At 37.9% G+C, this 72089-nt stretch overlaps 2 protein-coding genes across 12 annotated transcripts; one reads left to right on the forward strand and one right to left on the reverse strand.

Moving 5' to 3' along the window:
• Positions 1-7494: 7494 nt before the first annotated feature.
• Positions 7495-23027, reverse strand: NDC80 (NDC80 kinetochore complex component). 6 transcript variants are annotated; one of them, XM_019005824.2, is made up of 17 exons: positions 22845-23024; positions 21014-21229; positions 20536-20622; positions 19656-19779; positions 19361-19533; positions 18076-18178; positions 17251-17340; positions 15913-16006; positions 14665-14771; positions 13711-13855; positions 13308-13513; positions 11968-12120; positions 11614-11703; positions 11019-11111; positions 9376-9506; positions 8784-8886; positions 7495-8432 (listed from the first exon to the last, which is right to left on the reverse strand). In XM_019005824.2, the coding sequence occupies exons 2-17, from the start codon at positions 21112-21114 to the stop codon at positions 8310-8312; spliced, it is 1923 nt and encodes a 640-aa protein (XP_018861369.1). In that variant the 5' UTR covers positions 21115-21229; positions 22845-23024; the 3' UTR covers positions 7495-8309. The 6 variants fall into 6 exon arrangements, 5 of the variants coding, with proteins under 5 accessions (XP_018861369.1, XP_015475579.1, XP_015475580.1 ...); XM_015620093.3 differs by having other exon boundaries at positions 21014-21238; XM_015620094.3 differs by having other exon boundaries at positions 21014-21238; positions 22808-23024.
• A 206-nt stretch (positions 23028-23233) lies between these two features.
• Positions 23234-42516, forward strand: METTL4 (methyltransferase like 4). 6 transcript variants are annotated; one of them, XR_001519703.2, is made up of 10 exons: positions 23234-23341; positions 24018-24532; positions 25246-25308; positions 28923-29289; positions 31407-31476; positions 33274-33448; positions 33650-33756; positions 34350-34438; positions 39508-39619; positions 40728-40835. XR_001519703.2 is itself a non-coding variant. In XM_015619460.2 (9 exons), exons 2-9 carry the CDS (start codon positions 24101-24103, stop codon positions 40871-40873), a joined length of 1449 nt encoding a protein of 482 aa, XP_015474946.1. In that variant the 5' UTR covers positions 23234-23341; positions 24018-24100; the 3' UTR covers positions 40874-42516. The 6 variants fall into 6 exon arrangements, 5 of the variants coding, with proteins under 5 accessions (XP_015474946.1, XP_015474948.1, XP_015474947.1 ...); XM_015619460.2 differs by lacking the exon at positions 39508-39619 and having other exon boundaries at positions 40728-42516; XM_015619462.2 differs by having other exon boundaries at positions 39508-40846.
• The last annotated feature ends 29573 nt before the right edge of the window (positions 42517-72089 follow it).

Consider the following 72089-nt stretch of genomic DNA (forward strand, 5'->3'; position numbering starts at 1 on the left):
GCCTGTCAGCTCTCCTAGGATTGTCACAGAACTATTTGAGAGAAACCACGGCAAAAGCAGGGAACTTCTCTGAAAAGGGAACCAGCAAGAAGCTCTTGTCATTCACCTTTGACAAGGGCAAATGAATGCAGGCAAATATTCAGGGGTCATGAAATAAGTGTGATGGCAATCCACTGCACCTTGTGAGTCCCAGACTCATCTCATGGGAAATCGATAAGGATGTACCAAACCTTAAAAACTTTCTTTCTCTGTAGACAAAGAAACGTGAATGATTCTTGAACAAATACATGAGAACATTTATCTGGCAAATGCACATTGGGAGAAAACAGATTTTAGTTTGTGGAAAGGCTGTTAGAATATAAGATTTATGTCTTCAAACATTAATATTCTAATAAAACACAGTTGATGCTATGATTGCTAAGATTTTTAAGCACATGTCTGAAGAAGCCCCTCCAATCACACTCTTAAAAGACTGGGATCAAACACATCATTCTCTCCTGTAAAATGTGTAAGAAATAGGAAAACTTGATTAATACATTTGCACAGAAAAGATCCTGCCACATATGTAAGACCCTATGCTTTTCCATTAAAATTGTTATTGCTGTTCTGTGGTCTAAACTGAGTGTCTTCCAGGCTTTTTGTAGCTGAGTATCATTAGCATCACTAGTATTTCCTTCTTTTTTTTTTTTTTTTTGTTTTGTTTTGGAAGGCTGCTCTCTTTTCCTAGTGCCTTGCTTTTAACACTCCTTTTTACACTCTTCTTTTAACCCTTTCCCTTCCCCTGGCTGCTTTCTCCTGAATCTTCAAGGAGTATCACCAGCTCCAGTAGCAGTGGCACCATGGACTCCAAGCAAGCCTGGGCAAGCCCAGTTGACTGCTTAGTTATTTGTGATATGTCTCTGCATGGCATTGCCTCATACTCCAGATTTTGGGACAGTGACACAGTAACCATTTCCCTGTCTTTGTCACTATGGGCATGTTTTGCCATGCAGAGATTCTTCAAGCATGTATCATACAGTTTTTGTTGTAGCACTGTGGCCAGATAGCAGGCCACCAGGCACCCACCCAAAAACCAGTCTCTCACTCCCCTCTGCAACTGGATAGGGGAGAGAAAATGCAACAAATTCATGGGTTGGGACAAGGACTGGGAGACATCACTCACCAAATATCATCAAGGGCAAAACACACTCGAATTTGGGATATTAATTGAATGAATTACTAACAGAATCAGAGCACGTAAGTAGTAAAATGAGAAATAAAATAGATCTTAAACACCTTCCCGGCACACTTCTCTCCTTCCCAGATCTTCCTCCTCTCAATGGCACAGGGAGTCATGGAATTTGGTTTACAGTCAGTTCAACACACATTGTTCTTGATGCCGATCAGCAAGATGAGTCCTTCCCCTGCTCCACTATGGGGTCCCTTCCACAGGAAACAGTTCTCTGCAAACTGCTGGAATTGTGGGTCCCTTGTTCACAGTTTGCAGTCCTTCAGGCACAGCCTACTCCAGTGTGAGGCCCCCACAGGGTCACTAGTCCTACCAGGAGACCTGCTCCAGTGTGGGCTCCTCTCTCCACAGGTCTCTGGCAGGAGCTTATTCCAGCATGGGTTTCCTATGGGTTCACAGTCTTGTCTTGGGCATCCACCTGTTCTGGTGTTTGTCTCTTCCAAGGGCTGCAGGTGGACCTCTGTAAGCCACAGGAAGACAGCCTGCTTTACCTTGGTTCTCACCATGGGCTGCAGAGGAATCTCAGACCTGGAGCATCTCCTTCCCGTCTTTTTCCACTGATCTTGGTTTTAGCAGGGTTGTCCCTCTCCCATATTCTCACTCTGCTCTTTGGCTAGAATTTCAGCTGCACAATCACCTTTATTGTTTCCTTCTTAAATACGCTATCAAAGAGGTGTTGCCACCTGTCCTGGTTTAGGGCAAATTTAGGAGAAAACCTGCAGTGGGGCTCCCCCCGGGAAGCAAACCCACGTGGCCCTTTTCCCCCACCCCCCAACCGGTTCGGGAAGAGATCTCTCTGAGAGAAGTGGAAAAAACCTGTTTATTTCACAGGCACAGCACTACCCAGCACAAAAATGAATGATATCAAGTTAAAAAACCTCTCGCCCTTCAGAAGAGATGACAAACTTCAGAGGGTCTCTTTCCTGTGGGTGTTCGCTCTGTTATCAGTCCCTCTGGCGCTGGAAAATGCCGCTGCCCAGGCTGGGCTCCCGGTAGTCCACGGGTGCAAGCTCCCGGTGCTCCCCCGAGTCCCCAGTTCAGAGCAGGTTCGATTCGTTTCAGAAAAAGGGAAAGAAAACAGTCCAGGAAGACCTCTCTGCTCCGGCTAGTTGTAAAGCCAAGGCGATCTGTGTCTTGTTGTCTGTCTGTGCTGTAGTCAAAACTCCCGATGCGGGGGGGAGCAAGTACAGTCTCTGATAACAGATTCCGTGCTTCTTTTCCACTCACTTTTACTCTCAGATGGAATTTTAAGAACACAAAACCTGTCTCTGGGTTAGGTGGACGAATGGGGATACAATTTAACATCATAATCAACCCAGGACACCACCATTTATGATTGGCCCAGCCTCGGCCAGTGGCACATCCATCTCAGAGCTGCCTTGGACATTGGCTGTTCTGGACATGGAGGAATCTCCGGCAGCTTCTCACAGAAGCCACCCCTGTAGTCCCCCTGCTACCAAGACCTGGCTGTGCAAACCCAACACAAGCACACACAAAAGACAGATGGTATTTAAGGAGCTTCTAGGCTAAGTATTTGTGCTCTCAGCACCCTTAATAAATCACCTGAGGAGTAGCTTCTGAGGAATCAAACCATTCAGTGTGGAGTGGCCCGGCCAAAGAGGCAGGGATTTGATTTTAGACCGGCAGTGTTAAAGTGAGAGGTGTGGCTTTCAAACCTGGGAAGAGTTACTCCAACCCCAAATCCCTTGTGGAGTGTCAACCCGAAGTGTTCTGCTCATCTTGTGTTGCTATTCATTGTATTATACTGCATTAACCCCTCCTATTGTATGCAATTGGTTTGTGCCCCTGGGGCTTCTCCCTTGCTGTGTCTCTGTTGGACCCAGACTCCATCCTGGATCGACCCTACAAAACCCACTACCCTGCCTCTGTTCAGGGTTCTACATTTCTGAATTATGCTGGGTTAATTCCTGTATTGGTGATGCCCAAATAAATAGATTCCCAGTTTAACCAAATGGAGACCCTCTCCTTGATGTTCTCCATGTTCCTCACTGCTGGCTGCACCTCCGTAGGCATGATAGTGTTGCAACAGACGATGCAACAATCCAGCATTTGTTGGAAGAGATCTTCATTCATGCTGCTTTGTCATTCCCTGATTTCTTATTCACACCTTTAAAATTCTGTATCTTTCAAGTTTGTGGTTTTCCTCTTAAAATATCTAAACTTGTCTGAACTGTGCAACCTCTGACTGTTTTCCCGTTGTCTTGTGTGACTTAACTCTGCAGCTTTCCTTATTACTTTGTTACAAGTGATGGCCTAACCCTTGGGAGGGGGAAGAGGATGGTGAGTCGCTACCCACTAGTAGTCAAGCAGACCCCATTATTTGGTGCCACTCTGCATTTCAAATCTAATGTAATTTCCATGGCTAAACAAGACCTTCCATATAATTAGAACTAATAACTCCAGATGCTCTTTTCCAGGCAGAATAGTGACTAGGCACACCAGTTGTCATGCATGACTGTGCTAGTGTTCAGTGTTGTCAGAACCACGGCTTCTACCAATACAAAGGTATTCACTATTCTGAATCCTTGGAGGAAAAGCTAGGTAAAATTACATACATCTTGCTTGTTTCAAAATACTTATACACATTCCATCACTGCCTGTTTTTCCTTCTTCTTTGGAATCTTGCCAGACTGATGTTTCTTTAGAGGTGAAATTAGAGTAACAGACAATTTTATATGCCTTTTAAATCTTTGCCTTGCGCAAAGGGTTCTTAAGACTAAAATGCTTATCGGGTCACTGCCAATTAAAACTGTGGTCTCATGCATGAGGTCCTAGGGAAAACAACATACAAACCGCATATCACAAAGGCTCCTTGTTAACATTAAGCTGTTGATTAGAACTTCTGTAATGGAGGGACAGTGCAGCAAATCATCCTGTCACTCATGTGATCCTGTCTACCTCAGGCAAATACTGGGACTGGTAGACCTTTATGAACCAGGGTTCACAAAAGGTCCACTCTCCAGCAGGCAGTAGTAAACAACAGACCTGGCATCTGTCACTGTCTAGAAGACGTCCTGTAAGCAGATCTAGTCCTACCAAAACAAAAACAAAAACAAAAAAACCAAACCAAAACAACAAAAAAATTCCTCACCAAACTGCAAAATGAAGTTCCCTCGGGGTGAGTGATTGGTCTCTGCCAATCTCCTGATATAGGATTGAAGATGTCAGTGCATATCCCTTAGATATAACACTGGCTAAGGCATTGATAGTCCCTCATCCAGTGGGGGACACTGAGGCCTTTGTGTCTTCTGTGCTTCTTTATTTAAAAGGAATTAATGCCATCAACACTTCTAACAAGGGTCTAAAATGTAAAATAATGATGATTCAATAGCCCTATATGGTGGAGAGCTTTGCAAACAAAAAAGATTCAGCGATACCAGGACCTTTTCAGAGCCAAAAATCTGTAGACAGAAAATATTGGAAAAACAGGTAAATTCCTTATTCTGTACTATTGCCAAAAGTGAAGGGTTAGCTGGCTCTAAAGGACACATTAAGTTTTCCAGTATTAAAGCAAGTAAGTGCACCCCAAAGAAGAATGTAACTACTACATGTATAGTCTCTTCAGATTGTTTGCAGTGCTCAAAATACTTGCATACCAAATAACCTATAGATTAGGAATGAATAGGCAATACCCTCATTCACAAAATCTCCATTGTTTTACAGTCACTTAGCATGAGAGACTACAGTCTTCCTTTTTGACTAGAGCATTACTGTGAGAGAGTTGCCCTTTAGTGAAAAGGGAATGTCTTCAGCTATTGGCTTTTTCCTCTTTCTTACTTTTTCAAAAAAAGATTAAAAAATACAGGTGGTTTTTTTAATTCTACCACAGAAGTTGGAGCAGGGATGAGAACTCCCATAAAAGGCCAGAGCAGGCAAAACCACAGAATCACAGAATCCAGCTCAGAACTAAAGGCTTGCACAGGCATGCCATGCTTTACATTGGCAAAAACAATGAAGAGCATTGCAGAAGCCTCATACAAGTGAGCTGAACAGACACTGCAAAGTTAAAGCCTTAGCAGGCACAGGTTGCAGCAGGGGATGTTTAAATTAGCTATTAAGAAAAATTTCTTCACAGCAGGAGCTGTCAAGCATTGGAAGAGGCTGCTCAAGGAAGTGGTTGAATCACCAGCCCTGGGGGCATTTATAAGTCATGAGGATGTGGCACTCAAGACATAGTCGAGTGGTGGACTGGGCAGTGTTGGGTTAACAGTTGGACTTAATGAAATTAGAAGCCTTTTCCAACCTGAATGAATCTGCATGATGCACTCAAGAAATACTCCAAAAAAAGAACTACCACGTTCTTGATGGTGATGAGACAACAATATATGGAAAAAACCAGCATACCCTAGGGAAAAGAAAAAAGCTATGGAGTTCCAGCATGCTTCTACAGCATCAAATGTTATTTTTTATACCTAAATAATAATAATAATGAAACAGATGCAAGAGTGGTAACATAGAGGAAATACTTATATAATATTAAAAGGTTGCTTGGTGTGATTAATTCCAAAAGGACACCACATAAATCATTGTCAAAGCAGCTTGGCCCTATGTTCCTAATAATTTTTAAAAAACCATCTATTTTTAAAAAGGTTAAAGCAATTTTTATTCCTCTATAGCTTAGATGAAGAAAATGTTTCTATATTTTATTTTTCCTCTACACAATGCATGTTCAACAGCAAGGAGAGGCAGAGAATTAGTATCTGCTGCTAAGATAATTATCTAGTTCCGTGAGGAAAGTCAGATTAATTGGGATTTTATGTAGTATTTCTACACTAGCAGTAAGAATCAGTCCTTTATAGAAACAGGTATAAGAAATTTTATTGAGTATAAGAATACAAAGACTTGATACATTAAACTGTACAAAAGGTACACTAGCACTAAATGAGGCAACTGTATCCATACAAAAGCCAAAATTTACAAATGACTTATACTACTGAAATGAACAGGTGCTGTGGTACCTTCCCATTAAGACTTTATATTCCAATAAAGAAATAAAACCAAGAGCAGCAATCATGTTCTAGTGCCTACTGCCTAAATTTAAAAGCCATAGTCCAGAACACAAATCAAAAATAACTACCTGACTTTCAATATCACAGAGGAGACATGTTCAACAAGGATTTAAAAATTCCCTCAATTTTCAAATTGTGAAGACACAGTACCTAGTAAAACATTGTCTGGTGTTGATCTGTTAGATTACAACAAACAGCCCCATCGTATTTTACAGAACCAAGATCCACATTTGAGGTGGTTCTAAGCAGTAAGTAGCTTAACTGACATACAGACTAATAACAAAAACATGTTGCCAATGTTCCTAACATGGATTTTTTTTTTTTTATTTTTTATTACTTGGACTACTTTAATTTCAGAATATTACATTGGCCAGTGCATTAAGCAAAGGCACTGTGATTTGACCAGTGTTCATTAGGGTTAATATAAATTAAATAAACCCTTGGAAATGCCCTTTATTTTGCTTTCATTTAATCAGCTGACTACTGCATATGACAAGGAACCTACAGATGCTACGAAACACAAGATCAGTATAGAAGCAGAGACAAACAGGTACGGGAGAGTCAGAGAGCACAGCCCCTAAATAAGCATAGTTTAAAGGAATGTGGCTCTCATATATGACTCATAGTTTTGCTACGTTAGATTGCTACATTGCTTTAGAGAACAAAAATTTTAGAGATCACAAAAGGAAAAAACTTCTAAAGAGAAGGAAGTGGGATGCAGTTTGTTACAGGAAACAAAAAGTAAGAGTCTGTAAAGATAACAGAAAAGAGGACAACAAAAGAAAGTATAAAAATTTCCCACCTGTTAGATTTTTCTAGCTGTCCAATTAAAATTCTGGAGTATAAGAGGAACAGAAAATTAGAAGCTTAAATAATGTCATCATTATCATATCTGAAACAAAATACTCGTACTAGGGCCAGAAAATTCTTGCACTATGTTAAGGACAACTGAGTTTTAAACTCATTCTGCAAAAATAGAATTAGGCAATTCAGTTTGTATTTGCAGTCTGTGTTTAGATAGCCTAACTCAAGTTTTGTTGTATATCCTAGGGATCAGTGTTTCATTCAAATATTGTAGAATTAAGGAGCAGCTTCCTTTACCTATCAGCTGCTAAAAGCCTTTAAATAACTGCAAAATTGTTTTTATCTTTGTATATTTGAATGTCTGACCTCTAAAGACAACACTCAAATACTTCAATGCTATCATTAGGAAATACCATCATAAACGACCCAAGATATGAATGCTGGGTTTTATTTATTTATTTTTAAACACCAAATTATACACAGAATAGCTAAAAAGATACTATTTTCACATAGCATCAATCTGCTTTCTTCAAAGTATTTTAGACCAAAGCTGCCCATACACTGATTTCACTGTTACTTTCTTGAGGAAGAGAAGTCAAATAGTCTGTCCAACTGGCCTAACAAGAATACAGACATTTTAGACCATTTTGATGTATCTAACATGAACCAAATCTAACTGATTAGATAAACACCAAGAATTCATATGATGTCCTACTTAGAACTTTCTCTGGTACACATATTCAAGACGTTCAGTGAAGTTTCATCAGGGAGTATGAGCAGCTAAAGACAAAACCTGGTTTTCAAACTACTGTGTTTCTTTTTCTAGACTATTTACAAGACTACTACAAAAGGAGTCTTGTTTTCTTTTCAAAAGAGGTTTTGAGTTTTTACTCATGTAAGAGGTGTCTCTGTGCAGTTTCATAGGTAACTGAACAAGCAGGAGACAGACATTTACATTTTGTCTTGTTAGTAAAATAAAGCTTGGAGAAGGATGTGAACTGTCTTTCATGCACGTGCCCTAAATGTATACACATGCTATTGCAAGTACAAAGTCTGAGCAAAGCATTTCTTAAGAAAATGAAAATATGTTGTTTAATTCTTTAATGTATTTGTGTCAACAAAAAGAACATTCATAACTACTTCCTTCCATTTAAAACCAGTTTCAGTGCTAAATACAGGCCTCCTTTTAGGAGGCCTCATAGAAGAGCTTCAGAAATGCAACATTTTTATCTCCATCTTTGTAGTGATTAGATACTTTCAGCCTTCTTTTTATAACTCTCTAGGATGCTGGTCAAGTTTGACAATAGATCTTCAGACATGAATTCTTCATAGTCTCTGTAAATTTTCACATTCTGTTCATCAAGGTATTTCTAGAAAAGAGGTACAGAAAACTTTATTAGCTCTATCATGGTCTGTTCTGCACTGATTCTGTTAAAGCATTTTAAGCAGTCATTGCACAGGTTAGCTGATTTCAGTTAAACACTTTCCTGAGGGACATCTACCAGAAGCAGGTTTAACCTGACAGGATGTTACTGCTGAAACTTAGTGATCAATTCTAATTATATCAAAGGTTTTGTCAGAAAATTTAACTAAAATCCATGGTTTCAGTGCAGCAGCTAAATAACTGATATTTCCTTAGAAAAAGTAAGTTCTAATTTCCAAGTGTTTAACTATGAATGTCTCTAGAGAGATTTAATTCTGAATATCAAATTTTAGCTTACCACTATAGATGCTATATGATTAGCAACTGTTTCTATAAGATGACTCAAGTTATCACCGATTTTCCTCTTCTCTTCTGTGGTTGTTTGCAGAACAACTTGATATCTAAAAGGTAAAGATACTCAGAAGGTCGTGTCCTAAATTAAAGAATTCCTAACATTTAAAACAATCACTTCAAACATGATTTATCATCATGTTTAGCCATACTTTTTTCTATTAGGATTAATTTGAACCAAGTTAGAATATATTAATATTCAATTAAAAAAAAATAAATCTGTATTTTGCTAACTGATAAGAAACAATGTACCTTAGAGTCTGAATACTCTTTCCAGACTTTGAGGTATAAAATGTAAGTTTGGAAACTAATTTCTTTGCTACAACCATATATATATATAAAAAATTACATGGAAAACAGGAGTTTTGATGCAGCAGACCAAAATAGTGTTGAGGAGAAACACCTTTCAGTTGTTAATTTGTGAAATTGATACACTGAGATGGATACATGCTGAAACAACTTTATGTTACATTCAAGAGAATATCTTTATCCTTAAAAAACAAAATAAACAAGGCAAACATGGAAGTTACAAGTCTTACTGTAGTTGGAGATCATGCAATTCATTTGTGGCTTCACTGAGACCCTCATAGACACCACTCTCAAGTAACTGTTTATGCTTTTCTAATGATTCCCGTACATTTGCACATTTTTGCTCTTCCTCTTCTATCTCCTATAGTCATAAGAGGAGAAAAAAATTGTATTGCTCAGGAATAATTTAATTTTTTGTCTTTTTATTACCTGATTACATTCTAACGCTTGAATTCGAAATGCACACAAGTAACTTGAATTTTAGAACTGAAAAAAAGAAAACCCAAGGACATCTTTCCCAAACAAAGTTTCAGCTATTTTCTGTATCATCCCCATCCCAGAATAAGCCTAACCATCTCTTTTTTCCTTTAACCATATTTAAAGGCCTGTGTTGCAGCTAGTTTCCCCTCACAGTTAAACTCAAAATGTGTTGCTTAGATAGTCTATATAGCTTAGAAATGGCACATCATGAGCAGCTGTTTCTAGGTTAAGAAAATACAACCACATTTGAGTAAGAAAACAGCGTTTCCTTTTTGTCTGAGAGTGTGATTCCAAGCAATCCTCTCTTCAAGGAGAATGACACTGTTGACGCTATACACAAAACCAAACAAAATTCTGTCATCAACTCAACATGAGATTCTGGTAGATAACTGAAGCATCATCCTTAAAAAAATAATTTTAATACTTAAGACTTACAAATAATATTTTAAAAATTACAAGAGGAATTACATGACTATGTCTTATTATATATATTACTATATATGTTATTATAAACATCCAATGGCAACTGTGTATTTTATGAGCTTAACTTCAGAGAAAAGTATATGCATGAGCAGAGAACAAAAGCTAAATTTCATGTGGTTTTGAAAAATATAAACTAAATTAATTGCCCTTAGCCAACTCAGCAGGTATTAGCAGTGAAATAACCCTGTTTCCTGGCTATAGCACAGGAGTTAGGATTTACAAGAGCATATATGGCAAACACTGGCTTAGTTCAAAGAACATTTTTCTGCAGGGCACCTCAGCCCCACCAAAACAGTGTTGTCAGAGAAGTTGGGAGGTACCAAAATAGCCGCTCAGTTTTTAACAGAGAGGGCTATGTTTTGTTGCTGAACTGCAGGAGGGGAAAAGGATAGGGACTGCTCCTGTGCTGGGAAAGGAAGCTAAAGCAAGCAACAGTTCAAGATCATTAGAACAATTTAACATACTTTTGGCCAGTCAATGATTTCCTTAGTTTTTACACAAGCCAATTAAACATGTTTACTAAAAAATGTAAATGTCTTTATCACATACAAATTAATTAGACAAGGCAGATTCTGTTATTCTTAAAATCTCCTTCAAGCACATGCATGGAGACATCCTGAGGTCAGATGATTGCTGCTGCTTTTATTACTGGATGCAGTAATTTAAGATTTGCAGGATCTGCTACAGTATCATGCCAGATTCTCTTACAAGTGAGTGAAAACTGATTCAGTTAAGGTAGCAGCCAAATAACTTTTCTGAAAAGAATGAAAAAATCTTGTAAGAGGAAGGAAAAAAGACAAAGGTGGAAGCCCAAACAAAAATGCAACCCCAAAACTTATCTATAAACATAAAGATTAAGGATAAGGGTATGATTAAGGGTAAGTTGTCATCAAGCTATAAGAAGTTCTACCTTAAGCTTCTGCTGGTAAAGATCATCCAGCTTTTCAGCTTCTTCTGTCAGCATTTTCACATTGCGTTTCTTTTCCTCTAGCATTACATTCACCTAGGATGAAAACATAACTGAGGAAATATGGTTCAAAAAGAATTCCAAATATAAATACATGCCATCACAAACTACACCTGCTAGCTCCCAAAAAACAATTAAACTAGGCTCGGCTGGGATACCAGCAAACCAAATATTGCTAAAAATCTTCCTGATGACAATTTGTCAGTGATGGCAAGCCACACAATTGACTGGAATGGGCAACTTATGAAAAACAAATATTTCCAATATTTATGGTCAAATATATGTAACCTACTTAAACTTTAATTCAGAGAATACACAATATTTCAACCAATGAAGTCTCCAATTCTTAGAAAAACTTTTAGGTTCCATCACAATTAAAGTTCTCACAGTTTCTCCCCCTCTACTTGTCCTCAGAAAAACCCCAATCCAAAAATCCAACCCAACACACCACACTTCATCCATACAAAAGGTGTAATGAAAGCAGCAGATAAGGTTTTAGGGCTGGTATCTTAGTCCTAATCTTCATTAGCCAACACACCTGGTCCAAAGTATCTTCCAAAGTCATTTTTCGTTGAGTAGCTTTACAGATTTCCTCCTCAGTCTCGTTCATGATCTCCATGAGGGGAGCCTGTCATACACATACAAGAAGATCTGACAAATACAGTTTGCTTATTTGAACCAAGATACACCCCAGTACATATTTTCTATTTTTTTAGGCTACTATATCCTCCAAACCAAAACATCTTTCATATACAACATCATTATAGTGACTCATCACACAAAATTCTCAATGACATTTCACTGTGAGATTGAGAGACCGTTCCAGCATTTCCAAAGAAACACATCTTTTTTGTGAATGGCAACTAAAGCCTTCAATGATGACTCTACTTACCTTGATCTGAGTTCTGTATCTGACTAAGCAATCTGGTCCTGCCTCAGGATTAAACTGAATCTCGAAGTCATGGCCTTTGGAATTCTCAGCACTTACTGGAATTAATTTCAACTTCCGAGCCAGTTTATGATACTCCGCCAGTTGCATTTCAATCTGCTCAGAGGAGAAAAAGGCAGAAATCATAGAAGAGATACAAGTGAAAAGCTTTGTGAGAAGCATTCATATAATACTTTAAACAAGTTCCTGAGTTGCTCTCTATACAGACATGATTCCTGGTTACACCAGAGTATTCAAGAGCTGTATGTAACACCAGTACAGCAGTTTGCTGCATTAGGTAGTTTTATGATTCTTTCAGTTTGCTCAGCCAGGTTTCTCAGTGTATGTGGCTGACACTGAATGGTTTCACCTGTGGCTTTCCATATTCATCTGCCATAATTTTTCCTGCCTCCAGTTTTTGAGAATTAGCTGACAGGGAACTAAAAACATGCTGGAAAATAACACTAAACCAATGATCAGTCATCAGGTCAATATGCCTTCTCTCATTAGTCTTGACAGGAAATGCCACACAGCCACACATCCTTATAACAAACTAACTTGAGCATGCCCCAAAACAAAGCTTATTAAATGCTCTAACTACTAATTAATGAGTGCTATTTATATGCAAACAAAGAACCCAGTTTTTTTTTTTTTTCCAGTTTTATGTGCTTCATACTTGCACAGAAGGATTTAAGTTAATACAAGTGTTTGATAAAGGGTAACCCTACCAAATATACTTGAATTTTTTTTTCTTTAGTTCTCCAACTGGCAAAGCAGAAGCTTTTAAATCCCATCACCTACAGGACTATATATTTTCATTCTATTTGAAGGGATTGAACTTTGCCCTTGAAAGATGTTACAACTTCTACACAAAGAACTAATCAAACCCTAAATGCATGAAAAGCTATTGATTCAAATAATAGTTTTGCCTTGCTTCCTTGCTATGAAATATTAACATTAGTCTGAAATTTCTTGTGTTATCAAAGCAATGGCATGCTAATGTTATCAAAGCTTTTAATGCTATAGCAGTGAGAGCTGACAGTGATTCATATTCTAGCTACATCTCTTACAGAGAAAAAAAAAGAATACATTTCCATTAAGTGCAAAACAGAAAAAAGAGGAAAAAAAAGAGAAACATCTTTCAGCAATATTGTAAACAGAGGCCATTCTTGACAGTTTTTCCTGGTTAGATACACTTATGGTGGTGTTAGATTATATAGGAAAGAAACTATCAAGACTCCAATTTGAAGCTTATATGATGACAACTGACAGCCACCTCTGAGTGTAGTGTGGTCTTCACATACCCCCTCTTTATTCCTAGCATATTTTATCTCTTCATTCCACAGCAGATGTTCTTCTGCTTCCAGTTCCTTGGTCAGCTTGTTAATGGTTTGCTGCAGCTCATTTCTCTCGTGATTTAATCTCTCAATGTCCGCAGCTGAGTACTTTTGGTTATCTAAGATGTGCCGGAGCCGGGCATTCTCCTGCTTCATTGCTTCTACTTCCATTTCTAAGTTCACAAAACATTTGTGAAATGGACATAAAAGAACTATTAGACAAAAAATAGTTTTATTAGCAATCCATTCTGGAAAGTTTATTTGTAGCATCATCCTACTCCAAGGATCAACCTCTGTCCTCAAGCTAAGAACTACAATTTGAAGACTATTTATAGTTACACTGTCCTGATTCTGATCAAGGCCTCCTTACCTGCTGTCTCAACTTCATCATTAACACTTTCCAGTTTTTTATCAAGGATGGCTATATGAGATTCCAGACTAGCCAAATAAGCCTGGTATTTCTGGACGTCTGCTTGAAGAGATGATTTCACATTTCGTAGCGTTACTCTACGATCCTAGGAAATGGGTGAGAAGAACAATCACTCTTAGATGAATATAAAATAATGACTTCACTTTCCAGACAAGACAGTAGAATAATTGGTCAATATCAATAGCACAAATATAAAACTAAAGAACTTTAACAATTTTTAAACTCTGTGAGAGCTGAGTGAAGTCAAGCACCTTTAAAATAACAGCTAAGAAGGCAGGAAAGATTCTTGCATTTCAGCATTAGGTCTCTCATTTACATCAGACACTGCATTTAGAAAATTCTTATTACAGGTAGTTCACAAAGTAACTCTAATAATATATGGAAGGCAGATAAAACTAGGGCATGCATGGAAAGCCAGGAATAAACCCGGTGCATTTTGCACAGCAAGAGTTTTAATTTGCCACCTGCACAGCCACTAACCCATTTTTAAGCTCATGATGCATTAAAAGCAGAATCCAGCTTTTCAAGCAAAATATTTTCCATAAAATATATTGTTACCACTGAACCCCACACCTCATACCAACACTTTTGGAAAAAATAATGTTGAAATTTATATTAAAATAAAGAGGTTCAAGTATTTTATTAATATTTCAGTCAATACAAGACCTTATTATGTGGAAACATTTGCACATTATCGAACAAACAGTCACTGAAGAATCCACAGAAAAAGCCTTGTTCTACAATGGTATAAAGTCTGTAAAAAACTGGCCTAATTAAAACCTTAAAGCACTGAAAATAATTTTCCATTTGTTATGTATTGTAAGTATCTTCATTAAGAAATGGTTAATAATATAAAGTTCAACTCCACCATAAAAATAGACACAATTTACTAACTGGCTCGCTTTCCTTCTCTTTTTCTAGTCTTGCAATCTCTTCTTGAAGTCTTTTGTTCTCAGCTGCTAAACTTTCTATCTTGACTTGATCTATATCAAATAAATCCTCTGTAGGAGAGAAGAAAAAGCGGGGTTACAAATTAATCTCACTTAATATTACCACCTATTTTGAGTATCTGAACTTAAGCTTCAGCACAGTAAATACCCATTATCCGGACAATTATTTTACACTGAAGAAGCAACTACAAAACACAAGAAATTATCAGAAAAAAACCCTTCATTCAAATGCAACTAGGCAAAAACCCCAAAACGAACAAGAAGAGAAATGAGTTTCTCAATTCTCATGACAAAAAGAGTTCAAAGTCTCTCCCAAGAGGTAAGAGTTTCCAAACGCTCATACAGCCCATACCACAAGAGAGTAATACAAATCAGACTACCTTGTGAACTTAGAACAGATCAAAGTTATTTAACAACCTCTTTCTTATCCATATACTTCCTTGCTTCTTGAGACATCTTTTCCCTTACTTCACTTGGCTTTGCCAAAGAATGGGATGATTATTTTTTTCTAATATCCAGTAACAGTGTAGTAGCTTGTTTCCTCTCCATCTGAAGGCTCCAGTTTGCAAACAAAGGGCCCTTAGTCTAGCTTTTCATAGGAAATCAAAGAAAGTAAGAAACACTTTTCTTCCTTGTTCTCACATTCTGTTTGTATTTTTGTAGGTGGTGAGTGAGTAAAAAAAACCTAGTAATTTTCCACCACCCGAAGACAAACACAGGTACATGCTGAATCATATACAAGAACTCTCACAACAGAGTTTGAAACTCTTGCAAACTGTTTTCACAGCTTTCAAAAGATGAACTTTCTTACTTATCAGGTGTGCATCCTCTGACAATCATCCTTTTTCTTGATTTTTAATTGTTAGCTTTCCCATAAACAAGACACAAATATGACATGAACAAGAGTTATCTGCATAGATGGGAGTTTGCATCTGAAGAATTGTATACTGGTTTTCTGTGACAAACCACTAAAAAAACAGGTGACACAGCTACAACTGATAGCAGATCATCACCTATCCATCTGTACTGGTAAAAATATATAAAAAAGAGAACATTAAAAGTTGAAGTAACCAAAAGGTACTTAGGAATTCGAGATTCCCTTAGATCACTTTCACTTGTAAACCAAACAAACTGATGCTAGGAGAAAAACCAGTAACACAATTGAATACTTAATTAAGACTCAAAAACTTACTTAATTTTGACTGCACTTCAGCATCCAATTCTTCAAAGGTATCTCTCCCTTTCATGAAAAGATCATAGCACTTCACACAGTAGTCCATGAAAAGCTGAAAACAATTTTAAAATCTTTCATTTCAACAATTCCAAGGCCTGTAAAATATATGGGTAGTCTAAAGCTACTCAGTCACTGGAATTAAACAGACACCAAAATATCTTCCAATGCTTTGATTGTACTTTTGTAAAATTAAACACTTTTCTTTCCTTTGAGCAAAGAATGTCAGCAGATAATATTCAGACAGAAGGAGGCATCTATAATTCACTTTATGAAAGATCTAGAAATTCTGTATATTTCTGTGATATTTAACAAGGATTGAAGGTACCATATTTAAGAATTTTTCATCTTGACTGATATGATTCTCTCAAGCAGTTTATGGAAACTGGAGGTCTGTTTAACAGATCTCTTCAGTAAATATGACAATTAAAATTCAAATCTGCAGATGTCAAAGAACTAAGCTAGAATTAACAAAAGCTTACCCAAAAAGAATCTGTTAGACACTGTTACAGATGTTTCAGAAGCAATTACACCAATATTGTGAGTTTTGTATTAACATATATGCATTAGTGTCAGTGTAGAAGAACATTTTTAGTATAAAAACATTTTTACTTGCCAACCATCAGGTTGTAACCTTAGTCCAAAACCATGATTTAACTTGATTTTTGCAATTTTCTAATTAAATGTTTTAGCTTATATGTCACCCCTTCCAAACACCTGTTGTGTGTTAACACTGAGTTAAATCTGAGTAGTACTAATAATCAATGATAAATTAAAAAGAAACCAAACTATTGGATTTTTAAGACCCTGAATTACATTGCCACTGTATTTTGTGGCTCATAAATAAAACATTATTACCAATTTTTACATAATTAACTGACTAGATACTGGCAGGAGCCACTATATTTAGAATTAAATCACTGTCTTTACACTGCACTGCTGTGAACCTCAGAAGTCTTGAGTGCTAAAGCAAAATATACCAGAAACTCTATTAAAACAATAAGCAGCATGATTCCCTTTCTCCACAAAGGAGAACTGAAACAGTAGGTGCTTGGAGAATAAGAATAACTGTTTAATACCCAGTTTTCACCAATAGACTGGCCATGATGCCTGCTCAGGATATAGTTGATCAGACTATATCTTTTTATATAATGCTACTCTACTTCCTAGAAAGTGTCATGAATATCAAAGGGAACAGAAGCTATAAATACATGACACAACAACCTAAACTGTATTTAAATTGTGTTGCTACAGGACATGGCAAAATTCAGTTGAGCAATAATTTCCTTTTTATGGTACCTTATGATGTACAATTCCATCATCCACCTCTCCTCCCCAGTTCTGTGCATCATCAAACGATGGTGGGTTTTCCCTGATCGCATTGTACAGCTGAAAAGCAGAGGCACACACACAAAGAGCAAATGTGAACACATCCATTAGTTTTCATATTGGTTTCATGATAAGAAGCAGAGTAACACTGGATTATGATTTCAGCAAGCAGGTTGGAGTGAGCCTGTGTTGAGTTGACTAAACACACAAGTAAAGAGGCATGAACTGGACAGTGAACACTGTCAAATTGTCTTGTGTCTTTTAAGCAAAAAAAGACAGGATTTTCATGGGTGCTTAGGTCAGCAGTGGTGAATTTCTATCACAGATTCCGAATTTTGCTCAGACCTGAGCTGGCAGCAACAACAATTTCCACAACTAAAAAACTCAAACCCAAAATTAAATAAAAACATCCTGCCCAAACACAAAACTTGCCACTCTGTATAAGAATTACAGGACATTTGCATAATTCCAGTTGAAAATTCCATCCTTAGATTTCAAATTTAGGAGAGAATTGTAGATGTCACAACATTCACACTGAAGATATATGTTCTATTCAATTATTATACCCATGAACTTCTCATGTTTAATGTATGTATATCAGTATTTCCCCACCTTTTTTTTATACTTTAGTTTATCCAGTGCATATATTTAAAGAAAAAAATTATCACAATATAACATGAAAAGCTCACTTTAAAAGATACTAAAACATAAGGCTGAGGGTCAGCTCCCAGATGACAGCTAAGAACACCCAACTTTTTCCATACCTATATGTTAAAGAAATCTGTTTAACGTTACCTTGACACAATCAATTAACCAAACCAAAGCTGCCACAATCTGAGGCCAGGTGTGTGGTGCACCCACAGTATACATGGAGCTTTTTGACAGGGCAAAGGGGTACCTATAACACCAAAAAAGATATACTTTTAATAACTGTGGCAGACAGTGACGAAAACAAAAATTTGGAAAATAAAGCAGCACATTTTAATATATGGATGAAAGCACAGGAGGAAGAGCAAACTCAATTGCACTTTATACTGTACTTCAAAGGAAATTAAGTTCTTACAGCACTATTTTATTCAATTATTGTGGGTTTCTCATTTTGTGATTCATAGACTATCTTAATTTGAAAAAGATCCCTAAGGATCAACAAATTCAACTCCCTGCTCCTTATAGGACTGACTACAACTAAACTGTATGATCAAGAGTGGCATCCAGATGCTCCTTGAACTCCCAAAAGACAACTTCAAGTAAATTGTCAGAATTAGTAATTTTATCCAAAATTACACTCTTGGTGCAGCAGAGTGTAATCCTTTTCAACGTTGTAAGCTAGGTCAGCAGTTTCAAATGTTACAGATTAAAACAAAATTTTATTAAAATGCCAAGAAGTGAACAAAACAGATTTACACCTACATTTAAGGAGCCCTGGCACTTGCACACCATCATGAGTTCAATCTACAGGAGTAAAATAGCTTTTTTTTTTTTTTTAATGAGATTGAAAATTCACAATTAACAAAAGGCAGAAGATTTTCTTTCTTGGAAAGTTTTGGGGCATTAATAATTTCAAACACTGAACAAATTCAGCAATAAACTACTCAGCTACTTAGTGTTTTTTCACCTCAACAGTCATTTTTGTTATCTCCACATTCTGTTTTCAAAGCAGAATAAGAGAAATTGCAAGAAAACATATTTTAAACTAAATTGCCTTGATCCAAAAATTCTGGAAATTCTAGCTGTTAGACCCTAACAAACTCTAAGAAAGGTCTGTTAAGAAAAATTCTGTCTTATCTTTCAAAGTTTTATACAAATAATCAATTAAATTTAATGCTACAAAGCAAGATTCCAAGAGCTTATAGTTCTGCAAGTTTAAATATAAAATGTATAGTAGACTCTGAAAATCAGCAAGTAAATCAAGAGCTAAACAAAAGTGAAACAAAACTATCACAACATTGTACTTTTAGAGATTCATCTGAATAAAAAAACCTATCCATTCTCCCCACCTAGCAATGTGGAATTCTGAGCTTTTAAATTTCTAGCCATATCATATGTATTTAGCCCAGAAGACTAACAATAATCATCTTACCCAAGATCTTTAAAAACTTTGGGAATTTCCTCCTCAAATTTTGAGTCAGGCAGTTCATAAGAAGGGCAGAGGAATCTATAGATAAAGGTGAAGATCTTTAAAAAGTCCTTAACTGATGGAGATTGTAGAGATTTCATGGAAACATTGTGGGGGTAACCATTCTCAAGGAGGAACTGTGCAAAAGAAACACAGAATACCAGTCACTAAATAAAATGTAAGAGTTGAAGCCAAGAGAAAGACCCTTCTGATTAGTACATTTTACACCTCATAAGTGCAGAAGGAGTTAATATGTTACCTCACAAAGCTTCTTGATACATTGTTGGATGAATGTCTTGTCATGAAGGGGTCTGGGATCCTTTATCTTTTCTGTCCCAAACACACTGTACTGGCTGCTACGGGACCCTCCAGCCCCACTTGCTCTAAGGACAGATAATAAACACAGGTCTTGTGATAATACATAGAAAGAAGAACACTCCCCATGTTTAAGTCACAACACAAACCTTATGTTGATATTTTCTTTGCATTTGCAAAGTGATACTTGAAGTTTTCTCTTCATTTAAGGTGGTTGGAAAAACATCATCAAAGTGGGAGCCACAATGCTGCATGTGCAACAAAGGGATTATTGCATCCTAGAAGAATACTTTCATAATTTTATTTAAAGAAATAAACTTTTAGAGAGCAGAAAAAAATCCCAAAGATGAAGAAGAAATCATGTTGGTGACTGTAAATAAAGACTAAAATATTTAAGGACTATTTAAAAGGAATAGACCTCTGCAGCATTGGGGTCCTATGAAAGAAGATACCCACAACACAGAAAGTCATGAGCTAAGCAGAAAGATTACAGATTTTTTGAAGGTTTGTATCTTAGAGAGAAGAAACTAATGCAGAGTATACTTCAGATGTCATTCTTCCTTAAACAAGAAAATGTACTGAGATGCTCTTAAGGTCTGCAGTGCACATCGTTCCCAAAAGAAAAAACAAACTCCTGAAGCAATTCCAGCTCCACAGCATTATTGTTTAGTGATCACAAACTGGAGAAAGACACTCATGAAGGTCTGTTTGCCTCAGATCCATTATTCCCTATAATGAAAACCAGTCAAGAAAGAAAAATTCCAAAATTATGTAGGACCATTTTTGTTTTAATTTACAGTGCAGGGAACAAAACTTATCCATACCTGTTCCCAAAACAGCTGACTTTTCTTTCTGAAGCCCCAGATGTAGGTTTGCTCATGCTCTGCTTCCCAAGGGTGCTTCTGTCCTTCCTTAGGAATAAAGAGAAGGATTCAAGTGACTATTTCTACCAATTCATCTTTTGCTCGTACAAGAACTATACATGTACTCATATATTCCTAAGCACCTTCATCACAGCAACATCTTAGAAAGGTCAGCTGATGCACCCAGCCATCTCCTAAGAAACATGTAACAAAGGGTTACCATTTGAAACATTACACAGGTATACAAAAAGGTTAAAGCAAGTATTGTTGCAGAACGGGAACACTTGTGCAAACATGCTTGGCTGTAAGAAGCCTTCTTCTCACTATTTCATTCTTTTTTTCTCAGTTGCTACTTACAGACTCAAACACACTACTATAAATCTCTTCAGAATTAGTTTTATATATTATTATTTTTAGCAATCTGACAGGCAAGACTTACATCTGAGGTGTTTGAAGACCCATCTTGTTGCTGTCCTGCACTCTCAGTGCCATCATAGATTGTCGGCTGCTGCTTCCAGCAATACTTGAGCTTCGCCTCATTGTGACTGCTGTAAATCACAATCCCTCAGTATTCCAGCAGTGTCAGAAAATCCAGGGTCTAAGGGTATTTTCTTTTCTGAATGCCACAATGATTTTCCAAAGTAAAGAAGTAGACCTGTACACACTGGACCAAAAAAATAAAAAAAAAAAAAGAAAAATATTATGTTAGACTCCAGAAATATGTAAGAGCAGCCACAGTCTTTTAAATCAACTGTTTTATTGACAAAAGAGTCAGTGGTTACTCCAAACCTTCTGTTTCGCCTTTCTTTTTATTGGTCACTTCAAACCCCCAGGTTCCAAGAGCAAAAGAGCTTGAGAAATTTTTCAGTCCACTGGGAAAAAAGGCCACACTACCACAAGTACACAAGTACTGCTTACAGCACTTCAGCCATACATCAGCTCCTGAGGTGCTCAATCTGAGCCTACCAATTCATTTGCTACTCATCTCCCAGAATCATAGCACAATAACTGGAAAACCTATTATGAGATAATATAATGGCTTTCTTCAGACTGTACGTGCAGAATATAAATCAAACTGGAATATTAATGCCATCGTCCCCACAGTGGCATTAAGGTGGAATTTGAAGTAAACAGAATTAACTGAGGAAAAAAATGCCAGTTTCTGCCCTCGACAGAAGTTCTATCTCATTTGTGGAATGGCCTTTAATGACTGAATTATAACTAATAAAAGCCCCCTCCACTACAAACATTACCAAAACACATTATTAATATAAATTGTTGCTTCATTTTGCTTCCAGTTCCACTGCTCACAGACCACAACAGAAGTCCAGCTCAAGCTCAATTCATAGGGCAGCATATTCCATGACTTCACTCTGTCTGGGGAAGAAGCTGCATTATTCCATTATTTTATCTGGGACCAACCACAAAGAGATTGAATTTGCACAAACATAGCAACTGATTAGCTTCTAGTATAACAGAATCAATTAGGCTGGAAAAGACCTGTGAGATCATCTAGTCCAACTTATGAGCAATCACCACTTTGTAAGCTAGACCATAGCTCTAAGTGCTACATCCAGCCTTTCCTTAAGCGCCTCCAGGGACACTGACTTCCCCATTATGCTGGGCAGGTTTGATGGTTGTTTAAGCAAGCTCAACACACTCCTTCACGACAGCAGTCCATTCCAGTGTATAATCGCCTTTTCTGTGGAGGAATTCCTCCAACTGTCCCACCAAAGCCTGGAGCAGTTTGAGACCGTGTCCTGTCGCTTGTTGCCTGGGAGAAGAGACCGACCCCCACCTGGCTACAGCCTCGTCTCAGGTGTTTCCAGAAAATTATGAGGTTGCCCAGAGCCTCTTTCTCTCCAGGCTCAACAACCACAGCTCCCTCAGCCACTTCTCATAGGACTTGTGCTCCAGACCCTTCCCCAGCTCCACTGCCCTTCTCTGGACACGCTCCAGCCCCTCACTGACCTTCCTGAACTGAGGGGCCCAGAACTGGGCACAGCACTGAGGCGCAGCCTCACCAGTGCCGCGTACAATGATTGTCACTGCCCGGCTCCTGCTGGCCACGCTGCTGCTGCCATTAGCCAGGACGCTGTAAGAGCAGAACTGGAGCAGAGATGTAAGAGCAGTTTGCCAGAGCCAGCAGGAAAAAAAAAGAGAAAAACATAGGAGCGCGGCAGAGCTGGGCGCAGCTCCGCCCGCTCGCTCCGAGAGCGCCTCTAAACCGTACCGAGGGCGACCGGGGCACTCTGCAGCCCGGGACTCACCACCACTACCGCCGCCGCCGCACGGACATTTGTCCCGGTGGTTGAGGGTGATTGGTATTGGTGTTGGTGTTGGTGTTGGAGCTGGAGTTGGAGTTGGTGTTGGTGCCGCTACCCTCCCGCTCCCCGCCCTGCTGTTACCACCAGCGCCGCCGCCCGCTCGCAATTTCAAATATGCCCGCCCGGACGTCCCTCAGTGCGTCAGACGGAACTGCGTCACGGCAGGGCCGCGGGCGGAGCAGCGCCGAGAGGAGGGGAGGAGGGAATGGAGGGGCGGAGGGAATAGAGGGGAGGAGGGAATAGAGGGGAGGAGGGAATAGAGGGGAGGAAGCAATGGAGGGGCGGAGGGAATAGAGGGGTGGAGCGAATGGAGGAGAGGAGCGAATGGAGGAGAGGAGGAGCGAATGGAGGAGAGGAGCGAATGGAGGAGAGGAGGAGCCCAAGCCCCGGAAGGGCTCAGGGACGGGCCATGGCCGTACAGCGACATGGCGGCGCCCGCGGTGAGTGTGTGCCAGACGCTGCCGGGCCTCGGCGAACCCCGGGCTTTTCTCCAGCCGCCGAGAATTTTCCTGGCGAACAGCCCGAGCTCTCGGTCCCTGTGTGCCCTCGGGGATAGGAGTCGGCCCCTGCCTTTGCTGCTCCCGGGTGCCGTCATTGTGAACCATTTCTCTATGTATACGTATGTGTGTGTGTAGATACAATGTATGCATATGTATATAGTGGGTATGTATGCATATATGTGTGTGTTTATTTGTAAATATATATAGCGTATGTCTATATATAGTGTGTGCATATATGTAGTCTATATAGCACGTGTGTAACATACGTGGTAAAGATATGTAGTGTAAATGCATATATATTTGGTGTATATACAGTGTATAGATATACACACGTATCGTATAGTCTTAGACATAATTGGAGTGTCATAGGACTGTTTTCTGACTTGCTAAAAAGAGACAGAGTAAGCACATACCCTATAAAAGTATGGAAAGTCATATAAAATTGGGTTACTACAAAAAATGTAGTGGCATGGGGATCAACATGAGGAAAACAGCTGAAGTCAGCAGTTTCAGCAGTGTGCCCTGTGTGAGCATGGAAATGTCTGTCAGAAGAGATGTGCTAGTTTATTAAACAGTGGTAATTCTGTAAAGTGAATTCTTATAAAAATTCCCACAGGAGGAGGTTGCTCCAGGAAGTGCAGATGGTTGGTGAAGGCTGTGGTTTCAGGGAGCTGATTTTTCGTCCTGAAAAGGGGACTTATGATGTCTGTGGTACATCGTCTGACAGCGGGATGGCTTGTGGATCATCTCTCTTTCATCAACCAGTGTGGCTATGAGATCTGTGACTCCTTTGCACACCCTGGTGGTGTCACTCACAGTACTTCTGTCACATCTACTGAAGACTATTACAGCATTTCTACTTTTGCTGCCACGCCCTCATCAAGCGGTGGTCCTCCTTATGATCCTGGAGATGCCGTAGAAGCAGAAGGTAAAAGAGCAAAAATGAGATATGTGTTTCGGGAGGAGTTCTTTGATATTTCTAAGCCCCATATAGCTGCAGCTTGTGAGGAGCAGCCGTGTCAGGGATGCCCTGAGGTGAGTCTGACAGGAATAAAGGCCAACAGCAGCAGAGAGGAATATCAAGAAGGAGCAAAGAGTGACAATGGAGATTCTCTTGCCACTGCTAGGAAGGTATGTTCTCTGTAACATAGTAAATTACAGTAATCCCTTGATAAGTATTATTCTGCTAATATTGTTTTGCATAACTAAGTCTTTTGAGGTAGTGTAGAAGAGTGGGAACTTCGAAGGATATTCTTGTGCCACTCATGTGAGTACTATACATTCTGTGTCTCATAAACAGTGGATTGCTCCTGAGAGCATCTGACACTGGTTGTGGTCAGGTACACAGCCTGAAACTGTGGTAGCTGTTGAGATTGTGCAGATTCGTGAGTTGGGAAGGACAATATGAATTTACTTTAAGTGCTGTTCAGTACTGTTCCATGTGGGCATGAGAAAATAAGAGTCACTTGTGTAAACCAATAAATGTAATCACAGAGAATAGTTAATATTTTTATTTTATTAGTAAACTGCACTAGGCAGCTGAAACTTTTAGTATGGGCCCAAAGAGGCATGAGCACAATCTGTGCACTAGGTACCTTCAGATCCTAGTGCCATGAATAATTTAGAGCAGCTTTAAGCCTGTGTACCTTGTGAATGCCTGCAGCAGTTTAGTTTCAGATCTTTTTGCTTATTTGACTTGTACTTGTGATAGTAAAAAGAGATGGAAATTTTTGTCTGGTTTTAAAGAGGTAGGTTTTAATTCAGGTATGTTTGATTTTTTTCCCTGTTTTATTTCATTGTGGAATTGTTTGTTTTTTTGTTGTTGCTTTTTGCCAATTCTGCAGAAGCGTAAAAGGAAATGTGTATTCAACCAAGGTGAACTGGATGCTTTGGAATACCATTCAAATGTAAGTTGGAAAAAATGTATTATTTTGCAAGTACATGCTGCTTGACTTTGGGTGTGTGCAGAGTGGAGGGCATGGTTGCAAACAAATTCTGTTTTTGTAGCTTGTTCCACTGGTGCAAAGAAGGAAAGGGAAAGGAAGGTCAGTCTCTCCAATCGTTATATGAATTCATGCTTACAGAGTAGATCTTCTGTGTAGATATATGTGAAACTGCATCTGAGACATTACAAAGAGCTGGAAGCTGCATGCACAAAGTAACTTGTACTGTTATAGATAACTGAACATCATGTTGTGATGAGTTGAATATTAGGAAGTGATCGATTTGAAATTGGCAGCATAACCCATTCTGAATAGCAGCTCCTCAGTGTTTCAGGACACTGTACTGAGTTACTCAAAGCTTTTGTGACCTTTGAAGCAAATGTGCTTCAAAGTATCTTATTCTGCAATTGAAAAAAAAAAAAACAAACCACCTTTCTCTAACGTTTTATATTGTCCTACTAAAGGATTATGCATTGATTGGAATTCAAATCTGTGTGCTTATGTCAGTGATGTGCTGGTGGAGATACAAGTGATTAACACTGAAGCATAATAGTCAATCATAGAAATGCAATCTGTAGGTAATGCTTGATGTATTTTACTGCTTTCCCAAATAGTGATGTGAGCCTGAACTGGGAGCTACACTTGCTTTCTTTCCTTTGACAAAGATGTTAGTCATATTGGGCTTTTTGCTTAAATCTGTTCTGCTTGAACTACATTTAGATGACTATGCTTTTTTGCCTTTTACATGGCAACAATCTTGTAGTAAATATTTGCAGCTTGCTGATACAGTGTAGAGGTCCTGTGATTATTTCTGTGGGTAAGCTGTGCATGTGCAAAAAATCACCTTAAAGGAAAAAACTGAAGTTCAGCATGAAGTTTCATACATGAGTATGAAAAGTTCAAGGCAAAAATAAAATCCTTCAACAGTAGAAATAAGGAAAGAAATGAACAAAAGAAGTTTGATGTCTTGGAGCCTTGTTTAACTTCAAATGATATTTGGTAAATATGTGGAAAAGACAGTTTGGAAAAATCTGTGACCCCAGTTAGCCTCTTAGATTATTCAGAGATTAGAAAGTAGTATTGGGTTTTTACTGTATTTGTGTTGTTGAAGGTTATAGCTCTGCAAGTCAACCCAGATTATTTTGGCACATATTTGTATCTGTAGAGTCATTGTCAAAAAACCCAAACAACCCCAATTTTATTTCTGCAAGTGAATCTATGAATTTTAGCTATTGAATCCATTTATGAATTTCAGTCAGAGTCAACATAGGGAACAGTACAAAATATGCTAAATTCCTTCAGCAGCCGTTTGGTAAAACTCCTGCTTCAATAGATTGATAGTCAGGAGACTTTGTCCACTTTGTCCACCTGTGAGTTAATGCATGCATGTAAGAGGGTGTAGTTTCTAAAGATATATTTATTAATTCTGTTGAAACAGTATGAACTTCTCTTATCACAAACCAAGGTACTAAAAATTTATGACTCTGTACTCTCTGATATCTAGAGGTGGCACTATTATATTACTAAAAAAAATTTCTTCCCCTGTCACTAATCTGGGAATTGTAATAAGGCATATTTTGTAAAACCCTCTTGTAATCTTGAAGGTTCTGTAATCAGAAGCATTTGAAACTGCAGTATGTATTTGAGACATTTAATAAAGCCCCTGTAACTGACAATGGACAAATGGATAAACACACCTGACTGACTGACAATCAAAAGACATAAAGGCTCCATGATTTGGATATAAAATGGTGTGGGGGGCAAAGATTCAATTTTGGATAAGCAGTGTTAAAGTGAGAGGTGTGGCTTTAAAGCCCGGGAAAAGTAAATTCCACCCTCTGCTTCAGGAGATGTGCCCTGTGAGCCCAGGACGAGTTGCCCCATCTGCAGACCCCTCCTGGGGTTGCAGCTCAGGGTGTTCTGATTTGTTTTGTGCCCCTGGGTTTCGCCCTTGCAATGTCCCTATTAGACCCTGACCTAAAACTCCACCCTGGCTCTGTTCCATAAAACCCCCACCTTGCCTCTGGTCTGTGTTCTCTGTCTCTGGATTTGCGCTGAGTTTGTTCCTGTGTTGAATAATTGGTTTCCTGACATTAACCAAGCAGAGACCCGTCTCATTGCATCCCATGTTGGTCACCAGAATCCATAACCTCCCTGAACTTGATCCTGCAGCTGCAGAACACAGCAAAACGGGTCTCTAAATTTTGTGAAGGTGCTGAAGTAACAGTGTATATAGGTCCAACAATTGTGTCATCCTGGACAAACAGGCTATTTGAGAAGTTTGCCACTTAGAAAAGTTGCAAAAATCAAATTCTGATACTTTGATTTACTGATTGTACTTCTGTCTTACTGTAAAATGCACAGACTGTTGTTTTATGAAGTGAATTGAAATGTGGAAAATTACGGTTTTTTAGATCCCAGCATACATTTCAATTAAAAATATGTTCATGGGCACAGTAACTTGAAATTAAATTAGAATTTTAAATTAAACTTCAGATAATTGCTTTGAAATTTGAAATTCAAATGTTTGCTTGAAACAATTATATTCCACGTCTGTTGTCTGAAATGTTTTATTCAGTAGTTTTGCATTCTTTCTTTCTCCAGCCTTCTAATTATTGTAACTTTACCAAAAAATGAAAACCAGCAACAGAAGTTAGCATGGTGTCCTGGTTTATGGCTGGGATAGAGTTAGTTTTCTGCTTGGTAGCTGGACAGCTAACACAGAGTTGATAGAGTGGGAATGCTCCAAATGAAAAATAAACCCAAGTTATTAAAAAAGCCCCAGAGTCATAGTGAAAGCTAAATATCTTGCCTGAATGTCTGCACCCAGCTGCATCTGCTTTGTCCCTTCCAGCCTGGTCAGGATAGATCAGAAAACATCAAAGATTTTCATTTTGGGTTTAACATGAGGATAATGTTGACAGCAACAAATTAAGATATTGGTGTGTTAAGCAGTGCTTACCCTAAGTCAAGGAGTTTTCAGTTTCCTGTGGTCTGCCAATGAGCAGGTACAAAAAGGAAGCTGGGAGGGAACATGGCCAGGACAGGTGTCCTGAATTGGCCAAAGAGATATTCCATGCATAGGATGTCATGATCACTATATAAACAATGGGAGTTGGCCAGGAGCCATGGATTTACTAGTAAGGGAGGGGCTAGACATCAGTCAGTACGTGGTGAGTAGTCGTATTGTGCGTCAGTTGTTTCTCTTGGGTCATACTTCTCTCACTTCTGCTTTTTCATAATAAAAATAAGGATAATAATTAATTTTGTTTCCATTTTTAAACTGTTCTTATAGCAGCCCATGAGATTTGCTTTTTTCCTTGGATTCTTCTGCCCACCAGGGAGTGGGAGGCATGTGGTGTGGGTGAATGGGTGTGTGGTACTTGGTTGCCAGCTTGGGTTAGACCAAGACACACACCTTATTATTGTGCCTTTGTAGCTTTTGATCTCAGTAATTGGCAAGGTTCCTTTTCCCTACCTGCAGATTGAAAATATTTTGATTTCAGTTGCATTTCCTGGTCAAGTGGACACTTGAAACATCTTTTCTTTTTTCCTTTGTTTTTATTGTGACCATACAGGTCAGGAAGCTCATTTGGGAAGGCACTTTGCATTTAGTCCAAGAGGGACTCAAAAGTGGTTTTCTTCACCATACTACTGCAAAGCCCAGTTCCAGGAAGAATAATGTTCCTCAACACATTGTCTGTGGGTTGGCTGAATTATGTGAAATGGCAAAGCAGTTTCCAGCTGTGGATGAAAGTGACCATCAAGCTGTACATGTGCTAGAGGAGGAAATCTCCAGGGCAGAGCAGGACCTGCTTTCGTGTGTTACGGAAAACAGCTCAAACTGTGCGAAGATAATTGTGTTAATGGGGCAGAAATACTTAGTACCACCAAAAAGCAGTTTCCTCTTATCTGATATTTCATGTTTACAGCCCCTGCTGAACTGTAAGTATCTTTAGGTATTAGAATTTACCCCTTTTCTCCTGCCCAAGAAGGGCAGTTAATGTCAAGATAACTCAATGAACAGATTTTAATACACAGCATCACAAATGCTGCTGCAGGCTTTCAAGGTGTTATTTCTAACTTTGTGCAAATAGGCAAGGACTTTCAAAGGGATCTTGAGGGGTTAGGGAATCATGTCATGAGGGAATTATTTGTCTCCAGGAGGCTCCTTTAAAAATCTCAGCCAAAATACAACAGTTTGTGAATGTGTTCTGAGCCGCTGTCAGCATGGAAGTCACAAGAATTGGGACTAGCTGTGCTCCTGGGTCTCTGTCCCACAGGATGAGCCTTTAGCATAGGTAGGTCCATGTTGCTGCTGAAGTGGTGGTCCTGCTGTCTTGATTTGACCATGGGGAAGAGATGAGATAATGCACCTTAAAGCAAATGTTCACTTACAGACTCATCCACTTCAGTGGCAGGGTCTTTTTAGATTGGAATAACCTGGTCGTGGAACAAAGCCCAGTATGCCCCAGGGAAGGTAACAGTTTGAGAGGCTGTTGCATCAAGCTGGAAGGCAACACCACTTTAGCAAGAGCACCAGTAGCAAGCATGACTTGACTTGACTTTTCAGCTGCTATGCTTCACAGCTGAGAGTGTTGGCTTATGCAAAAATCAGTGACAGGGAAATGGGGGGATTTTAGAACAAGTACTCTGTAAAAGTAGGTCAAAAGCTATACAAGCCACTATCCTCAGCCCTAAGCTGACAGCATGCATTGGTCTTCAGTGCCATTCCATTAGCTTTCAAATTGACCTTCATTTTTACTATTAGTATTAGTATTATTTTTATTACTATCAGTCACAGCTAGGCTTTATCAGACAGTTTACAGGAAAGATGTTGCCTGTGAGCAAGAGTTGGGCATTACTGCTCTACCGTCTAAACAGTAATTTTATGTTTTTTAACTGCACATGAGAAGAGAGGAAACATGTGACTTAGACATTATATTTTTTTAATTTTGCTTTTTATTGTGAAGATATTCAGGAGATAGAATCTTACTGTCTACATAATGATTTTGCATTTGAAGTCCAGAATCTAGCTCGTTAGCTGTTTTCATCTGTAGGAAAGAAAGAAGATTATTATCACTCTGCTACCACTCTGCAGAGTTGAGCATATAAGATTCTCCAAGGAGTTGCAGTGCAGTCCAAGAAATCTGAGCAAATGCTTTTGAAATAAACACCAGTGAATGTTAACATAATGCCCTGACTGTAGACTTTTTTTTCTGACTAAGTCTGCTGTCCATTTTAATTATTATTTTTCTCCTTGTCTTTCATGTGCCAAAAGAGAAGAATTTCTTGCTGGTCAGTCCAGTGTAAGGATAACACCTCCAGTGTTAAATGAATAAGAAGCTGTAATCACATTTTATGAACATCAGATACTAAGCTGTTGTTCTTACCATCAGACTCAATGAAAGAACAAATATGTTCTCTGAAGAAATGAAATTGGGGAGTTCTATTTTTTTTCATGCATGTGTTCTGTATCTTTTTTCCTCCAGCTAAAGTAAACTCGGCTTCTCCCATGAAAACTCTTTCAGTTTTTTTACTCTTGTTCATTGATTCCCATTTTATACACTGTGTCTAGCTATCTGTCTCTCTTTACCTCCAGTATTGGAAAACAGTTTTCTAGGGCTGGCTTGAAACTCTGCATGTCCCTGTTGGCCTGATAGAAGATCAAACAGGACAGGAATCTTGCATTCAGGGCTGTAGCTTTTCACTCAGCTGGGTGCCTCATTACATAGCTTCTGTTGGGAAACTTGGAAAAAATTTTATTTTTGATACTTACACTCTACTGTTCTTTTTTTTCCCTGTAAGTCCTAGAGATATTCAAAATTTCTTGGAGGGATCTGACACAGATCACATCAAAGTCCTTTCCTTAGGTAATCAGCCTAAAAATTTTGAATTTTCTGGATATGATTATCTGCATTAAGCATGTCAAAAGTCTTTTAACTTCTTATTTGGAAATAAGAGAAGAAATTTGCAGTTTTGCTGTTTATCTCTTTTAACTCATAGATATTTTTTAAAGCTAATTTACTGGCTTTTTTTTTTTATTTAATTTCACTTGCCAGACAAGAAAAAATATGATGTAATTGTGATTGATCCACCATGGGAGAACAAGTCTGTTAAAAGGAGTAACAGGTATGTTTTATAGTAAAATCAAACAAACATTGTCATTGTAGCTTACAAAGGGTAATTAACATTTTAATATATTGATCCAATCTAGGACCAGTATAGCTGTGAGACTGTAGCTTAAACTTGTAAATATTTTGACCATGCTTGCCTTCAGATCTATGGACTGTTTTAGGTGTTTTTCTGAGATGTGTTGGATGCTTGGCATACAAAATATTTACAAGAGTAGATCTTAAATTATCTAGCTGGTGAGAAGATTTTAGTCCTTTACAAAGCAAGTATGGATTCTGCTGTTTTGTAGGGCCCAGGTCATGCAGATACTAGTTTGTAATTAATAGGGTTACTTCAGTGGGCATAAAGCTAGATAAATGTGTAAGTATTTCCAGGACTGAAATCTTGCTCCAAAGTTTGAGTGGGTTTTTATTTAATTTGAGGTGTAGCTTCAGTCTAATGTTTAGAAGAACATGATGATGCAGCAGTAAAACCCTCCAGTGCAATAGGAACTCTGAGTACTGTAGTTTATGAAGTCATTAACTTAAATTTTTATGGGCTTTCTTCACTGCTGAGTAACATCATGTTTATGGCAGTGGAGTTCTCTTGGCTACCATAGAACTGTATCTGTTTGAAAGAAGGGTAGACAGGAAATATGGCCTTAAAACTTTTTAGGATAAAGTTTGCTGGAGCTTTTGAAACTTATGAAGACATAGTTTGAAGATGGAGAGACTGATGGGTAGGCTTTCCTTTGAAAACCTTCAGGAACCTGTAGAAACTCTCATTCAGATGTCCATCTTGAGTATATAAGGTACTCAGAGAATAATTGTACTTACTAGCATAACTTAGTCACCAAGATCTTCTCTCCCTTATAAAATAAAGGCAAAAAGTGGAAGAGATATCACTGCTCATAATTATCTTGTTGGCAGTTAATCATTGTGAAGCATTTCTCATCTGGGTGAATCTTTTTTCCTCTGGAAAATCTAGTCCAGGAGTTATTTTGGATTTTATCCTTGTTTACTGTTTCTCACTGAAGTATTGTGTGGTACCCATAGGGTGGCCGTTGATTTTCATTAGGCAGTGTGCCAATATTTCTGGTGCTGCAATGTGTAGGTTCTTACAGTTTATTAAATAGTGTAGAATTGCATCCTGAAAAAAAATGGTAGCACAGGCCAGGATCTGGGAGGCATCCTGGATTCACTGGTATAGCATTCAGTTAGCTCATAAAAGTGCAGATTGGTTTTGAATAACCTAAGGAACTTTACTTGGCTGGTAATTAAAAAAAACTAACAACTTCTGAAAATAATTGGAGAAATCATTGTCTTTTATGACCTCTTAACTTGCCATTCAAATTAGTATTGCCCTTGCAAGTCACTTTCACTTGTCATTTCCATTCAGTAGAGAGTTTATTATGAGAAGTGAATAGTATTACATTGTCTAAGAAGCTACTGTTCACTAAATAGCTTTGTTCTGGCACAAAGAAGAGAAAACTGAATTACATCTGATAGTTCTTAAATGAAGCATGGGCTTCTAAACTTCTTCAGAGTCACAACTCACAATGCTTTATTTTGAGGGATAGTGGAAATACATAGTTCAAGGTTCTGCTCAGTAAAATTTATGTACTTACCCTAATGATTTTATATAAAATCCCTCAGAATTGTCCACTAGGTGTCAGTCTTGAACTATTTTTATGACTTAGATTGTCAGGCGGTAATTCTTGAAGTGACTGCTCTGTGTAGTTTTTAAACCATTTGTGTTGCTTTGCAATTTTTATGGTTGGTATATGCTAATTGCTTTCTCACTATACTGGCATAGGTACAGCCACTTGTCTTCATGGCAAATCAAGCAGATCCCTGTACCAGCACTAGCTGCTCCAAATTGTCTTGTAGTCACATGGGTGACTAATAGACAGAAGCACTTACGTTTTGTTAAGGATGAACTTTATCCTCACTGGTCGGTGAAAACACTTGCTGAGTGGCACTGGGTAAAAGTAAGCTCTCAATTTGTTTTGTTGTTTTCTTGGACGTGCACTATGATACTTTATGTTCTTCTAATTTTTCTACTTACTATCATGTGTTTCTGTATTTGAAAGCTATGATATCACTATCCTCCTCTTTATAAAGGAAAAGGTCTTGGAAAAATATGGTATATTAAAATCTTCTGCTGTATATTTTTAACTCTCTTGTGTCAGATTACTACAGCTGGAGAATTTGTATTGCCTTTGGATTCTTTGCACAAAAAACCCTATGAAGTTCTTGTATTAGGGAGATTTCAAGCAGATGTAAAGGAAGCCTTAAGGTATGTCAGGATATTTATGGTGTCTTTTTTTGCATCTGCTAGGATTCCCTTTGTATGTATCACTTGCTTGTAATGCATTATAATGTCCCAAAATCTCTTGGCTGATTGTGGACCTAAAGATACCCTTATTAGCTTTGGAATAAGAGAGTGTCTTAGTGAGATTAAAGGATGGAACCCTTGTCTGTTCTTTTTGTCTGCTGTCTTGGGGAACTGTCCGGGAGAAAAGCCTTGTGGACAGGGCTTCCTTTACTGACTGGTTCTCTTGGACCACAAGTCCTTGGCACAGGCTGATGCCATTTTGGGGATGCTGCTGTTGTTCCACACATGAAGATATACTGGACTGCATTGTTTGTTCTCAGTGGCTTTGCATGGCTGTTTTTTACCATGTTTTGTCTCAAGCCTCAATGATTTCATAAACTGTCATTTTATATGATATGTCTGAGCAACACTTGACTTCCCTTGGACTTCCCTGAAGTTTGTAAATAAACATTCTGTGTATTATCTCCCATCTGGCGTAGCTCTGTGAGAGCTGTAGCATCACATTGGGTAGCATTCATTTTCATGTTTCTTTTCTTTTCTGATTTATATGGCAGGAAATCTGAATGTGTTCTTCCAATTCCAGAGCATCAATTAATTGTCAGCATACCCTGCAGTCTGCATTCACATAAACCTCCTCTTGCTGGTATGTTTTGGTTTTTTTGCCTAATGTTTCTTTAGCTCAGTGGACTCAAATGCCTCATTCTGGGATGTGCATAGAAATGCCATGATTTCCCATTTGCCAAGCAACTTTACTTAACAGAAGTTGTGGTTCCTCAGCATTTCTAAGTGTTCTGAAGCAGCTCACTCTTGGTCTCCAAAAATGAATATGAGAACTATAACTTCAAGTATTACTGTGTGAACATTTTGGGTAGACATGTAGAAAATATGTTGCCTTTTTCAAAATTTTTCTTTTGAATACTGCAAAAACAGTTTTATAGACACTTTGTATAAGAAGTTGTGACAAACGACCTAAAGTACCTTGTGAAGGAGAGAACTTTGGGAATATATAAAATAGAAAAGCAGAAACCTCTTTCTTTATTATGTTATCCTGAAAAAATGTTAACATATCTGCATGAATTGATTATATGCCTGCAGTACTATTATGCCTTTAAATCAAAAAACCTAATTATCTAAAGACTGCTAATAAGAGGCAACAAATAAGGCATGCCCTGCTTGTTTCTGAGGAGTTGTATTTCACTCTCTGAAATTGATGCAGTAATTCCAGCCAGCTGGTTAGTGTGGGTATAAATTCAACATTTTAGAGTTAGTCCAATGAATTGTTCTGGAGCACTTTCATCCATAGGAAGTGGTACTTTCATCATTACAGCACCTTAGAACCTTGCAAGGCTGTGGTAAGAAATATGATTAATACCTCTCACAAGAATGATTTCATCCTCCACCAAGGGGGAAGTTCAAGAAGGGTCTGCAAATATTCCAGGTGTTTTGTATTCACATCAGAAAAGGCAGGTAGAAGAAATGTTTAATGCTCTTTGAGAGGAGAGGTGACATGCTTTGCTTCACTGATATGCTTTCCTTTTTCTCTTCTGAAGGGGTAGAACTACTTTTGATCTGAACAATTGTTGTACCTTCATGGATGCTTTGAAATTTGTGTTTGGGGTTTGAATTTATTAAATTACCATAAAAAAAATTATATATATATATATAAATATATGTGTGTATATACACACACACACACACACACATATATATATATATATATTTACACACACATACATACAGCTGCCCCTCTGTTGAAAAACTAGTAGAAAGGACATACTTTGGTTAGCTAAAAACAGAAAAAAAAGAAAGGCAATTTTAGGAGTGTTTTTTGCCATCCCAAAGCCACATTGTTAAGAGTTAGAGCTACAGCAGAAAGTATATGTGTCGATTTAAGCTAATGAACAGTGGGGTGCTTATTTATGAGGCTGTCACCTAGGGTCTCTTTAGCAGTCCAATACTTAGCAAAAAACTTGGACACAAACAGGAAACTTCTGAGGTATCCTAGGGTGCAAACCAGCCATTTGGATGTATTGCAGAAAATTTTAGTGCAACAATGGTCCTTGGAACAGTTCTTTTGTAGGGCAGAATCTAGAAACCATATGGGAGAATACTTTATAAATTATAATCCTGAGTGGACTTTAAAAGGAACAGTCCTTGCTAATTTCTTGTGTGTATTTCTTGAATCTTCACTTGAGTTATAGGATTTGATACCATTGTGCAGCATTTATGTTTCTCTTTGAAAAAATTAACTTGCTGTGGAGCAATATAAATGATTTTAAAAGTTTTTGTGAAAATCCACATATATCCTACAGTTTATTGGCAGGTCTTTGCAGAATATGGTTATGTAATGAAAAGGTAGACCATAAAGCAAATGCTGATTGACTTCTGTGCCATACAAGGTGTTGCTTTCATGACCAGCCAATATTCTCAAGCAGCCAGTAGAGAGCAGCTGAGCTACATCCTAGAGGGGTTCAGAAGAAATTTGAACAGAAGTAGGGATTTGGCAAGGGGGGAGAAGGACACTTGATGAGTCACACACATTCTTTATGTTTTGTTTAGTAGTAACAAAGCCAGAAATATTAGTATTTACTGATGCTGTCTGGCACTTTGTTTCTTATTACAGCAATAAAGGTTGTATGTTGGTACATATGTAGCCACTTAATGACTGATTATAAGAGTTTATCTCTCTGGGGGAAGAGAAAGATGTAAATTAAAGTAAGCCATCAAAAAGAGATGTTTGTATTCCTACAGTGCATTTAACCATGAAATTGCAACTGTAGGGGTTTTTGGTGATGCATGTGCTGTGTTCAATGCTTAGAGCTCTAATATGTCATTGTAAATGTACTTAAGCTGCTTTATGCAAATGTGTTGAAATCAAATTTTATTACTCCAGGTTTTGATTCAAATAACAGCAGGTTTTCTTTCTAATTCAATTCAACGTTGCTCTTAGAGAGCACAAAAGATACTCTGTTACAGATATGTATGAAGTTCTAGGTAACTTCACAGCACCTTTTTTCCTTTTCCTGTATTACATATTGCTCTTGTTATAGCCATTGCTCTTCCAGTTTTTAAGTATGTGCAGTTATTGTTAGAAAATAATACTGTTGTGTAGGAGTTTGCCTAAAAGCACTGGAATTAATTCTTGGCTATGTTCTAACCAATTTGCATATATTCAGCAGAACTACACAATGAGAAGTCACGGGAACTCCCTCCTCCTGTGGCAGTGGCTTATTAGGCCGTGTTATAAAGGTTTTTTTTGAACAAAAAAAAGTAAATGCCTTTTGTTTCCTTATGTGCCTTGTGAGCCCTTGCTGTAAGACTAATTGATAGGTGCATCAGCATCTAGGTTAAACTTGGAAGTTCAGGAAAGATGCAGTGCTGTAAAGCCATCTTTGAACTGGATTTCAGATCATTTTCTGGTCCTGCTCTGTTCAGGGTTTAGACAAATTGGGCAATAAGGGCCTCTACATTGCAAACTCTTTTGAAGGGTTATTCTAAACTGAGATAACTGTGTGCTTTGTTCTTTGCATGGCTCACTGATCAGGCAGTGAAAAAGCAGACAGTTATTTTCATTTTATGTATCAAATTTGTCAATGCAGAACCTGCTTTTTAGGCAGTGGAAGTTCAGAAAATAAGGAGAAACTGTTGCTTGTTTCAAAGATAATTCTTTCTTTTGCTCACTTAAACATTTTTAGGAGGATTTAGGAGGATGCATTTAGGAGGATGCATCTTCACTACGTGTTTGGGATTAGGAGTATGCAGGTGTGGCAAGTCTCCTGCCTGATCACTTCAGAATGAAATGGGTTTTCTGGAACTGTTGTGTCTGCCAGCTGGCTCAGTGCTAGCTTCAGGTGTCCTAGGGCATTAGGTGCTCAAGTATAAGTACCTGAGTTGCTGTCATAGTGTTTGTGACACCTGCAAGTCACCTGCAAGTGATAAAGAATAGGCTCTTGATCATCTATTTAACCTGTTTCCTGTCAGTGGTATCTGTAAGTGGATAGAAGTAATTGTGTGCTGGGTTTTGCTTTTCAATCTATTCCTGTGGTAGAAAAACTCAATACTTAATTTTTCTACTGATGGAACTCCTCTAAGCTGTTTTCAGAGGAAAAAACCCAAGGGTTTGCTTGAGGGCTGCAGATCAGATCCATGTGTTAAGATAGCCTACTGGTCATATAAAGGTCTAGCAAAGAAATAATTTGTAACTTGAACACTGATTTTTCCGATTTTAAGGAAACCAGTGTAATGAGATTTTAAGCAAACAAAATTCAGCTCTTTTGATATGGTAATTTCGTTGCAGTGCAAGTTACTGCCTGATATGATTATGTAAATGCCAACAACCTAGCAATGAGGAATCACACTATAATGTAATCTCAAATTATATGTAATATGTCTCTTTTTTTAAAAAAAGCCCTTTGAGTTAAAAAAGATGCTGTCTCTGGCAGAAGGAGAGGGGGAGATTCCTGTGACTTCCTTTTTAAATTCTGTAATGAAATTGATAGAAAGACATGTTTCTTGTTTCTGCTGAACTGATGGGTTTCTTGGCTACCCCTTTTTGCTTTCTGGTGAACCAGTCTTTGAGGCTGGTTGAATCTTTGAAGTGTGGTTTTCAAATTTGTTCTTCTACGCATGAAAGTTTTTGGTGCCTATTAAAACTGCTTTAGATTACTGAACCTAATGCTATGATGATATTTTTAACTTACGAATTTTAAGTTCTGGGCAATCTGTTCAGTGTTTCAGCACCCTCATTGTAAACAATTGTTTCCTTATATCTAGTCTGAATTGATCTGATTTTAGTTTAGAACCTTTATCCCTTGTCCTATTGCTGCAGGCCCTGCTAAAATCAGCTTATTGCCTTCTTTCTTATATACCCCATTTAAGCATTGAAAAGCCACAGTAAGGTCTCCCTGGAGCCTTCTCATCTCCAAGATGAGCAACCCCAGCTCTCAGCTTGTCCTCCTAGGAGAGGTGCTTCAGCCCTCTGATCAAATTGTCAGCAAATTATGCACAAGAAATTCTTATCTTAATGGACCTATGAAAAGAAGAATAATTTTTAACACTTTTTTTATTATGATGGGTTTGCAAAGTGGTATTAAGCAGCTACTCATAAGTGGTGTCTAATTAGATGAACTCCCATGACACCAAACAGTGCATGAGTTTTCTGTCAGAATGTGCATTTTCTTCTAAACTTCCCAGACTCTTCTCTGCAAATGCTAGATTTGTTTAAACATTTTATCTTGCCTCTAAAAGAAGCAGGTTTTTGGAACAAGATGCCTTCTGGTAGCAGTATTTTTTAGATTAAAAGCTGCCTTGATGATAACCCATCTGAGACATTCATGTGACATTTGTTAAAGATTGGGAGAAGGCGAATAGATTTTTATGCCATGCCAAAACACAATAAAGCCTGGAAACACCCATTAAAAAATATTTATAGAAAAACTTTTAATATATTGGGGCTTTGGAAGAGGTGATCATGTAGGTAGGAAATGCATATGGGGTTGGCTAACACAAGAAAATGAAGTGGGTGCTCATCTTTCTGCAGCAGGAGTAATCCATGACCTGATCAGCTGGGGTCTCACATAGGGCATCTGTGATTGGCAAACTTAATGCAAAAAGTCAGTACTTGTATTGCACAAAAAAAAAAAAAAAAAAGAAAAAAACATTTCCTCTCATACTTTGGTGTATGATGTCTGGATGTGTTTTTGCTTTCTGCAGTGATCTTATCTGGAGAGACTGAGTGAAGCAGCAAAATGTCAGATTTATGAGCTGTATTTTTAAGTGACAGAATTCAGAAATCACTGGCAGATCTGATCTAAAAGTGACCAAGGTATCCTTTGGAAAGGGATATGTTTCCATAGTTTTTCTTTTATCTTCAGCGCCAAAACAAAAAACAACATGCAATTTTTAGTATAGCTAAGTTTTACAGTCTTTCTGCCTTCTCTTTGTTGGGTGGTCCTTAAACCATTGCTTTTCTCATTCATGTTTTTGTATACAATAACATTGTTGTAGCCATTTCATGAAACCTAGTTAAGGAGTCGCTTGGACCATCCACAGGCTAAATGGCTCTGTATGACCAGTAACACATTTAACAATGTACTCTTCGTAGTAATACTTTTCAAGTAAAAGGCAAGATCTTTTTCTATCACTCCAAGAATACTAGTCCTGATCAGTGACACAATTGACGTTAACGACAGACATCTTTATGTTTGAATTTATGCAGTAAAAATGCCTAATTATGAAAGAAATTTATGTTACTGAATAACATGAATACTGAATATTCTAAGAGAAATATCTCTTAGAATAAGAGATATTTCTATAACTATAATAATAGTTATAGAAATATCTCTTCAGCTGCTGGGTTGATACTGGAGCAAAAAATAGGTGCTGTATTTTTATAGCCCTTTTAGTGCTATACTTATTTAACTGATGTGTCTTATTTTATCTTTTAACAGTTGCCATTACAAAAATGCTTTTATTCCCTTTAAGGTACAGAGGAAAAGAGTGTGGTCTTAATTAAGGAAAGGGTCTATTTATTTATTTATTTTTAGAAGTATTGCCCCCTTGTTATTGGAGCTAAGTGAAGCTTTAGGAGGTGTTTGGTTGATATTAGTAAAAAATTCAGAACTCATCTATGTAGAGGCTGAAATAAATCCTCCTTCCCTTTCTCTAAATGAAAACCAATAAATCAAGGCTATTGAAGGCCTTGACAGTATTGTTCAGAATCTCAAGGGCACTTATTTAAAATTACTTTCTCACTATAAATAGTCCAGCTGTTTGATGAAACCTCTGAAATTAATTTGCTGTCTCTCCCTTTTTTAATGAAACATCCATTTTTTCATCTGCTAGCATCACAGGGGAGGTTTTACTTGTTTACTATTGTTATTTGTACCATTGTCATTGTTGTTGTCTTCTTTTTTTTTTTTCCTCTTGTGCAGCAGTTCTGGCAGAGTTTATCAAACCAGATGTGGAATGCTTGGAATTGTTTGCTCGCAACCTACAGCCTGGCTGGACCAGCTGGGGAAATGAGGTCTTGAAGTTTCAGCACATTGATTATTTCACTCTTCTCCAGAAAGAAAACTGAGCTGGGTCTTGGATATCTATATCTTCTGAAATATCACACCTTCCCAGGGGGCTCTTGAACTTAACTTTATTACTGATGGTGCACCTGAAGGTGACAGAAATAAAACCAATTGCATTTTAGTTAGAATTCTTTAAGTAGCAGGATATCTGTTCATTGAATGCTGTCTCCCTTTGTGTAAGATGGTCCCTTACTTTGATGATCTAAACATATTTAAATACTGATATTGTTACCAAAAATCAGTAAAGATAAGACTTCTTAGTTGCTGGTTAGCATTAAGAAGGCATTCTTTATTTGGCTGGATGCATGAGGGAGTATTTCCTGTGAAATACTGTGTATGCTGATTACAGAGAAAGCTCCTATTTATATGGGGTATTTTACATACATATTACATATATTACATACCTGTCTGAATAAACATAAAGATGATAATAATTTCCCCAAAATCAGTAACGTATGTTCCGTCCCCTTTGCACACTTGTTCCTCTGTCTCAGGGGTTTCTTTAGTGATTCCTGGTGGCCACCCCAAAATCATATTTGGCCATCCAGTGAACTGGTAAAAAGTTGGCATAACTGGAGGTTACTCTGCAGTTTTCCTTCTTGGTCAATGTTTAACATGACCCTAGAGAATAAGCATTGTGTATTTCTATAGGCTTGTGGTTTTTGAAGAATAATTGTATTAACCCACCAGCTGAAAACAATTCTTCATCTGTCAACAATGTTAGAGAGTAAATTCATCCCTGTTGTTTTTCAAACCTCAAGAAAATAAAGATATTTTAAAGTATTCTCACTGCAGCTTTCAAATCTGATCTGATAGCACATTGCTCCTGCTGTACTGTAGCTCTTGTGTTATTTTTAAAGAATTATAATGTTTTGTTTTTAAAGAGTCAATGGAAGTAAACAGTTTTGAATGATGCATATTTTCTTAAAGATTTTTTTGCAAAACAATGGATTTTGAACTGGAAATATTTATGAAGGCAATGTATCTTCCTGCATGTTTGTATGTGTCTGTCTGCCTCAGAGAAAATAAAAGGAACAGTGCTTATGTTTATTGGCATATGAATTCCTGACTGACCATATTCTATGTAAAATTACACTTTCAAAACAATTGGCAATTCCTTCTTTGTGTATATAGTGTTAAATTTTTGAATACATTGTAAATGATCAGTCTTAACATCTTAAAAATTCAGAAATTTTAGCAGATTATATGTATTTAAAAAAAAATAAATTATTTCCTTATGTTTTGGAACATTATAAAGCCATGCCAGTGAGCTGTATTTTTCAGCTAACATAAAAATGATCCCTTTAAAAAAATAAAAATTAAGGAATAGTACACTTTGTGTATCCTTTGCTGGTCTTAGATGTACTTTGAAAAATAGAAAGAAAATGTGATGAGACCTTTGCCACTTACTTGTTTGCAGCAGTAGAGGCAGAGGTGCTGGAGAAACTGATGTTATGATGGCAGACTCCTGAGTTCTGACTGTTTATAATGGAGAACAAAACATTGCTTAACTTCTTTACCTTCATTTCCATTTTGGTAGCCTGGTGAACCATGAAGATTTTTTTAAGTTAAACTTCAAATGTTAGCAGAGGGTTTTTTTGTAATTTTGTAATAAAAATGAAAATAAAAATTTGTGTCTTATTTGCTGACATTTTGTGCTGCATGATTTTATTTAGTCTGCATTTTAAGCTGTCAGTATGTAAGCAATCTTACCTACAGCTACAAGGGATAGAAGGTTCTTTATTTGCTTCTAGTTTTACAAGACATTCCCTACCTGGAGCTTCTACTTTCCCAGTCAGAATTCCCCTGCCTTCCCAAGGTGCTCTCATCTAGTACTAAATGATGTATGGGACTCAGTTGTGGAATAAATGGCAACTGCTGCACGTACCTTGTTTTCTCTTTGTATTCTACAAGACAGAAGAAGAAATGACAATATTGTCTGTTCCAATCTGCTGCTATGAACAACTCCAGATTATCTTTTTAATTACAACTAAAAGAAAGATGAACAGTTTTGGAGATCAGGAAACCACCTTTCTCCTTTGAGCTAAGCAGTAGACCCCTTCTAAGGGAATAATCTTCTTTAGGCTGTTTAAGAATTGATGACCTTATTAATTTGTCTTTTCTGTGGAGTCCCTTTGCAAATAGTGGCTTTCTAGAATCCTAGAATAATTAAGATTGGGAAAGACCTCTAAGATCAAGTTCTGCTGTTAACCTAACATTACTGTGTTCGCCACAAACTGAAGTAGCTGGGTTACTTCCAGCACCTGGGAATCCAGCCTCCTAAGTATGGCTTGTATGTAGAGGACTTGGGCAGGCGACTCTAAGCTTCTCAGGGTAAGTCAAAAGTTGAAGACTGGAACTTGTGTCATACCTGATCCTGTCCTAAATAGTTACAAAGTTGTGTCTTGGTTACCTGTTTGCTGCTTTTCCGCTGTTCTGGCCATGAAGAAAACCTTGTGAATATGACAGAAGGGGTGTTCCACATCTGCAGCCAGCCTGAAACCATTGCATTTTCTCAGGAGGAGAAAGCCTGTTGCTAACTTGGAAATCTCATGGTGGTATTAGCAGTTGATAGTTTCAGTTGGTAGGGTCATCTTTTAAACATAATTATTTACCTGTTACGCTTAATTCATAATTTAAATAGCCCCTTATACTTTTCCAGCTGTCCAAGGCTCCAGCTGTTCCTAAACAGCCATCAGATCATTCAGTGTCTGTCAAAAGATTCTTCTTGGGCAGAACTTGCAGCGTATTGAAAGATCGGCGATGAGTGAAACCAGCTAATATAACAGGACAATTTATGATCTGATTTCTTTTTATCTTATATATGTCAATTTCTCAGAGGGGAAAATGCCCTCTGTTGTGTCAAGCCTTGTATAAAAAAACTTGCTCTGAAGAGTTTACAAAGGTGGTAAGAAAAGAAAGAAAAAGGGAGAAGATAAGGATGAAGGAATACAAGATAGTAATGACATGTTAAAGGTGTATTTAATAAGTATCAGCCTAGGTATTATGCACATCTTCAGTGTTCCTAAGGAATTTTAAGGTTGTTTTCCCTACTTTAAATGGGATTTTCTTCTTTTAAATTAAAATAAAAAACGTGTGGAGTGTGTATTTTACTTACAGCATCAACAAAATAAAAGGGGTTTTTTAAGCTATAAATTCTTGTGGCATTGTGATTACTTGAGAATTTTCAGAAAGTATGTTATTTGGTACATCTGTTGCAATTTTAGGACAATGGTAAAAGCTTCCTTTTAAAATTATGTTTTATTGCAAAAAATCTCAGTTACATTACAGAAAGAAGTAATTTTAAGCTTTTCCTATATGTAGAGTACATCAAGTGTTGTAATCAAACTTCTATGAATCTTCAGGTTTGAGTATGATTTTGAAATGTCAAATTAGCATATGACCTTTACTTTTATTTTTAAACTTCTGTGAAGTAAAAAGAATTATACCAGTAAGATATGTTTTTGGAATAATGATTGCTAGGCATGAACTCCTGTGGAAACAGAAAAACCTCTTTTGCAAGATTAAACATCATTAAGGAAGTCAGGTAAATGAGGAGGTTGTACCTCTTCATAGTATTCCGCTTGGATAGGTGTCAGCAGCAGCAGCAGGTTGACTTTTTAAAATGGATTTCCAAAGTACATAAACAACTATAAATTACAGGAAATAAATGCTACTTGCCTTGATAATTGTATTTATTATCTTCAACATACTGTTAAAGACTTGCCTGCTGCTTATTTTGGGTTGGATGTAAGAGGAAGGTAATGAAGGTGGCTGGAGAATAGCCAAGGGATGTGAGGTATGTTCCAGTTGCTGAAAGAAATCTTTTGGTGTCCCAGCTTGGAAGGATTTCTCATAGAATCATAGAATAGTGTGATTTGGAAGAGACCTTTGCAGGTCTAATACAACCTCCCTGCAATGAGCAGGGACATCCTCATCTGGATCAGGTTGCTAAGAGCCCTATCCTACCTGACCTTGAATGTTTCCATGGCTGGACCTCCATGTGGAGAGAATTGCGAATGTGCATGTGTGTGTACAGGCAAAGCTGACTGGTTGGACTGGTGTGAATCAGTGGTACAAAGTGCTTTGAATAACAATGGTATGTGCATTGCTAGAAATTGCATATCACCATATTTTTAGTTTTCAGTGTCCCAATGTTACCAGTTTGTGGAGAAAATGTACTATTTATTTGGCTAGGGATGCCCCAATACCATACATGGTTTGAAAGCTTGCCTGCAGGTTTTGTAACAGGTACATTTTTGCTCGGTAATCTTCTGGAAGCATAACATTAACACTGATAAATGAACAGCATAGCAGCTGCCAAGGTGTGTTCCCATGACCCTGGCCACATCTCAAAAGTGTGGGAAGCCTGCAGGAGGTTGGGCAGGTGTGTGGTTCCGTGGGTTCTTTGGCAGCCTCAGTGTGCCTTGACATCACTGAAATTACATCAAAGCTGCTCTAATGAGGCTGGGTCACTTTGCTGGGCCTTGCTCTGAGGACTTTCACTGCTGGCATAAAGGAGTTGAGGTTATCGCCTGGTCAGGGTTGTTCTTCAAGTGGATGGAAAATTTTCTAAAGTTGCCTTTTTCCTACAGACATTTTTTATTCAACTTGCTGAACTCTTGATGTGCTGCAGAGCCTGGGCTTTCAGCTCTGGGTCTGAGCCTGCCACATGGGCTGTTTTGGGATTAAAGAGTTATGGGCCATGCTCTGAGGGCTGAAATTCAAAATGCCTCTGGTCTCGAGACATCCAGGCATTCTTGGAAGTACTCAGGCTGCCAAACTGTAGGCAGAGCTCTGTAGTGGTCCTCTCTTCCTTTTTTGGCTTTTTAGCTACCTGTCTTATGAAAAGAGGGGCTGGGAGGCACTGTTGACACTGGGGTCTTAACATTGAAATCACAGTGCCCTCTAAAGAAATGCATCATCTTTCATCTTTTCCCTGTGATGAGAAAATCTGAAATTTTCATTACTCGTTTCAGTGCAATTTTACATTTCAGTTAGTAGTTTGCATTTATTTACAACAAAGTAAATCTGACTTTCCGTAAGCTCCAGTGTTTGCTGCTTAGTTCTTCCTTCCTCCTCTATTTCTCAACTGGTTTTCTTCAATCTAGTATTCATTTACACATTAGTAACTTCATTTTGTTAATTATTTGTTACTTTAGATGCCTTTTTATTTATTTTAACTTAGGCTTGTCTGTAAAATTGCATGGTTTGAATTTGTTTGTTTCCAGTTTCCACAAACCACTGTAGATAACAGAGTGTGGCATGGGATTGGAAACATGAATCTGATGGTTAGGGAGGAATGAGGGACTGCTCAGTAAATGTAATCAGGAGGATGGGAAATTCTGGCAATAGCAAAATTGACTACTGCCACAAGAAAATAAAAATGTGCAAGCCATGTGAGAGAAAGGTGTGATTTCTCTGTTTGTTGCCTAATTTGTAAATAAAAAAGTTAAATAGGACAACAGTATCATAGCAGAGCTACTTTACACACAGGGATTTCTTTATCAGTTCTCTGGTGCTACCTGTTTGACAACAAAACAACAAATAAGGCCTCATTTGATGACCTTTATGGAAATTATTGCCCTGACAGAATACAGGAGACTTTTTTCAGATCAGCTAGGGAGATTGTATTCATGGTTAAAATACTACTACTAAAATGCTGTGAAGGCAAGTATTTGAGTAAGATTTTTCCCCCTATTGTTGATTATGCAGTGGCATATGTTCTTTCCCATATCAGGAAGTAAATTATCTTAAAATAAAATAGCAGTATTGCTTATCACTATTTGGAATGTCAGGCACCCATATTCAGTTTTCCTTTTCTTGTGTAAAACCCAAACAATAACTTCTGAGGGAGAAGGAGGTCAGACATTCTCAATTTGTCTGTAACATGCCTTCATTTGCCTCAGACTGTTGGAGCCTACAGTCTTTTAAGCACCTGGGATTGGTGGAATGCTCACTTTTGCCTGTGTTAGACCTCTTTTTTCCCTTCTCTGTCCTTCCTTAAAGAGTATTTCTGTAACATACAGATATGAGAAAGTAAGTTATGTATGAGAAAATGAGGGTTTGTAAAGAGGAAGGAACAAAGTGTTTCTTTGTGTCCAAAATGCAGTGGAATAATGAGGATTGTATACTTCACAGCTAGTGCCACTTCAATGCTCATGGTTCTCTACACCATTGCTGTGGACAAGCTCATACACATGTTTGAGACTTTATTGTAATGGTATGTAAAGATCCATCTCTTTGCCTTTTTGTAGATGGAGACATTTTTCAACACAGAGCAGTGCAGTTCCCCTGGCCAACATTTTTAGCACAGCAGATGTTGCACACTGCTGGTTACAGGTCAACTGCAGAATTGTACAAGGATCTGAATTTCATTTCTGACCTTTTTTTCAGCATAAATACAAGGTACGGCTGCACACTGGCTACTCTGTAGAAAAAGAAATGCATCCAAGGTAAAACCAGCACAAAAGCAGAAATAAATTAGAAATTTAAGAATAGCTACTGATGTAATAGGCTAAAAAGCATCACGGATCATGATTTTACATGATCATTAACTGAAGTTTGTAGCTAAATTTTACCAGTTTATTTAATAGCACTGTCTTGTAACAGCTATATGCTATTAATTCAGGAGATAGTTTATTGGAAATATTCTTATGACACTGATACTGCCCTCAAACTATTCCATGTGTGTTTTAAACGATTTGCATCTTTCATTACTCCGTGCACTCCAAAAGTTAGGCTGAGTTCAGAAAGAATGTGTCCTTTTCTGAGGTTCATGGCTCATCTATTGGTTCATATAACTTTAAAAAGATAGTTATGACATAAAAATTAATTTTTCCACATCAAAGCAACGCATGTCAAAACTTCTGTTGAAAATTTTATTAGGCCTACAGCCTAATTTTTTTTAAAAAACAGGAGGGTTTAGATTACAAAGAGCTATTTTTGACCAAGTAAACTGGCCAGCAAAGTTATAAGGATTTCTAAATTTCTAGTAAGGCCAAGGAAGTGTAGAACATAAGAGGAGTTGAAATATTGCTACAGTTTTCACTGCATGATGCAGTTTCCATATATATATTATTTTATTGGTCCTGTGCTCTTCGGGGTTGTGATACACCTCAAAGTAAAAAAATACCACAGCAATCAACAATGTTAACATTATCTCTAGCATAGGAGGAAACTTTCTGGTTTTACAGTGCTCATTTGCAGAGACTGGGAACTGTCTTACACAACAATTTCATTTTGTTGATATAATCATGGCTTTGTATAGCCATTTACATAATGACATTATAGGTCTGTAAGAGAAATAGGATTATATTATCCCATAACAAAGTTACCGAGGTTTTGGTATAATATGGAGACTCTGCTTTTACATATGATTTTCATGAGAACGTTCTTTAAAGGAAATTATTTACCCATTGTCACGCTGCTCTTTTTGAGGTCTTAAGTAGCTCTGCAAAGCCTAGGCCTTTTCCTAAGTGTCTGCTGGTGATAGGTGGCAGTTTCACTCCAAATCACTGTGGTGAACAAATTCTTCTTTCACATGAATGGCTTATCTTTCCCTCTGTGTATATATAGAAGGTGAAGCACAACTAAGTTGTGGCTTTGTCACAAGTTTCTTTACAGGAGGATTTGCTTAATGCACACAGTGTGTGGGAAATAGGAAGATCTTTTACAAATTCAGAAAGGAATGATGGGCAGTGAATGGTGAGTGGACAGTGGGATGGTTCCTTTGCAAGGGGTATGCGCTTCCTTGTGGCTGATCTTTCCATAGTGGTGAGTGCTCTGATTGGAAAGGTTACATTAATAACAGGATATTCATTTAAAATGGAGATGTTGCCTCAGAGTTTTTAATTCTCAGTCATAAATCTTTGCCAGAAATCTAAATAGCTCTCTCAGTTTTTCAGATCTGTTTATTATGCAAAACCTCTTTGATGATAATACTAGCAAAAGCAAGAGAAAATAAATCCAAATGCACTTGTAGAGTTAAGACTCCCTTTGCAGCTCAAAGATGTGAGATGATATCTGTTATCTTCATCATTTTTTGTTGTCTAGCCATTTATGAAATGCTTACCCACTGAAGATGTAATAGTTTTCATTTAAAATCTTGGTACTAGATATTTAGTTTGAGACCAGCTGTGACACTTAAGTATTTCCTGCTTTGATGAACCAGATGATGAAATAATCTAATTAGTCTCCTCATGAGAAGCAGTCAGAAGTATGATAGCTTTCCTATTTAAGAATCAATATAATGGCAAGATGGTAAAATCTGGCAGGACATCTGTAACATGAATGCTTTATTATGGAAAAAACAAAAGCTTCATACAAATTTGATTACAGAGGATTACTTATCTTCCTTTGCAATGGCCAGGGATTAGCAAGCAGTCCTTATCCTTCTGCATACTCTGTGTGCCTGTGTGTTTGTGAGAGAAGGGAGTATGTGAGTGAGGTTTAGGGATACAACTATTTAGTTTTCTTTCTCTGAGTGGGTACTATAGGTGATAATTCCATATTTGCAAGACTTTTATTCTTTCTTCCATTTCTTCATAGCAGGAGTACATGTGATGGTCCTCAGCTGGTATGAACTTGTGAATTTTCTTGGAAGCTGATGAAATGGTACTAGATTACACAAACAAAGCCTTTGCCTGACAGCTTCTGGTGTCCACTTTTCTCATCACTGATCATCCCTTCTGTGAATTTCTCAGCTTATTCAGACTGTAGAAAACAACAGATAGCTCCCTATAAGACAGGCATAGTATTTTCTAAACCATCTGTGAGTATTTTTTGACTTATTTTTTCCATGTAATCTCATAATTTTTACTCACTGCATCAGACGTAGCTCCTTCCATGACTTACAAGGGTATCAAACCAAGCCATAGTTGCCAGCTACATTTGATTTTAATTAATGTTTTGCCTTGAAGGAACGAAGCTGCTAGTAGCAGCTAAGGGTATTTGAGTTCCCTGTCTTGTGAATATTGCAGCCTCATGTTATAATCTACATCCATAACTCACCTCCTTTAGAAATAAACTGCAGCTGCTCCTGATATCTAACACTTTTAATGTTTGTATCTTTTATTGACCTTTATAAACATCACAGACCACAGTTTTAGAAATATTGAGTTATGTATCTAACAATTCTTGCTTCTAGGTTACATGGTGTGTTGGTTGGAGTTTGGTAACATTTTCACCTGCAGACATTCCCTTTTCTTTCTGTTTGTCCTGCTATAGCCTGCTCATGTTGAGATATAAATCTCTTTAGATTGAAAAAGGCAAATAATTCAGGAGGCTTTCTAAAAGCAGCCAGAGCATTTATCTATTTCAGTTACAAGTATTCCATCTCCATGTGGCAGAGCTCTATGTCTGGGGAGAGCTAAATATCAGATACAGTTTTCCCACTGGATGGGGATCTTTAATGTATCACTTGTGAGTAGTAACTCTTTTTGCTGACATTTACAGTTGCTCTTGATATTTCTTACCTCCTAATGTTTCCAGACACTGAGCCTTCCAGGAGGGCCTAAGCCGACTCAGGCTGAGGCACATTTGCCTCCTCTGGGAAGCTGTTTTTCAGTTTTGAATATCTCAGCTATTCATAAAAAGGCAATGTGACTTTGCTAGCCCTCAAGAGTACATCTGTCTCACTGACTCACCGCAGAGATGCTGAAAACAAATACACTTGCCAGTCCTGATAGCGGTGCTTGGCTTGTTGGCTGTTTCATGCTGTTGGAAGAACACAGCCAAGCTTTCTCAGGAAGGGCTTTGGGCAGACAGGTCAAGATGGTAAGGCACCCAGCCAGGACAGCAGCTCAATGGAATTGAGAGCTGGACTGCTGCATCATCTGGTTTACTAGAGGATGAAGCGTGTATTTGTCACAGCTGGTGTCATGGTGAATCTCTGGCACCTTGGAGAAGAAAGAGAATTATTGAGTATGACCAACATGGAAGAGATGGCTGGTGGCATGCAGTGAAGGAGCTTTTATGAGGATATGCAAGATAAGAGTAAGAAGTCTACATAATGTCGGAATTCCAAAATAACGGGTCAGTATAAAGCTTAGCATTCCAGGTGAAAACTTGTAATGCATGCCAAGCTTGTATTAAAAAGGTAGTCTCCACTACTAACCTTTAAAATATTTCATGGACTTTTTCACTTGAAAATTTGACCTATGTTGGAGATTCTCTTTAGTTTGAGAGGCCTGAGCTAATTTCTGAGTTATTTTCTCTTCCCAGTTTTTGTTTGCATTATGCTTAGCTGAGCATGATGCAAAATACTTTAGCCATGCATAACGTAAAAGATGTGAAAGGCAACTCAGGCCTTCAGCAGTAGTTTTTAAAGAACCATCTTTTACATGCTTACTACCTAGTAAGTGGCTGAGAATTGTGTGTGCTAAGTCACTTATCTGGCTTGTTTACTCCATCTTTGGGAGCATGATTGTAGGTGGTGAAAATGGAGAGTTCAGAATCAGATGAGAAGAATCAGTGATGATTTCAAAGCACTGCAGTGAGGGATAATATCTCAAATATTGTCATGGTTTCTTGTCTTACCTAGCATGCTCTTCTAAAACTCCTTTGTTGTGACTGAGGTGGCTCTTAAATGAGGAAAAGTAGCAAATACTGCAAACCACTGTTGGTGGCACTACAGCCCTATCCTTCTTCTTTCCTCCCCAGAAAGCTAATAAAGAACATCAAAAATAGATGTTATCAGGCCATCAAGAATTAACAACATGCAGCAGATGGTAACACCTACCCTTTGCTATATACCTAATTTTAGCCCAGACTATTTACCAGCAAGTTGTGGCAAAGGTTGAGGAATCCAGCACTGAGGAGCGGGAAGCGAGTAGAGGCAGGGGGGAGCAGAGCTAGGTTTTCTCTCACTTCTGGCCCTCTTTCAGATTATCATTTTAATCAGTGGCTTTGCACACCATGATTACTCTCAGTGAAATGAATGAAATTGTTTCCTTCAGCCTCAAACTATCAACTGGTAAACTGCCAGTGGAAATCTATGACATACCCAAATATATGGAGCTATATTTCATGGCTGAAATGGAACTATCTCCCTGAGGGTATTATCATGGGAAATGCAATTAGATTATTCAGTGTGTGTGAAGAAGGGTGGGCACACGTGCTTATGGATGCACATACATGTTTTCACTCATCATGTTTTGTCCTTACCTCTTTGCTTTATTTGCTTTCCTTTCCTGACACTAGCAACTGTGTGATTTAGGGCAGTGCATTGATGTATGTTGAATCTGTAATTCCTGTGATGGAATATCCAGGCTGAGACCATGTCTTCACCACAGGCTTAACTTAGGCTCCCACCTACATTTTAGTACAAATCTCTCTGACAGCAGCACACTTAAACTTTTCACCTGGGTTTATGTGAGCTCTGAACAGATGTTTGCTGGCCCTGTGAGGGGCACAGTCTAAAGTCAATATCGCTGCTGAAAGGTGACCCAGCTCAGCAATGCAGCCTGTCCAGTGCAGGAAATGGCTGAAAAGTGCTGGGTGATAAAGAAAGAGGGACGTCAGGATTTCTCCACCTGGAATGAGGGATGCCACAGTCAGGGTTAGCACACCCTGCACCATATGTGTTTTATACCAGGTGGTCTGGTTTCTCATCTGGTGGAGAAGCAGGTGTCACTGCTGCAGGTGTCCACCCCAGATGCTGCAGCCCCCCAGAAAGGGAGAATTGGCATTTACCAGCCTTGTCTCTGTGCCCCTTCCCCTCACTGTTCACCGAGAGCAGACTACACCAACTTTGCAAGAGACTTGGCTCATGGGTGTGCACTCTCACATCCTACAGCACACAACTGTTGCCTTGATGCTAAACAAGGGGCTGATTGCATTCCCTGTCCCAGCCTGTACCCTTTGATGTGTATTTTCTTGCTCAATCCTGCTAGGTCTTTTGGCCATAGACTTAGATTTACCCATGAGTACATACTGTGAAGATGCAGGGAGGGTCAGCAGATTAGAAGAGACCAGAAAATTTCTGAAGGCAAACCTTCCTTTGCTCTGCCTGTGAGAGGGTCATGTATAGATTTAATTTATTTTTGTTAAATTGCCATATCACAAGCTGTGTTTCCTAGTGGGAAGTTCTGTACGCAAGGTGTTTAAACTGTTGTTCTGCTGTGGATGCTTTGTGTAAACAGCAGTTCAGTGAGAGACAAACTGCCCTGAGTTGCACAAGTGAATAAAAATTACTTGACTCCCTGGTGCTGATGCACTGACTAACTACTGTGAGCTTTCTGTATTTTGTGCCTAGTTTGAAGTGCCTGAACGTTATTGGGGTTTATATTTATTATTTAGCAGACTTCTCCTGGGAAGACAGCTCTGGCCTCTCTCCACTATGTTTTTCAAGAATAAAAAGCTCACAAACCTATTCATTTTGAAAGTTATATTAATGGAAAAAGAACTGTTGAATTTTTTCAAGGTTGAGTTTTCACATTTACAGTTTGAAGAATCATTCATAAGGAATAAGTTTTCTTTATAGAACTGCTGCCAGTTTCACAGGTACAAGCATTACATTTGTGTATGGGATACAAATAGCTTTTCTGTGAATAGTCAAAATGTGAAATGATGATTGTATTAGTTAGATAAAGTATAATTTGTTACCCCTGAGTAAACACAATACCACTGGCCATTACAAAGTATGCAAGAAACCCAGTAATGCCTATGATTCTTAAATAAATGCTAACTTGTTTTAGCATTTAAGAAGGACAGATGATTAATAAAGTAGTATAACTTTGTATCCTAGGATTCCCATAGCTTCCATATCTCTTCAGCTTATATTTTCAGAACACCAAGCAAAATCAGTTGCTGGGAAAATACTGCTGTTAACATGGACCACCTTTTTTTCTTAGCTAATACAAATAGTAGAGAAGAGAAACCCCCCCAACTTTAACGTTCCTTATTCCCATACCCCTTTACTTATGATCTCAAGAAGTTGATAACTTCTAGTAAATGCTGTAAAAAATCCTGAGAACATATGCATAGCAGACAAAATGCATTTTTGCCTTTATCCAGCTGACTACACCATCTTTGGGCAATGAACAGTGAGCCAGAGTCTGATTTGCTTCTTTACCTGCCTTAAACTGCAACAGGCCTTAAAAAGAGACTTTCTAGCACTAATAGTGTTGAAATTAAACTTTCAGAGGACTCATTCAAGTTTAAAGTTTGAATATCTTGACACATAAGAGGCAAATGCCCTTTCTCTGAAGGACTTTATTCTGTAGCAGGCTCAGGAACTCGTAACAGCCTTGAGTTAATTGAATGCAGTCTACGAGAGAAGTGTAACGTAACATCCAGACACAATACAATATATTCAAGTGTTTGTCCATATGTAAGTAGTTAATTGATTGTGCTGCTATAAAGCACAATTCAAGGTTATTGTATTATCTTTAGCACAAAGCTGTACAATTACAAAATCATACAGGCTGCAAAATACATTTAAGGGCAAGGTAGGCTTAACTACTACATTGGGAATGACAATGAATTATTTTTCCTCTCTTTATCTTACTGTACCCTTCACAGCTCAGGGACATCATCTGGTGCTTGGTAAAATCCTAATTCTATTTAGATTTTCTGCTAGGAGGATTGGTGGTAAAAGAAATTGTGTGTGGTTTCCAAGGGCATGCCTTCTTGTTAAATATGGTTCACATTTGGAGTCTTGATTCTTGACCAGTCCCAATCATTTATGTATTATGCTTTAAGCTTCTCAATAATATATAGATGTTAAAAAAGCATACAAAAACCCTATAGAGGGTTTAGCCTTTCTGTCCTCTCTTTCTAAACCTTTTAAGCACTTCTCTACATGACCATGAAGTCCAGATACTTAAATAAAAGCTGAGATTCTCCTGGAAATCTTTATTCAGAGCTCTATGGAAATGCTGATATTTCCAGAATTTTAATAAGATTGTGAATGTTGGATTCTCTTTTTCCTTCTATCCAAGCATCCATCTGGACCTTGTGAACCTCATGTGAAGACAGATTTGAAAGTAACACTCCATCTTACTTTCCCTTTCTTTAGGTCAAAAAAATCCCACAAAAACCCCAGAACAAATTGGAAGGGTCTTGCTGGGCTAGAAGTATTGTATTTTTGGATGGATTTCCTATTTTGTCTCCTGTGCAGCAGGAGTGCAGCTCAGTGCAGTGCAGCTGCACTAAATGAGGAGCAACCTGGGGCAGCAGGCAGAGGGAGACAGGGTGTGTGGATACTCCACCAACCTCTATCACCCTTGTGGTGGGGAGGAGGGAATGGAAGATCTTTCTGTCATCATGAAAAAGCTTAACCTCATTAGAGGTGTGTGGCATTTCTAGTGACACAAGCTTTCTTTATCCTAATTGCTGTGCAAGCGCAGATATGCTTCAAAATGTCCCATTTGTGTGTGTGTATAGCTGGCAGAAATGACATAATGTGAATTTTACAATTGTAGCTGTAACTTAAAATGGTGAGGTAGCTACAAATATTGTCATCCAGTATTTGGCATCTTAATCCCTTGCTATATAAGGCAGACAAAAATGCTTGTGAAACATCTCAAAAAGCCATTATTTTTATAAGTGACAGGCTGAAGCCAGAACATAATGGCCTTTAGGAGCTTTTAAGCAAATTAAATAGCATGATGTTCATAGTATGAGTGTTAGATGGAAAATACTTCCCAGGAACAATTATTTGAGGGCATTCCATTGGGGAAGTAAAATTATTGTGGATTTCAAGTAGTTTTGTGAAAGCAATTTTCATGCAGAAGAATTTAGGTTACCTTATCTATCTTATCTATTCATTAGGTGTAGTCTGTCTGCATAGAACAGAATGTATATATGTGTATGTATAGATACACATATATATATATATTCCTGTATATAACAGAATGCAATGCCTTCTGCATGTTCAGTTATGGAGCCTGTATCAGCTAATCTCCTTGAGACTGCCAGTGCCATGGTTTCCTCAATGCATTAAAAAAGAATATGCAATGCTTGCTGCTGTATGTGTGCTTGGATTTCTCCTTTGAATTTGATAGGAACTTATGGGTTTTCACATCAGTGCTAAGACCCTAAAGCACTGCTAACAAATGCCTGAGACCTAATGAGACAGGAAATTGAGAAGCTGAAATAGAATAATAAAGGAAGAAAAACATTGATGCTTGCTTGATCCTGGAAAATGACTATTATGTTCTATTACAGAAATTAAAATAACTTTGGCAAGGATTTACTACTGAAAAAAAGTAGACATGGGACTAAACCTAGGGTAAAAGGGCAAAACCAAATCACATGTCAAACAAAACGCCTTTGGAAGAGAAGAGGCACTAATCAAGATACAAACTGAGTTTTAGAAGTATTTTTAATTAAAATGTTTCATTTAATAAGGACAATAATAGAAGAGAATTATATCTGAATTTCAAAGCAGGTTGATTACCTGTAGGAGAGCTTCTTGATGCTGGTAAAGGAGTTATGATTTGTATTATCCAAAATTAACACAGCTATAAAGACGTCTATCTGTTAGCAGGTTTGAGAATGCATCTACCATTTTGGTGCCTAAGAATCCTTTCCTCTTTTTATCTGGTATAAAAAACAACAACCAAGGACCTGTGGAGAGTTCTCATTTTTTAAGGGTGTTCTGGTCCAAACTGTTTGACACAGTCACCTGCAGTAATTGCCCAGCCTGGCTATTCATTAACCATTTGTTGAATTTTGTTTCCATGACAACTTCTTATATTATACTATCTCAGAAACTCAGCAGAATTCAGACATCAACTTAAAACACCTAAATGTTTCTCTGAGTTGCATCTCTTGTTTCCTTGGCAACTTCCTCTCAAGTCACCCTAGGATATTTCAAGGCACCCAAGACAAATTTCATTGCATTGATCTTTTTAATGAATTTACACTGACCTGCAGTATACACATTGTACCAAACTTAAAATATTAGATGACAGAATCTTTATTGATTTCATTCAAATGCTGCTTCTCAGCCGAAATCCAATTACTTTGCCCCAGTGCGTACATTTTCCCCATTAAGGCTGCAAAAACAATGCTGTAAGGCGCTATCTGTACGTATGCAGACCAATCTGAAGATTAAAAACAACTTTGCATACCAAGTGCAATATTTCTGACACAAACAAGGGCACGTTTTTGCTGCTCTGGAGTAATGTGTGATTATTAAAATAAATTCTAATGAGAAAAGGTAAATGCAGAGGAAATATCAAGAAGCATTGGCACCCACATTCTTTTTGGCTCATTGCAAAGGCAGTAGTTAAAGAAATCATACCACAAAAAAAAAAAATCATCCCAGATGCTAAATCTCATCCTTCAGCTCCAAAGGAAAAAACAGCTAACAGTGATTCTATGCTGGTCACGAAAGTTGGTGACTCAATAGGTCTTCCCTAATTCTGCACATACTTTTCCTACCTGAGAGTGCAAGAGGCTGAAACAAACAAGATGAATCTTGTATCTTGATTCCAGTCTCTTCCTCCAAAGTTCCCTAAGGAAAGAATGGCCAGGTCTGAGCAAATATTTAGCCTCTAAATGGGTAAATAACATTTTCATCTCCCACTTTTCTCCTTTCACATTGATTGGTCCCACAGCCTAAGGAAGTGAAACCAGGATCTGTCATATATGAACAGAAAAGTGGAAACCAGATCAGATCCTGAAAAGTAATCTCTTCTGGAGATAAGAAAGGACTGAAAGTACCTATTCACAGATATTTTCACACCAGGATCTTATCCCCACCTGCATTATTGGATCCTACCATACTTATTTCCCTAGTGTAAAGCCATACTCTATTATTTCTAAATTTGTCCCACCTTCTTTTGGTGGCATCTGTTTTTTGGTGACCTCAACCCTGGTTTAGCATCTTCCCATTTTTCTCATAGCTTCCTTTTACCAGGTTTACTGAGCATGCTTCTGTCTAAAATAAAAGTATAACCAAACACAGACAGCACAAGGAGTTCTTCACAAGGGTGCAATTGCCTTTCTTACATGGTTCCTCCTCTGACCATGTGTTATGGAGATTGAGTTGGCTCAAGCAAGAGCAATTTTCTGAGTGTGTCTGAATCCGAGGCTTTAATCTGAACTGGTCAGCCTCACCCAGGAAAGATGTCTGGGGTAGTCTCTTTTGGTGAAGACTCTTTAAGTCTTGATCCAGCGTGGTGCACATGAGATCCAAAGGAAGGGAAGAAGCAGTGGAGGACAAGGACCATGTTTTTACTGCTGTGCAAATTTGCTCTCACAGTGTCAATAAACAGCAGCATTTGTTTAGAAGAAATAGAATTTCTGCTGACAAAGAGATAAATGAAGGATGTTTTAAGAGAGGAAAGTGAGATTTTACTGTTTTGAAGTTAAGCTCAATGCTTAGGAGTAACCTGAGGGGAAATTAACTACTTTAAGCTCTCATAAAGCCTAACAAACAGAGCCTTGTATTACATTAATGCTAATTGACAGATGTGCAACACTTGAATATAAAGATTTGTGACATACAGTTATATATAAAAACTAAGCAACAATGGCTTCATAAGAGATAACTGGAGTTGATTAATTCACACCTTTAGAAAAAAAAATAAATAGTGAGCTGTTTGTCTAAGGCAGAACGATCATTCTTCCTACTGAGTGTCTGCTGCTTTCTTACTTTTGCCTGGCAGGAAATTATCCTTTGAAGACATAATGACTTGTCTTAATCTTCTGCATGTTAGAAGTCTCGTTAAGTATAATAAATTATTAATTCCAAAGAGATTATGGTGGAGAGAATTTGTTGGATCACAGCTACAAGTGTTAAGCCCTTTTGCAAAAGCACCAGTTTACTGGGACCTCAACCTAGATAACATGATATCTTTGTGTAGGATAAATAATAACATTTATAAGGACCAAATTACATGATGTGTGTGCAATTTCAGGCAAACCTAAAGTGCTGGGCAATTTGAAAACTTCCTTGTCTCTTGAGATAAATTATGTATTTTTTAAGAAAATTGCACTTGCTCTTTTCAAATTTCAAATGCACTTCATAGTGTTTTTTAGATGACTTGTACTGCCAAGTATTGCTGTTACAGAGAATGCACTTTAATTAAGATTTTAATGGATGTCTTATGTCAACATTCATGGTTATATTATGCTGTTTTAGCCTAGTGGTAAAATACTAATATTAAATTTTTAGTAGAAAATGTTCTTTGAAAGTATTTTTTGTTCTTGCTCTTCTCAAAATGATTGTTCTTTGATGCACAAATATTTCAACTTTGTTTAGGTGGGAGTATCAATGCAGGATAGAGTGTGATGCCTGGAAGGGATTAAGACTAAGTTCAGGAAAGACTGAAAGTCTTTCCAGTGGTTTCAGTTGGTTTTGGATCATGCTGAAGCAAACGTTTTCAGCTGCTTCTCTTCAGTCCCATATTGACACTAGTGTAATGACAGGTTCTTAGTAAGCTGTTTTCCTTATCAAAACATGATGGCAACATGTATTATTAGAAAGATTTTATTGAATGAAATCATCCATTTGTTTTGCCATAGTCTAGCTCTGAGCAAGCAATACAAATATATGTGTGTTTGAAATAAAGGATGTTTCTTGTACATATACAATCAGTTTTTGAGAAAATATCTTACTACACCACTACTTTCAAATCATTGCACTACTACTTTCAAATCATTGACAGAACTGTGGGCATTTTTTAAGAGAAGGAACAAAAGCAGAGGCTGATTTATTTACCCTGGAGACAGCTAAAAATCCCACAAGGTTAGAGACAGTGTGTTGATCTGTACTTGTACTTCCAGTGTAAAGGAGTGTAAAATATACTGCCTTTGTCTGTTCCATTTTGTTTCATTCCTGACTTAAATTCAGAGGGATTGCCAGAAACAACAAAATGCTGCCTGACACAGTGGTACCTCTTTTACAGCTGGGCATGTGGCAATGGCCTGAGGGTTACATCTGCTTTGCATATGAATTTGCACAGTATATTCATGAGACCCTAATGTGAAGGGTTAGCCTTTATGTATTTGTATGAATTATAAAGAAACTGCATAAAATATGTTTCAAAGGCTTCAGGGGAAAAGGGTATAAAATGGAAAACTGACACTTCTTGTGTCCATCCTTTCCTTCATGCATTATTTAACATGCCTTCCACTGCCAATATCTATCAGGCAGAAATTCTTCAGTAAAAAAACCCCACCAAAATGCTAAAACTTTGTTTGGAAGACAAAGAACCTCACAACTGAGATGATATTTGTTTGGAAACTGGAAGCTGAACATTTATCCACCTAGGTGAAAGCAACATCACAGTAAAATAAGATGATTTTGGTGCCAGCAGCACTCTCAAGTATATGAAGGAGTTCTTGGAATCTCTTCCAAGACTGCTCAGCTAGTGAAGTTCAGCATTCACCCTTATTCCCTATTGTTTTTTATTTCCTGAAATGAAGCGTTGACACAGTGAAGACTTTGGGCTGTAGTTTCTAAACCATGATTAGCCTCAGGAGATTAAAGTTTTGTCTTCTTTCATGCCTGCAAAACCACATGGACTTCCTGTCAAAAGTTCTGGTGGCTGAGCATTTTCCTCTAAGTTCCTTGGAGAACTTCCTGTTTCCCTGTAGCATCTCTTGTTTTGTTCAGAATGGGTGCTAGGGATACCTCAAGGAACGTCCATTCTTTGACCAGGAAGTGCAACAACATCAGATCACTTTAGAGAATTTCAATTCAGGGACAAAAAATGTAGACATGTCCCTTTTGTCCGGGTGCGTTTTGTTTGATTGATTTTGTGTGCTTGTAAACCAGATCTCAATCCCAAGTGAGACCTCACCTTGAGACCAGAACCCCCAACCTCAGACACACATTCCCAGGAGACCTGAAGAAATAAATATATTCATCAAAGCAGAGTCCTGCTGCCAGTAAAGGCAGCATGGTATTCCTTTGGACGAGTATATCTGAGTCTATTATAACCTTGTCAAATAGCTGCCTTTCACTTTGAAAAATTACATGGCTCTTGTCTATCAAAGTCACTTTTTCTTTTTCTTTTTCTTTTTCTTTTTCTTTTTCTTTTTCTTTTTCTTTTTCTTTTTCTTTTTCTTTTTCTTTTTCTTTTTCTTTTTCTTTTTCTNTTTTCTTTTTCTTTTTCTTTTTCTTTTTCTTTTTCTTTTTCTTTTTCTTTTTCTTTTTCTTTTTCTTTTGCTTTTGCTTTTGCTTTTGCTTTTGCTTTTTCTTTTTCTTTTTCTTTTTCTTTTTCTTTTTCTTTTTCTTTTTCTTTTTTTTTCTTTTTCTTTTTCTTTTTCTTTTTCTTTTTCTTTTTCTTTTTCTTTTTCTTTTTCTTTTCCCAAGGAGTTCAAGCTGTACCAGATTTTCTTTCCTGTGGAGAAATTTACCTCAGCCTAAACCACCCATATTGTTGCAGTGCTAAAAGTAAAGCCTTAGCAATTTGAACAGGAAAGTGCCTCATGATTTGGAACAGACACTAAATCTGATGGAAACCAAGGGACTTGGGTTACAGATGTGTGAGCCAATAGATGGTGAAAATCCATTTTGATTCATCTACTTGTAAGGGATTTTACATCACACTTCCAACTCAGATGTTCTTTTTCAGAAGACAGAAAAGCTCTTCATCTTTTAAGCTAGTGATATACCATTATTGAATGAGTGTGGGTTCTATTTATGTTTGACTGAAGTGCCTTTGTCGTAGTCTGATCAATTTTCCCTGAGGCTCACAGAAGCCTTCCAGCTGGCTTTGCTGAACTTTGCACTGTCTTTACTGTATGATTGTGGTTTGTTAGGGAAGGCTCCAGAAGGCTTTGCTTACCTTAGATATTATTCCCCCATTTAGATATCCCAAGAGCTATGAATTCACGTGACTGTAATATCATTTTTTCAAACCCTTGTGAAGATTATTATTTATTATAGGCAGGGTAATAGGACAATTTTTTATACTATAACTAGCAAAATTGTTGAAATTGAGTGCCTTATTTTTGCCAATACTTTTGACAGATACTGCTGTGCTTCCTATACTTTTTATTGCACAAAATAGCAGCAAGTAAAATGATGGAGAGTATAGTCTAGTGACTCCAAATGAATATTTGCTCAGTCTGGGACTTTAATCAATGCAAAAATATGAGATTTTTATACTGAAATATTTGAACTAACTTCTGATTTTTGTCTGTTTCTATTCTGTGATTGTATTTGGAAATTATCTATCATCTTTGAAACAATTATAAGTGCATAGAAATTAAATTCTGCTGCAATGGGTGGTAGCCTGGTGCTGCATCTCCCTTCCCATGTGTCTAAGAGACCCATATTTAACTTGCAGCAGTATTTTTTCATTCATCTGTCTGAGGCAGATGTCAATGTGTAACCAACATCACTGAAATATATGAATGCATTTCCATAATTAGTGTCTTGTGAGGGTAGATTTAGATTTAATGGGGGATTCAAGTTTTAAGGTCTTGAAAATTGCAATATACTGATAAATATCCTCTCAACCAGAACTTAGTTTAACAGCTACCTGTTTCCAAAATATCCAGAAACTCTCAGCTGGAGTAGCCCAGCAGTTAAATCAGAAATATAAATGAAGTTAGATGGGCACACTGAAATTTAGCTGTGCTTGTAAAAGAATATTAAAGCTGGGGTTGGTAAACATTTGGAAATAATTTTGAATATTCAGGATGTATTCAGCCATTAAAATTGGCCCTCCAGGTAACCTTTCATACAGCACTAATATTATTTTAAAGTGGAAAAGCTGAATAATTAAATGACTTTAGGGCACAATATTTACCAGATGTAATCAAACAGAGTTTAAGAATGAAGGAAAATCAAAATTTACTTTTCTGTGTAACTGCTTCCTGCAGTAATCACGCAAGCTTCTAAAACTGAAATCAGAGTGCGCGTGCTGAGCACGGAAAGGTTTGCTTTCATTGGACCTCCTTAATTAAATTCTCTATGTATAGTATGCTGAATCCATAGTCACCCAGAAGCAGCAAACCTAGACAAGAAGAAAGTAAGAACAATGGAATTTAATAGAATTTCATCTCTTTCTGTTGTGCTTGCCTTTGCACAGTGTGCTTGGAGCTCCATCTTACCCATTTCTTAGGGGAGAATCGAGAAGCAATTATCAGAGGGTTACCACTTCTGAAAGAGGTATGCAGGTGGGAGAAAAATGAATGTTAGTAGCCAGAGCTTGTTTGTCTTTTGCTGTAGGAATCTCAGTCAAATGTCAGTGGCCTGTAACCCTGTAGTGAAGCAGCTGCCCAACTCTCTCACCATCACTTTTGCAATGTATCTCTGTGTCTTTGTTTCTGGATTGAAGGTTTTTCTCACCTGATATTTCACAGGGTGAGAAGAAAGTCAAAAGAAAATTATTACAGAGATAGTGCCCTGCTGGGCAGTATCCAATTGAGGTATCGATCAGGCTTGTGAGGGCTCCACTGGCCCAGAAATTCTTTGATGCCCAAGTTGGCAGCTGGTGTCTGGAGCAACTTTTATCTGCAACAAAAGGCAACATTATTCATTTCTTTCCACAAGGTGCTTGCAAACTGACCGGTCTTTGAAAGGAATGTCAACAAATTTTAGCCACGTTCCTGGATTGGCACTAGGTGGTCTAAAGTGACTGATTATAAGTGACCAAAATTTCAGAAGTAGAAACATTAAGCACTTCCTGTTTTATTACAAAAGGTCTGAAAACAAAGTCGTAGGATTGCATTTAAAAAAGTTTTCTATCTGAGTGGAGTAAAGAAGCAAGCATGTTGTGTGTAGAAAATCTGCAGTAATTGACTCAGACCTGTGATTCTCCCTAAGCAGTGACTAAGTTCACCCTGTTGGGGACTGCAGAGCAGTGATTGTCTTCTTCTTGCAGACAGATGGCCTCCCACACTCTATCTGATTGTCAGAAGAAAATTAAGGGAAAGAATTGCAAGGGGAAATTACTATTACTTGGATGTGGAGATTTTTGTGTCCTTTCATGCACTGAACTTTGTTTATTGCTACACCATCTGCAATCCTGTTGCTAACAATTGCCCATCAAAGTTCATGCATGGTCACAGCTCTCTTGGACAGTGTGTCACCTCACTCTGGGGCATGCCTTCTTCTGGTTTGCTATCAGCCAGCATTAGTGCAGCCCTGAGACAAATGTGAAGGGAGGGCATACTTACTTTTTTTTTTTTTTTTTCTTGTGTCTACTTTTGAAAGGGGACAGGGAACTCTGGGAGGAAAGCCCTCCTGTCTGATTCTGCTTGCAGCTCAGGATTGAGGCTTTGTCTTCATATTACAGAGAAAAATCTCTGCAGTTTCAAAACCAAACCCTATCCTAAGCTGCTTTTCCTGATGAAAAAGGAAAAATGCTTCAACAGGTTCTTGCATTTAAGTGGAAAATATTACCTTTTTTCATGTATAGTCTTAAATAAGTACATGCAATTTTGGAGTATATATTTTAGAGTGCTGCCAAAAGAGTCACTGTATTGTAGTCAGTGAATATGATGGCAAAGAACTAAAGCCTATCTCCTCATGTCAGGTAGGACTGCTATTGGCTAAAAGCATTCCTGGCACTATCCTGCATCTCTCCACTCCACTCCAGAGTCTCTGAACTTTGCCTTTGACACTTCCTCTCTGGTTCTCATAGAAGTGTGAAGGAAAAATCACAAACCTAGTTGTTCTTGGGAATGTATCAGTAATGTACTGTCTTTAAGTAAAATATAATGCACCCATTTCCCCACCCCCTCCCCTTATATAAGACTTTCTTTGGATTGCATATGATCAGCCAGTGGAACTTCATCCATAGGAAAAGCAATAAATCTGCCAGGAAAGCTCATTAGTTTAATTTATTGTGATTAAATACAAGGATTGTTCACTTACTTGTTTCATCAAAGATTATAATCAAGATTTTAAATGTGGCCAGAAGGGACGTTTCAGCTAGTGATTCAGTCTTTAAGACAGAAAGCAGGCCTTGTATAGGAAAACATAGTTAAATATGCAAGCACAGTACATCTGTGTGTGAATTTGAAATATAATTGCATAACGATCTCGACATTTAACATGAAACACTACTAGGAGGGATTCATTTGGGGATGGAGGTTGAATGCCATTATTTTTCCTCTCATTAGTACTAAGTTTAACATATAACCTTTTAATAGAAATATGAGCAAAAGAAACAGCTAATTCTCCGTGATCCAAAACTGTCTGGACAGACAGATGGGTTTCAAGGAAGATTGTTTTGTATATTTCTTGAATGACCTAAAATATTTCCAAAGCAGATTAGTGTTTTAAGGGAGTTTTTACACTGTACTTCAACTAGCTAACAATCATCCCTCCTAAAATTACTGCTTATAGAGCCCGTGACTCAGCATGTGTTTTCTAGCGGTGACTCGTGAGAGAAATGGTTTATTGGTGGCTGAGGATCACATCTTTCTTCCTTACTCTGCCTTTAACCATTCCCTGAACCGGTGGGTTGACTTCACTTGCAGTTTTGTTCTATCATCCTCTTTTTTCTCTTCCTCTTTTGCTGAAAGCTTTCCCAAAAATTGTCCTCACCTCCCCTGTGTGTGTGGGAGCTACCAGTGAGGCAGGTGTATGCCATGGACTGGCGTTTCACCAATTGCTTGTGCATTTCTGTAGAAAAACAGAGGAACGTCAGGAACTGACAGAATGAATCAGACCTGTGGTTTCTCTAATCCACCATTCTCTGACATTAGACACATATTCCTCTGAACCATATGAATTCTCTGTGCTGTTTTCTTGTTTCCTTCTCCTTTTAAGAGGTAAATTTAGCTGTCTGTGGAAGTAAGGGATTAAGAAAAATATGTATTTGCAGAATACAATAGAATTTCAGTTGAAGGAAATGGAATTCGGAACATATTTCTGGGCTGTTCCATTTTTATGAGGAATATTTGCTGAAGCCTGAATAGTATAATGACAAGTGCACAACACTCTTACCACCTATACAGCTAGTTTGGGCACCTAGCACCAGTGACTGTATGAGAAGGTTTTGGGATATTCTGGAAAACAAAAAAATCAGGAAACACAAAGCAAAGGAAGCACAGAAAGCAATATTCCTATTGGATTTGGGTCAAGCACTTTGACACCTAAAATCCAAAGCTGAAAATCAGATTAAACCATGATTAAGGAAGAGGATAATATGTTAGAAAGGAATGCATTTACTTGTTGAATGTCACTTAAGAATTGAGACTGAAAATTAGCAAAACTTGAAGAAAATACCCATATGGAAAGAAAGGATATATTATATTATCAAATGTAGCACATTAAACATCATTTGTGTGGCAGAGGAGAGCTGACTGACAAAAATCCAAGAAAATAAGACCTTCCTGGAAAACTTCAGTTTGTGGACTGAAGGTTTAAGGTGAGACTTAAAGCCAAAATTTTTGTTCTAAGCCCAGCCAATGTCCCCAGATACCTATTAATTTGGTGGTTAGGCTCCCCTGGGAATGGGACTTTGGGTGAAAGTCCTTCTGCTGGCTCCTTCAGGCTGGGTCCTTCAGCCTGTGTGTGACCATCTGAGGAGACAGTTCCTGTGGAGGTCTGGGACAGGAATGACGTGGCCACTGCTGCAGAGATGACTTCTGGGCAGCCAAGAGCAGCATGACCACGCTGCTCTCCATCTCAGCACACACCTGTGCTGTGCAGCAGCTGTGCAATGGCCTGCCTTAGGGCATGGAGACATGCTGCCCATCCCTCTGTATGGCCATCCTGCCAGCCAGCTCCATGTTTCTGCTTGAACTATGCAACTTTAGCTGCAGGTCCCATACTCAGCCATCAGTCTCGGGCCCATAGGATGGGAAATGTGGTTGCTCTTTTGTGTAGGATTTTCATCAGATGGAACCAGGTGGCGTACATTCTACTGCCATTAAAATGCAATTCTCTTCAATGAATCCTTGCATGTAGGCAGGGGCTGCCACATTAGATCATTTGCAAGTCCTGCCACCATCTGGGATTTATGTGGAGTGTTATTCAAATGATATATAGTGCAGCCCCAGGAAAATGATGGCAGTGAAGAGAATGTACATTGAACGCATTCATCGACCCTATTCCATCTGAAGAAATGCAATCATTCCCTGACACAAATTTTCTGCCTAGGAGGAGAAGCAGGATCTGTTAGAGTCTTCTGGTAATAGTGTTTGGGGTTTTTTTCTTATTATAATGATTGTTAAAAAATAATTGTGTGCATTAAAGTTCATTTTACAAGAGAGGAAATGTCATGAAGGTATTGGTGAAATATTTTCAGTTTTGGGCCCATGTATCTGTCTGATTAAAGAAAGCTTTTCAGGCAGTCTCACATGTGATGAGGCGGTTGTTATAGCAACAATACATTTTTTATGAGTTGTAATAATGACAGAGCAACATCTTTTAAATTATCAGGATTTAAAGTTACAGCTGCTTTGTTTTGCTTTCCATTAACCCCTTAAAAATAGTGAAATATTTTCATGTCTCTGGTAACATCTGTACGCTTTTCTTGAGTATGTAAAAAAAAAAAAAAGGATCTTTGAGAAGGTGCATGCATCAAACAGATAACAACTTTCATTGTGCCCCAAGAATATTGCTTTTTCCATACCCATTGTGGTGACATTTTTCTATTTTTTAAACAAGTATGTTTCTCACAGTGTCCCAGCCTTAAATGAGATGGAAGGATTCCTAGGTGTTTGCAAAATTAGTATTGATGTCACAGTAATTTTCAGCTAACCTTGAAGGCAATAGGTTTTTGGGAGTCTTCTGGGGAGTTCAGGAAGCAATGGAACTTCAGTGATCCTTGTGAATTTCCTAATATCCCTGCTGGAAAGATTTCATTTAATTTGAGATTTATTCTTCACTACAGCCTGTCAACATGTGCACATGCTCAAGACCACTGCTCACCAAAAGCCCTGATGATACTGCAGGAGTGCAAAGAGAGACTTTTTTCTTAAAGAAGGGTTTTTGTCTTTAGTGAAGAGAGAACAGGAATTGCATTCAAACATAACTCACATTCACTACTCATCTATGAAGCAGAAATATCCAAATATTTCACTCTTCAGGCTTCTTTTACTCTTCTGGTTGCCCTCAACACATCCAAGCCATCCACTTAAACAGCCAATCCCACTTCTGCTGTTGACCAGAAAAATTTTATTCCTTTGGATGAGATAAACTATAATAAAGACAAATAATGAATCACTTTAAATAAACTAGCCATGTTAGGATACCTCTGGAGTCAATTTATGAGACTTTATTCTGGAGTGTAGTCCATTCACACACAGGAGCACCTGTGTTTGGTCTGCACTGAATGCAAGGTTCCTCTACTTGCAGCCTGAGAAGCAAATATTTCAGTTTACTGGTTCTCCTTTCTGCTGATGTTGCTAATATCTGAGAAGGAGTTGTGGAAGGAAAGCACAAATAGAAGTTATCTGTAGAGAAAACCAGAAGTAGAACCCAAGAAGAATCCACTTTTCCTCACTGTTAAGGAAGCCACACATTTAAATCATAAAAAATTTAATATAGAGTTTGCTTTTATGTGTCCTGTGTGTCTAAAAGAATATTTTTCTTTTCTGTTTCTGTTTCTGAAAGTATTTGAAAGAATATTTGGTCCTCTATTACTGTCAAGCTTCTTTACCCCTTAGGCCATTTGTTGACAAGCTTCCGTGTATCATTGCTTCTAAACACCTAAGAGACCATTTTAAATGTTAAAAAAACCCATGCCCATCTGTTCTTTGAATAAATTTTAATGAAAGGAAAAAAAGGCATTTTTATGAAGAATTTGCCATAAGTGGATCATGCTTTGTTCAACACTTATAGTCAGCTTTTTTGTCCCCACCTCCCTGTTGGAAAGTGAGGTCATACTCAGTACTCGCACTCTTTTTGATAGCTAAGGAAATACATTACTCTTAAATTGGATGAGATTGCTTTTACAAAATTTACAAAATAAGACAAATCATCATAAGAATTAAAAAAAGTCAATTCCATGGTTTTTTTTATAATTGGAGGTTTTATTTTCCTTATGCATTCAAGCAAATACTACATTAGCATAGTCACAGCTTGAAAATAACTATTTTCTTATTGTCCTCTAGAGATGGAACATTTGATTGAGAAATACCAGGAAAGATTTTATACATAGTTTGTGTGTGGAACAAAATATGCCTTTGTCTAGAAGACCTTCTTCTAGTTTAATTCCCAGGACTGAATTAATAAGTATTGCTCTAGCATGCCTGAATATTTAATTTTGTACTTCATATGATGTGGATATTGTCTGCTACACACATGCAACTTTATTAGTTTGGGTTTTTTTTCCTCCTTCCCAGACTTTTTTGAAGGAGGACTATTTGGAATATGAGAGTAAGGTCTGAAAGGACTGCAAAGCTTTATCTGTGGAGGAAAATTCCTTAAACATAGAATTTACAAAAGCTGGAGTTCCTAAGGATGTCAAACTTGCTGAAGAATAGGAGTGGAGGTTTTTGGGTTTTTGTTTTCTTTAAGAGCAACTGTTTAGAAAGAAGAAGAATGCAATTTAGCAAAGAGAAATGCAAATGTAGGTCAGGATAGTCATATACAGGTGCAGAATGGAGAGTAAGAGCATGCAGGAGCACTGCAGAAGAGGTTATTAGTTACAAAGGTTCACAACCTGAACATCATTCATGGTGTTGTGGTAGAGCAAATGTCACATGGTGTATATAAACTAATGCACTACCCCTCAGATACATGAAGTAATAACATCCTGTGGTGGCACAGCCTCCACTGCAGAGATGTGGCTTGTATGGCTATTAAATTTAGGAAGTGTATGAATGACAAAAAAATTTTAAAGGTATATAAATAAACTGTAGAATCATGTAAGACTGACCAGATAAAGTAATAGAATTTACTGTATATTTCTCCTTTTCAACTTTCTTTTTTTTTTTTTTTTTTTTTTTAATACACTAACCTCTTCCCACCTTTCCAATTCAAAACTGAAAAAAAAAAAAGGAAGAAAGAAAAGAGAGACAAGAAGGAAGATCAACATACATCTGTTGCTTTTCAAAGACAGGAAACACTAAGTCGAGGAATTGACTTCAGAATGAGAAATATTCTTTTAACAAAATATTCTTTTAACAAAGCAATGAAGTGCCAAAACAGATTGCCAGGAGAATGCTGGAATCTATCAGATTGTCTTTAAGAAAAGGCTGGAGGGAAATCTGTCAGGAAAGACAGTTGATCCTTAGGGTGAAGAAATAACATAAATAATCTCTTTGGCTCTGTTTTATAGATTTCTCTGAGTATTGCACTGTTGTATTGCGGTGTGCTGTTTTGACTTACAACTCAACATCACTCATGGATTGTACAAAGCTAACAAAGTCTGTGTTTTGATTTTCTTACACCTTTCTTTTTTTGTGAATGTTCAGGAACAGCTAGTAGATCCCGTAGCTGGTATTTCAGCAGATGGGGTAAGTGAATATTTAAAAAAAAGATGCTTGAAAAAATTGTACTCATTAAATGACACTAAGACTTTCACAACGAGGTGATGGTATAGAATTGGAATAAAATATTCCAATATACAGACATATTAGCTTTAATCTCTAGAACCTTGGCTACCCAACTAAAGACATTAGGCAAGCAGGTTTTGGTTAATTTAGACTCCACCTTTCTTAGTAACTAGGTGTGAATAAACATAAAAACTCCCATCCTGCAGCTGGAACACAGTCAGCTGTAAGAAGGGTTTCTCTAGGGTGCTAAAGATGTGCTGTAAAAGGAACATGGAAATACCTTATTTCAGGCTCATTTACAGTGACTCTCAGATAGGGCCCATCCTTTGTATCATTTAGTGAATGCTTCACTCCATTTGGTGATCAGTTAATCTCTTCCACACCATTCATTTTAGCAGTAGCACTTCTGTGTCATGTAGTTCCTCAATGATTTGGGCAGATGTTGAAAACATGGGCTTTGGCAGTAACTGGAATACCAGATACTGATAATTTTTTGCAGCGAGAAAAAGCATTTTCTCTCACCATCATCCTTGGAATGTATGAAATGAAGTGCAATGCAAAAGCAGTGAGTTCACCTCCACTTTTTGGTGCTAGGGAACAAGTGAATTCCCATAGATAGCTCTGAACAGGTATAGGAGGTGTCTGTGAACAGGATATGACACCAAGGTCTATCTGGGCAAGGCTCAGGAATTGGCTTTCCTGCTTGACTTCAGTCACACGTTCACAGGCTGCACAGATAACTGCAGAGGATGTTGGACAGCTGATTTCCTGGGCTGTAAGTGAAAATCCTTTAGGTGTCTGCCAGGTAGTTATAGCACCAAATGAGAGCTCCAAAGATTCCCTTCCAATGCTGAGGTTTGCTCATACATGGTGGGAGTATGATGGGAACCACCCCCAACTTAGCCCTGTCTTGGGCAAGGAGGGCATAGGTGTGTCTGTGTCTGGCTGAAGGTGTTTCTGTTTTCTCTACCTATTTTTCATTAATCTGTTATCTGATTTTCCTCTTCACCTCTCTTTTTATCCACAGAGGTACTTCACACAAGTTCAACTTGTTGTTTGAATATTCCTGAAAAAAATATTTCTGTTTTCATTCATGTCTCCATACTAGATATTATTTATATTTTTTCTCTTTTCACTTTCTTATTTTTTTTCTCATTACTTTCTAGTATTTAATAAAATCCTAGGAAATTCAGACCACAGCTTTCAATACCTATGGCAAAGATTTTTTTCCTACCTTAACTTGAATAGGTTTCAATATTTTTTAACAGTGCAGTGATAAAAATAGGTGGTTTTATGGAAGCTGGTTCATCTCAACACAGATCATGTGGAAATATTGCTTACTATGAAAATACTAGTAAGACTATTTAACGATGGTGATAGAGATCTGTTCTATGGTGAACAGGAAATCCAGATGATGCTGATACTTGAAAAAAGAGTGCATACAGAACTTACTTCTTGAGTTATTATAGAATCACAGAATAAGATGAGTTGGAAGGAACCCACAAGGATCATCAAATCCAGCTCCTGGCCCTCCAGAGGATAGGCCCAGGACCCACACCATGTACCCGAGAGCCCTGTCAGGCTGGTGCTGTGAGCACTTCCTTGGGGAGATGTTCCAGTGCCCCACCACCCTCTGAGTGGAAAACTGTTTTCTAATATCCAACCTAAACCTCCTCTGACTCAGCTTCATACTGTTCTCATCTGGATTCTGTCACTGATCACCATGTTTGAAAAGAGACTAAAGTTTACTTATTCATTATTCCCAATCATAAATGTCTTGCTTTTAGGTTTATAATAGTCAGAAATATCTTGTTTTTAGGTTTATATTTTTTTAAACCATATAACAAA

The sequence above is a fragment of the Parus major genome, chromosome 2 (assembly GCF_001522545.3).
Source record: "Parus major isolate Abel chromosome 2, Parus_major1.1, whole genome shotgun sequence".
NCBI lineage: Eukaryota > Metazoa > Chordata > Aves > Passeriformes > Paridae > Parus > Parus major.

Bases quoted from the DNA above. Each gene is read 5' to 3' on its own strand.
- NDC80 (XM_019005824.2), bottom strand. From the start codon at position 21,114: ATGAGGCGAAGCTCAAGTATTGCTGGAAGCAGCAGCCGACAATCTATG. The intron at 12,121-13,307 runs GTATGTGAAGAC...TCCTCTGAGCAG, and splicing joins ATGCTAGGAATAAAGAGGGG to ATTGAAATGCAACTGGCGGA. The intron at 11,112-11,613 runs GTGTGTTGGCTA...TTTTCATCCTAG, and splicing joins TGGAAGATACTTTGGACCAG to GTGAATGTAATGCTAGAGGA.
- METTL4 (XM_015619460.2), top strand. From the start codon at position 24,101: ATGATGTCTGTGGTACATCGTCTGACAGCGGGATGGCTTGTGGATCAT. The intron at 24,533-25,245 runs GTATGTTCTCTG...CCAATTCTGCAG, and splicing joins CTCTTGCCACTGCTAGGAAG to AAGCGTAAAAGGAAATGTGT. The intron at 31,477-33,273 runs GTATGTTTTATA...ATACTGGCATAG, and splicing joins TCTGTTAAAAGGAGTAACAG to GTACAGCCACTTGTCTTCAT.